Genomic DNA, 60,948 nt, shown 5'->3' on the forward strand with positions numbered 1-60,948 from the left:
AAAAACCTTTTACAAGACAGCTGATATCTCTCAGATGCTTGTCTGTACAGCTGATGGTGATCTCTGTCCTCCTGTTGAGGAACCAGTTGCCACTGCTGATCCCAAAGCAAGCAAGAAAAAGGATAAGGACAAAGAGAAAAAGTTTATATGGAACCATGGAATTACTCTGCCTCTAAAAAACGTCAGAAAGAGAAGGTTCCGTAAGACAGCAAAGAAGAAATATATTGAGTCTCCAGATGTGGAAAAAGAAGTAAAGCGGTTGCTGAGCACAGATGCTGAAGCTGTCAGTACCCGTTGGGAAATAATTGCTGAAGATGAAACAAAAGAAGCAGAAAGTCAAGGCCTTGATCTCTCTTCCCCAGGAATGTCTGGCCACAGGCAGGGCCGTGACTCATTAGAACATGATGAGCTTCGGGAGATATTCGATGATCTCAGCAGCAGCAGTGAAGATGAAGATGAGACACAGCATCAAGATGAAGAAGATATAAACATCATTGACACTGAGGAAGATCTGGAAAGGCAGCTACAGCACAAGCTAACTGAGTCAGATGAACACCACCAAGAAAACGAGGGAACTAATCAGCTGGTTATGGGAATTCAGAAACAGATTGATAACATGAAAGGCAAGCTCCAAGAGACCCAGGACAGGGCAAAGCGACAGGAGGATCTCATCATGAAAGTGGAAAACCTGGCTCTCAAGAACAGATTTCAGGCTGTGCTGGATGAACTGAAACAAAAGGAAGACCGAGAAAAGGAGCAGCTCAGCTCTTTGCAAGAAGAGCTAGAATCACTCCTAGAGAAGTGAGGAGAGTTTTGATACTTAATTTCATTCCTGACAGTGGTCAGCCTTGAAAGAAAAACTTTGTTTTCATCACCTGGACTAGATAGTAAAACTTTGCAGTAGTTCCCAGTTTCCTCCACTGCCTTCTATTGGATTTGTTTTATAATTGTGAATTTCTATCTCATTTGTTTTTTGGAACCACTTTGGTGGGTGTTTGTCCTGTAGTAAGTAGGAATGTATAGACAGATAAATGTAGGGAAGTTGTAGGATTAGTGGAGTGAACAGTTCAGTTTGGTAATTAATCACAGCTTCACTGCAGGACTTTGCTGCTGTTTCTCCGTTTACCAGAAGCTGCCATTGCTACTCTGTGATGCCATCTGAGATAAATTAGTAGATTCTAGTTTGGTGGCAGTGAAGTTTGTTTACATACGTTTTCCCATGCTGTAGCTATTTTCCCAGTTATTCAAAGCAGTTTTCCACATTTTGCATTGCAAATCGTTTCATAAAGTTGTTTTAACAATAAATAAAAGCAAGTAATTTTCACCTTATGATGTGTCTTGCTCTTTTAGGGGTACTGGGTATCAGATCCTCTTCTGAAGTGGTTTCTTTATGGGGTATAATGACTGACCAATTGGATTCTGTTTTGTAGGAAAAGAAGCAGCTATGTTAGAATTTAAGAAAAAGAGGAACAGCAGAGGCAAAGAAGTGGGGAAATGTCATCTTTGCATTATGTTTCCAATCCACCTGCTCCATTTGGAGGTCAGGAGATACAGAACGTTCCTAAACTATCCTAAATTCTTTTTTTTCAGCCTGATCTCACCACATTCTCTCACTATTTTTAATCCTGAGCTTATTTACATTTTTGTCAAGGAGTTTAATTACTACTCTTTCTCTATAATAGTCTATTGGGATAAATACTATCATGCATCTATCATACCAAAGTATAAGTTACCTGTTGCTCATGTCCTCCCTAGGCTGTAAATTCACTGAGATTAGGTACTTTGCCTTGTTAGTCACTGTAAACTTACTAAAGAAGAGAAAAGAGATTAAAATCACAAGGTCAGGAGATGTGGTGCCTGGGTTTGTATCCTAGTTCAGTGACCTAGTTGAGATTGATCTTGGGCAAGTAAATTAATCTGTTGGTTTCAGTTTCCTCATCTCTAAAATGGAGGTGATAATATTACCTACCTCAGGACCCTTGAGTTGTTGGCTATTGAGTTGATACATATAAGGACTTAGAACAATTCCTAGAATAAAAGCAAACTATTATTGCCTATTTACTAGGGTCTGAACATACAGGGATTAAAAATTTGAATTAAAGACTGATTGAAATGGTAGAAAAGTGTATAAAGAAACAGCTGCTTTAAATGGGGTTGACTGATTTCAAATTAAAGAATCATTCTAAAAGTTTATAAATTACAGCAGAAACAAAGTTTGCTTCAAATACATCTGCAGCATAAGCAAACTGAGTTTACTACTGTAGCTTTTTTATTTGATTCATTTACAGCTTAGTTTTGCACAGATATTAAAATCTCCATAATGAAGAGTAATTATCTGTTATGTAAACTTCAAAAGAGAAAAACTTAAGAAGATTGGGATCTATTTCCCTTCATGTAAATCCAGAGTTACCAAAAAAGACTCACTTTTCTCACAGCTCCCTTGCCTGATGAGTGTGATATATAGTTGGGCTACGGTTTTCAATATTTCTGAGTTCATGAATGGAAGTTGAATTTTTAAAATTAGTGTTTTAAAATATAAGAGGGCTTCCCTGGTGGCGCGGTGGTTGACAGTCCACCTGCCGATGCAGGGGACGCGGGTTCGTGCCCCAGTCTGGGAGGATCCCACATGCCACGGAGCGGCTGGGCCCGTGAGCCATGGCCGCTGAGCCTGCGCGTCCGGAGCCTGTGCTCCGCAATGGGAGAGGCCACAACAGTGAGAGGCCCGCGTACCGCAAAAAAAAAAAAAATTATAAGAAAAATCTCACTGAAAATTTTAAGCAATGCAGAAATTTTACAAATTCTTAATTTTATTCACTCCCCTATTGCCGGTCACTTAGGTTGTTCCATTTTAAATTTGCTATTACACAGAATGCTGCAATAAGCATGTCAGTGTGGTCTCTGTTTTGCATTATTTCTATAGATGAGGTAAATGGGATCTTTATGTTCACATCTAAATGTCATAAAGCCTGACATTTTGAATTTGTAGATCAAATGTTTGAGACAAAAAATTTGGACAAATTGTGACCAATCATGTCTCTGAAGGACTGTCTTGAACCTCTGCTTAAACTTTTATTACCTGGTAAGAATTGTGTGAAAACACAGACTAGGAAGACTGCTCACCACACAGCAGGTATATTGGCCTTCTTTCTGTATTTCAAATGCCCAGCTCTTTCACACTACAGAGCTTTACTTATATTACACTTACATTTCCCTTTTCCTGGAACAGTCTCCAGATATTCTCATGGCTAGCTTTTTGTTACTCAGCCCTCAGCTCAAACCTTACTTTCTCTGGTAATCCTATCTGGCTACTCAATCTGATTGCTAGGGAACATGTGATGTGGGTGTGCATCTTGCTAAGGGTGGTGGTCTTCACTGAAAATTTGGAAGTTCCTTTGCCATTATTTTCCATGTATGCGTGGGAGTACATGTGCTCCAAGTCCAGCTGTTTAAATATATTTCATGGAACTTGAGATCTGTGTATTATTGCACAACTATGTCTGATAATTCAATGAAATTGCAGAGCATTTCCCTATTAATGCCCTCATGATCCCTGGCGCTGATTACTAACTTGGTTTCTCCAAAACATATACATATATGAATTTAATGCAAAAGCAGTTGATGATTTATTGTAGTATCCTGCATCTCTTGTGTTTGTAAAAACTCGGTATGTGCTTTTAAAAAATAAACAATGAACCATAGGTAATTAATTGACAGTTTTAAAAAACCAAAACATTTAAAAAAAACCCTCAAATGTGAGGGACTTCCCTGGTGGTGCAGTGGTTAATGCACTTGCCAATGCAGGGGACACAGGTTTGAGCCCTGGTCCGGGAAGATCCCACATGCTGTGGAGCAACTAAGCCCATGTGCCACAACTACTGAGCCTGTTCTTTAGAGCCCGTGAGCCACAACTACTGAGCCTGCGTGCCACAACTACTGAAGCCCTGCATCTAGAGCCCATGCTCTGCAACAACAGAAGCCAGCACAATGAGAAGCCCGTGCACTGCAACGAAGAGTAGCCCCCGCTTGCCGCAACTAGAGAAAGCCCGAGCGCAGCAACAAAGACCCCATGCAGCCAAAAATAAATATGTAAATAAAATTTATTTTGAAAAAACATCAAATGTGATATGAAATTTTAAAAATTTAAATTAAAAAAATTTTTTTTTCTGGTTTAAAATGGCACATTGTTCTCATGAATCTTCTCTGTCAAATAGCCTGCTAATATAACATAGTAACCCCCAAGGACAAGGAAAATAGGAGATGAGACAACAGTGGATGAGAGATGTCAGTGTTTTCAGAAGGCCAAAGCAGATGAAGAAACGATAAATTAATTCAGAGATCACAGAAAGTTACATGCTAAATGTCTGCAAGGAGGTATACCAAGGAGAAACAAACACACTTGATATAGACACTGCGGCTCAGTTTTTGCAGGCAGTTTCCAAGGAAGAGGGAAGGTGTGAGGCTAGAAACAGGATTCGTTAATGTCTGTGTTCAGGGACTTCCCTGGCAGTCCGGTGGTTAGGACTCTGGGCTTCCACTGCAGGGGGCACAGATTCCACCCCTGGTCTGGGAACTAAGATCCTGCATGCCATGTGGCACAGACAAAAAAAAAATAAGATAAAATCTGTGCTCAGAGCTGTTGGATGTCCAGGAGCCCTATCTCACTCAAGCCAGATGACTTTTCCTTACCCATCCCACAGACAGAAAGTTTATTTTCTGGGTAAATTGAACCAAAGAAGGCACAGATGGAGGCTGGGGGTCCATAGCATTGAACAAGGGAATTGTGTGAAAGTCTGTTTTCTGACTGCAGGATGTCAACCCTCTTCCCCCACTTGGTGTCGTTAAATCAGTACCTAAGGTAAACACCACCCGCAGCCCCCCTCCCCCGCAAACACACAGACACACACACAGTCAAGACTGGAAGATTATTCTCTGAAGAAACCATATGGTACCAGAGAAAGGAAATCCAGATACATTTGGGCACTCTCCAAAGAAAAGACCAAGTCACTGTTTACTACAATGAAGTCTACCTGTTGACAAACAGTATCCATGCACAATCTGCTTTCACTTTTAAATATTAACTGATATCCAAAGAATCAGACAAGGAAAGCTTTCTAAATGAAAGAATCATTTTAGCATACTTTCTGCCCCCTCCACCGTTTTGTTTTTACCCCCAAAGTAAAATACCGCCTAGGGCTTAAAATGTAAACTTTAAGAGAATTCGTTCCAACGCTGGGATTATAAACATATGGGAGGATAAGTGTGTCCTGACAGCGGTACCCTCACTGATGCCCCAAACTGCATCTTGCCTACTAGGCCTGTAGTCAGTTATATCCAGAACTTCTGCTGCATAAAGCTGCATGGCTCCTCAGCAAGAACCCCGAGGCTTAGCACGCACAGAGCGCTGGAACCACACAGGTCTTTTACATCAAGTTTTTTAGCTGTATATAAATGTTTTCCAATGCGATTGTACAAGGCCTTGACTTACCTCTAGAAATAACGAGGGCCCTGCGTCCCACCAGCTCGCAGGGCTTCAGGCCAGGATCCTCGGCGATGTTACCACGAAATAGGGGATGTGCCCGCCTCAGGCCTCCCCCGGCGAGCAAAGAGCTACACCTGGAGAGGCGCGGCGGCCGGCACCTTTGTGGAGCCGCCATTCTTCTCCGGACACGATTAAGGGTTTTCTGATCCGAAGGAGCCACCGATTGTCAGGTAAACCCCCCAAAGTGTTTGTTCGTTTTCCCTATTTTAAACCTTGGTCTCTGTAGATTGACCCTTTGACCCTTTGACCCCAGGGGCGATCAAGCACCTCCCATTTTGTTTTGCCGGGAGGTGGGGGTCTCTGGCCGAACAGGAAGGCAAGTCTTCCTCCGCCGCAGCAGCGCCTAGAGTTTCTGGCCGTAATCGCAGGAATTTATCGGACAGCTTTCTACTGCTGTACTGAGATTCATTAGAAGTGTTTCTCTAGTCTGCCCCGGGGCCCGCGGGCGCTGGGACTGCCGGGCGGCGCGGATCGAGCGGGCGGGCGGCTGGCGGGTTTAGGGCCCAGACGCGGCGGCCGCAGGGCGCCAGGAGAGGCGCGCGCGGGCCCGCGGGCCGGGGGTTATTTCAGTGCGTGGGGAGGGCGGCCCGCGGCCTAGTCTGGCGTTAAGCGGCTTCTCCCGCTCCGGAGAGAGCGCCAAGAGCAGGCGGCTGGACACGGGACGCCCTCCTAAGCTCCAGAGAGTTCCCTTCCTCGGAGACCTGCAGAAGAGTGGGCGAACATGAAATCCAATCCTGCCATCCAAGCCGCCATCGACCTCACCGCGGGGGCCCTTGGGGGCACAGCATGCGTCCTGACCGGGCAGCCCTTCGACACAATGAAAGTGAAGATGCAGACGTTCCCTGGCCTGTACAAGGGCCTCGCCAACTGTGACCTGAAGACGTACTCCCAGGTGGGCTTGCGGGGCTTCTGCAAAGGGACCGGCCCCGCGCTGATGGCCTACGTCGCCGAGAACTCAGTCCTCTTCATGTGCTACGGCTTCTGCCAACAGTTCGTGAGGAAAGTGGTTGGATTGGACAAGCAGGCGAAGCTGAATGATCTGCAGACTGCGGCCGCTGGTTCCGTCGCCTCTGCGTTTGCCGCGCTGGCCCTGTGCCCCACTGAGCTCGTGAAGTGCCGGCTGCAGACCATGCACGAACTGGAGATGTCAGGGAGGATAGCAAAAAGCCATAATACAGTTTGGTCCATCGTGAAGAGTATCCTTAGAAAGGATGGCCCCTTGGGCTTCTACCACGGACTCACGAGCACTCTATTTCAAGTAGTACCAGGCTATTTCTTCTTCTTCGGTGGCTATGAACTGAGCCGATCGTTTTTTGCCTCGGATGGATCAAAAGATGAACTAGGCCCTGTCCCCTTGATGTTAAGCGGTGGCGTTTCTGGAATTTGCCTTTGGCTTGTCATATACCCAGTGGATTGTATCAAATCCAGAATTCAGGTTCTTTCCATGTCTGGAAAACAGGCAGGATTTATCAGAACTCTTTTAAGTGTTGTGAAAAACGAAGGAGTAGCGGCTTTATATTCTGGTCTGCAAGCTACTTTGATTCGAGCGTTCCCTGCCAATGCAGCACTCTTTTTGACTTATGAATACAGTAGGAAGATGATGATGAGCCAGTTTGAAGCATGCTGAAGTGTCTTGGTGAATCTGGATCCAAGTACACGCCTTTGAGGACTATAATTTAACTCAGAGTTTCATGGAGCACTGGACCAGTGTGGTATTATTTTTGACTTCATGGGAACTTTGCTTTTGTCTTCCCTGCTTATATGCTAAATCTTAAGCTTTATGGAAGAACCTCTATTTTACATCATATAATTTCTGCCCATACTTGTACTGAAATGGAAAAGTTGCTGCTCTTGTGTTTGGTGAGATAATACAGGGCGAGTGGGTGACCGTATATGTACCTAATCTGAAAAGCTAAATATAGTTGTATCAGCGGGCTTTTGCATAAATCTACCCATGTACATGCAGTTTGTTTGCTTATATGTTGTGAGTGAAACACAGTTTGGTTTCCATGTTTAACCTCATGTCACCAGAAAAACAGAGTTAAACATGTTTCAAGATGGTTATAAATGATTACTTAACCCACTCAAGATGTAGGGTCTCTTTAAAAGTCTGCTTAACATGTGCACTATATTAGCCAATTAAAGTTTTTTAAAAGTTTTTGGTGCTTGAAAACGAAAATATCCATCTACATTTTTTTCATCTACAATGATTTATTTTATTTTTTATTGAGGTAATCTTGATTTATGGCATTATATTTCTATGTCTGTATACCCTACAATGTGCTCACCACCAAAAATTTATTTTTCATCTATCACCATACAGTTGATCCCCTTTATCCACTTTGTCTCCCTCCTTTACCTACCCCGTCTGATAACCACTACTCTGTTCTCTGTAATGACATGTTTTATTTGGTTTTGGTTTGTTCATTTATTAGGGGTTTTGTTTGTTTATTATAGTTCTTCATATTCCAGATATGAGTGAAATCCTATAGTATTTATCTTTCTCTGTCTGACTTATTTCACTTAGCATAATACCCTCAAGGTCCCTCCATGTTGTCGCAAATGGCAAGATTTCATATTTTTTCTCATCTAGATTTTTAAAAAATATTTATTTATTTATTTGGCTGCAGCGGGTCTTAGTTGCGGCATGCAGGATCTTTAGTTGCAGCATGCAGAATCTTTTTTTAGTCGTGGCATGCGGGATCTAGTTCCCTGACCAGGGATCCAACCTGGGCTCCCTGCACTGGGAGCGTGGAGCCTTAGTCACTGGACCACCAGGGTGGTCTCTCTCATCTAGATTTTTAAGAGGAGAATATACCTGCATACTGATGTGTCTTCCATAGTCTCGAGTTAAAGTTTCAGAGTAGGCATCCTGGATTTTCCCAAGATGTTCTACTCTTAAAATAGCGCTATTCATCTTCAAAGTGGGATCATATTCCACACTCTTAGTTAGGTGTGGCCTAGAGCATTAGGCCTCTGGGAAGTAGCCTGGCCTTTGTACCAAATTTCCTTCCTCTCCTCTCCCAAAGAGCTTCCCCTCTGCTCTACTTTACACTGAGGAAGGGGTGAGGGATGGGGCTGTGCTTCTGTGCTTGGATGAAGACCCATGTAGTTGACAACAGTTCTTAGCTTCCAGTCTCAGGGTCCTGGCCTGGGTAGGATTCCAGGATGTACTATTGGCCCATTTAGGGGTTGTTGATCCCCTTTGGATCGTTCACTGTCCTCTCTGCCTCCACCAGTCAGAAACCCTTCCAGGGAACAGAGCGTGCCAAAGCCATGAGAACTTTTTGTTCCCTGATGGTGATCAGGTGACGTTATCAGTGGATGAAGTCCTCTCCTCTCAAACAGAACTAGACAGAACTTAGTGCTTTCAGTCCACAGTGATTAATGTTAGGGCTGACCCATCCTGAAGTTTACCTGAGGGCTGATAACTCCTTGTCATTTTTTTACAGTGTTGGAAACTTGTAAATTTTGTACTGGCCATCTGTGAGTTTTATTGATGACTGTATATATGATGTGACTTTACAAAGCAATGAAACATAAGAAAAGCAACTTTATTAAACTATACCATATGTATGTATATAGGCACTGACAAAAACCAAAAACAAAAAAACAGTTCATCTGATCCCTACACACTTGTGCATCTGTTCTTTGGCCCTATAATGTAAGAGGGTCATTCTTACTAAAGTAAGCCTCATCATTCCATGATGATCCAAGACCAGCAGAGTCTCTCTCAATAAGTGTTCTTAAGCAGCCTGAAAAGCTGAAAACAGGCAGGCTCCCAGTGTTAATGATCGTCCATAGCATGTGTGTCAATCACTGCTGGCGGGATGTACACCTGGTATGGAGTCACCAGTTTCCTTCAGCTTTTTTCTATATGTAAAGCCTCTGAGGTAAGTCTAGCCATATTGCCAGAGGCAAGAGGGTCAGGGTGATGGATGTTGACAAATGGGGGTTGGGGCAGACATTTGGGGAGGGGATGCTCAGTGTCACCCCTGGTGTGCTCCAGAGCGACGGCTGGTCTTCCATTTGCTTTTTCTTTAAAAGAAAACCATTTTTTCTACTTTACTTCTAAGTTATTTATACATTTAAGTTATATATTACGTACGTAAGTGGTCAATAGCGACTTAGTGGGGCTTCATTCAAGCAGGTCTGGATTAAAGCAGAAAAGAGAACAAGAATGGCTTCTGCAGGAAGTGAACGTTTCAAAGTCTGAAGGCCCCCCGCTCAGTACCCATGAGCTCGTCTCAATTAGCCCTATAGTCAACGGACCTTTTCACATGTTGTCCATTAAAGGTTTACCTAAATATCTTCTATAGGAATCATTTGAGGCAAGCAAGAGTGGGCGTAAGGAATTGAAACCTAAGTCAGAAGATTGTTTTCCACTCTTTGTGCTTAATTCATGGCTCAATATTTAGATACAATTTGTACCACTTCAGATCTGTACTCAGATAAAAATATAGTAACTTGAAATATTGTGTTTAAAGAAATTTGAGTGGTCTATCATTAAATTATTTACCTAAATAAAAATATTTATTGAATTCACACCATTTACAGTATACTATATTGAGCTCTGGGTATTCAGATATTAATGGTCTGGTTCCTGTTCTCAGGGATCTGATGGTCTAGATGTTTGTTTTCAGTCAGAAGGGCAATATTCTAGAATACAATTTAGATCAAAAAAATAGAATCCAAATTATGTGTGTATATATGTGTGTGTGTATGTAAAATCAGTGATGTGTATGTGTAAAATCTTTTCCTTAACTGTGTTTTTGTTTTTATATTGTGGTTTCTTTGTAGTCTTTAAATTACTTTCATGGTATTTCTTTCTTTTTTCTTCCCCAGCTTTATTGAGGTATAATTGACAAATAATATTGTGCATGTTTAAGGTGTACAATGTTATGATTTTATATACGTGTTTATTATGAAATGATTATTACAATAAGGTTAGTTAATGTCCATCACCTCACAGGTTACTATTTATTTATTTATTTAATTTGAGGTGAGATGGTATTTATTTCTAAAATTTAAGTTGGTCAAATCCATATATTTGATGCCTAGCCTTCTTTTATTTTTATTTATTTATTTATTTATTTTTCAGTGGTACGCGGGCCTGTCACCATTTTGGCATCTCCCACTGCGGAGCACATGCTCCGGATGCTCAGGCTCAGCGGCCATGGCTCATGGGACCAGCTTCTCCGCGGCATGTGGGATCTTCCCAAACCGGGGCACGAACCCGCGTTCCCTGCATTGGCAGGCGGAGTCTCAACCACTGCGCCAGCAGGGAAGCCCCTAGCCTTATTTTAAACTTTACTTCCACATAGTATAATTTATCCCTCAACTTTTTAAAAATTATTTTTTATTGAACTATAGTTAATTTACAATATTGTGTTAGTTTACAGTGTACAGCAAAGTGATTCAGTTATACATAAGTGTGTGTGTGTGTGTGTGTGTGTGTGTGTGTATGTATATATGTATATATACTTTTTCAGGTTCTTTTCCATTATAGGTAATTACAAGATATTGAGTATAGTTACCTGTGCTAAACAGTAGGTCCTTGTTGTTTACCAATTTTATATATAGTAGTGTGTATATGTTAATCCCAAACTCTTAAGTTATCCCTCCCTCCCCCATTCCCCTTTGGTAGCCATAAGTCTTTGACTCTATTTCTGTTTTGTAAATAAGTTCATTTGTATCATCTTTTTACATTCCACAAATAAGTGATATCATATATTTGTCTTTTTCTGTCTGACTTACTTCACTTAATATGATAAACTCTAAGTCCATCCATGTTGCTGCAAAAGGCATTATTTCATTCTTTTTTATGGCTACATAATATTCCTGTGTGTGTGTGTGTGTGTGTGTGTGTGTGTGTGTGTGTATACTACATCTTCTTATCCATTCATCTGTTGATGGACATTTAGGTTGCTTCCATGTCTTGGCTATTATAAATAGTGCTACTATGAACTTGCATGTATCTTTTAAAATTAGAGTTTTCACCACTATCCCTCAATTTTTGTTTTTTTGGTTTTTTTTTTTTTGGCCATGGTGCAAAACTTGCAGGATCTTAGTTCCCGACCAGAGAGTGAACCCAGGTCATGGCAGTGAAAGCACCAAGTCCTAACCACTGGACTGCCAGGGAACTCCCTGGTATCCCTCAACTTTGAAAAATCTTATTATACCCTTTGGTCTACTGTCAGGGCCAGATGGTATGCATCTTGCAATGCTATAGTGATACTGTAGCTAGAAATTCATTCTCTGTTTCAGCTTTCATGGGATACCAATACCAAGCTACAGCAGTAAAGTATATGTAATATCTCAGAAGGACAATATCTGGCAGTGGAGTATCAAACCTGATCATTTTCTTGAATTAAACAAGAAAATGTCCCCAAGTTGTTGAACTTGGAAGAAAAGTAGGTTCTTTTCTTCTGGCCCATATCTCTAAGAAGGGGTGATAATTATTATCAGGAAGTTGTTGTGTGCATAAAACAGTCACAGGAGATTTTTTGCTCAAGCCATAAAGTACCCTCTGTTTGGAGCCTGCGTTTCCAACGTAAGCACCCTTTGAGCTTTGAAGTTCCTGTTTTCAAAGTCTATGACTTTCTGGTCTCTCTGATCTCTCCAAATTCACGTGGAATGGCCCAGGAATCTCTGAGAGCCTTTTTAGAAAGTAAATTATTTCAGTGTTGGAACTATCATCTAAGTCTGTGGTCCACCCTTTGAGCTCCATGGTCCACCATGTTTTCAGCGCCCTCCTAATGCCAGCACTTTTAAATACAGGCTCCTTGTGAATGGTGTAAATGATGTTTAAAAGGAGGACTAGGATCTTCCTGTGTCCCTATCTCTTCAAGGTTGGTGGAGTATCATCTGTTCTGATGCTCTGTTCATTGCCACAGATATAATGGCTTTTTCAAAACCACTTCAGAAAATTTGGTATTACTGGCTTTAGTCTGCACCTTGAGACAAAAAATTTCACAGGTGGGTAAGTAGTTTTGTAGAAGATTGATGTCTGTTAACAATTCTACACATTCTGTGGGGGGAAAAATTGTACTCAGAAAGAGTATTATTTCTGTTACAGGGAAGCCAGATAATTGTCTGTATAGTGAGAATTTCTACTCCAGCCTAAAGTAGTTTCATTGGGTCCTCCTCAATAACCAGCAGACTTTAATCGGGGCATCCTTCCACTTAATTTCTTTGCTCATTGATTTACAAATGGTTCTTTTGTCCATTCGGAGCAAAGACTCCTTTCTGCCTTTAGATGAATGGCAGAACCTTCAACCCGTGCTCTGAGTTCCCGATCTAGGTTGTTGGAGGTTTTGTCTACAAAAAGCCTTCTCTGTCTCCTTAGCACCAGACGTGGGAATCTACTTGGACTCAGGTGCCCACTTGGTCATGAAGAGGCCGTGCAGCAGGGTAAGTGTTCGGTTCTGAGTCCGGAGGCTGCCGCGGCGCCATTACTGTCTTTTGTAATGCATTAAGGATTTTAGCACACACTGCTTTTTATTTTTAATTCTCTGCTTCTATTTTTATGCTTGCCTCTCCACTTCTCTTTGCCATCTGGAGTCAAAGCTGAACCACGTCGATAAGAGCTTTGCACTATATCCAAGGGTTTTTCCTCCAGGTTGATTCTGGTCTGTTACTCCGAAGAACTAGGCAGAAAGTCTCCTGGGTTTCAGGACTTTCACTCCTTGAGAGAAGGTCTAAAGGCTTGGTTGAGCTTAAACATTTTTGGCAAGAATACTTCATTGGTGATTCTGTGTGTTTTATATTCTCTCACGTGCTGTTTTGTTTTATTTTTATACTGTTGGACCTCAAGTTCACAGAATTGGATTATGATAAACTGTCATCATTAGTCCATACCTGACCTGCATTGTGTATTTACTTACCTATCCAATATCATTTAGCTGTATATCTATATATGTAGTTATCTATCGAAATAGTAATAAGAATTTGTGAACACAGTACCTCCCCACAAATGCCAGGACCTTGGTAGTAATATACATCTAATCGTACAAGTGGTTCCTCCTACCAGTCCCTGGCCCCCAGCAAATGAAGGTAATTATCATCCTTGACTTCTATGTGCATCATTCTTTGCTCCTTTGTATTTTTTTTTTTTGTATTATATGTTACTCCTACATATATATTTTTCTACTTGTTTTAAATTTTATAGTAAGGGTAAAATACTGTATGTTATACTTTGGTACTTTTTTTCTCTAATATTTATTTTTAAAATCCAATAATCTTGTGTTCCTGTAATTCATTTATTTAGACTACTGTAAAACATTCCATTTTGTGAGTATGCCGTAGCTTATTCATTCAGTTGATAGGCATATGGATAGTTTCCTGATTTTTGCTCCTGTTGCCCACTGTCAATATAAACATTCTTATATATACCTCCTGATGCAAATGTGCAAGAATTTCTTTTGGGTATATAACTAGGAATAGAAATTCTGGAACTCATAAGTATTTATCTAGGAGTAATCGTTATATTTAATAGTTAATATTCAACTATTTTGCAAAGTAGTTGTACTGATTTTTACACGCACTTGCAATATATAGGCCAGAATCTCCTGTATCCACATGCTTTCCAACACTTGGCATTGTCAGGCTTTTAAATTTTTGTGAAACAAAGAAATCTACCTTATCTTGGTTTTGATCTATAGTTTTCTAATTACTGCAAAAGAACATCTCTTTGTGCATCTATTGGTTATATGTTTCTTCTGTGAAATGTTTGTTCATGTCTTTTACCATTTTTCTATTGTTATTTTTATTTATATTGGTTTGTAGGAGTTCTTTATATATCCTTGATATTAATTCTTTGTCAGAGTGTATATGTGAGTATCCTCTCCTGGTTTGTACCTTTTCCCATCTTTAAGATGTCTATTGATGAATGAAGTGTCTTGATTTTATTACAAATGTATTAATCTTTTATTCTATGGTCAGTGTCTTTTTTTTTTTTGTAAGATGTTGGGGGTAGAAGTTTATTAATTAATTAATTTATTTTTGCTGTGTTGGGTCTTCGTTTCTGTGCGAGGGCTTTCTCTAGTTGTGGCAAGCGGGGGCCACTCTTCATCGAGGTGCACGGGCCTCTCACTATCGCGGCCTCTCTTGTTGTGGAGCACAGGCTCCAGACGCGCAGGCTCAGTAGTTGTGGCTCACGGGCCTAGTTGCTCTGCGGCATGTGGGATCCTCCCAGACCAGGGCTCAAACCCGTGTCCCCTGCATTAGCAGACAGATTCTCAACCGCTGCGCCACCAGGGAAGCCCTGGTCAGTGTCTTTTTTAAGAAATTATTTCTACCCCAAGGTCTAAAATCCATTTACCTGTATTTTCCACTAAGAGCTTGAACGTTGTTTTGGGTTTTGTTTTTGTTTTTGACATTTGAGTCTTAGAACCATTTGAAGTTGATTTTTAAATTAAGACCCAATTTAATCCTTTTCTGTATGGATTACCATTTTTAATTGAACATTTCATCTTTTCGCCTTGATCTGTGTTATGGACTGAATGTTTGTGCCCTACCCCCTACCCTAGTTCATATATTGAAGCCCTAGTCCCCACTGTGATGGTGTTAGGAGGAGGGGCCTTTGGGCACTAATTAGGTTTAGATAAAGTCATGAGGGTGGAGCCCATGATGGGATTAGTGTCTTTATAAGAAGAGGAAGAAATATCAGAAATATCAGAGCTTCTTTCCACCATGTATACATACATGGTGTATGTATACATACATGGTGTATGTATACGTACATGGTGTATGTATACATACATGGTGTATGTATACGTACATGGTGTATGTATACGTACATGGTGAGGAGGCTGCAGCCTACAAGCCAGGAAGAAGGCCATCATTAAGAAACCAACTGCTACATAGAGAATGGATTTGAGGACACGGGGAGGGGGAAGGATAAGCTGGGATGAAGTGAGAGAGTGGGATAGCCATATATACACTACCAAATGTAAAATAGATAGCTAGTGGGAAGCAGCCACATAGCACCGGGAGATCAGCTCGGTGCTTTGTGTCCACCTAGAGGGGTGAGATAAGGAGGGTGGGAGGGAGGGAGACGCAAGAGGGAAGAGATATGGGGATATATGTATATGTATAGCTGATTCACTTTGTTATAAAGCAGAAACTAACACACCATTGTAAAGCAATTATACTCCAATAAAGATGTTAAAAAAAAACCAAACAGAAACCAACTGCTGGCACCTTGGTCTTTGACTTCCTAGCCTCCAGGACTATGCGAAATAAATATCTGTTGTTTAAGCCACCAGTCTATGGTATTTTGTTAGAGGAGCCTGAGCAGACTAAGACATTCTGAATTGCCATCTCTGTAATGTTCAAACATTCCATATATACATAAGTCTCTTTTTGAGCTCCGTAATCTATTACATTTGCCAAATTTTCTGCCTGTGCACCAATAGCAGACTATCTTGATTAGTATAGCTTTATAACAAGTCAATAATAAATAAGGCAAATTTTTAATCCTACTTTTTTTCTTAAGAAGTTTCCTAGCTCTTATTTTATTCTTTCATATGAATTTTAAAGTAATGTTGTAATGTTTAAAGTAATGTTGTCCTGGGGGAGAAGAGAATTGATAACCTTAAAACATTGAATCTTCCGATTCAGGAACATCATATATATATTTCTCCATTTATATAAGTCATCTTAGTGTCTCTTCACAAAGGCATATGGTTTCTCCATAGAGGCCTTATACTTTATTAGTTAGACTTATTCCTAGCTACTTGATTTTTTTTATCATTATAAATTCTATCTTTATTTAAAATGTCAATTTCTGTTTACTGGTTTATAAAATAAATTGATTTTATATTGATTTTTCAAATTTGGCAACTTTACTAAACTCATTAATTATAATATTTTATCTGTAGGTACGTTTGGATTTTCTTTGTACTCCTTAATATCATCTACAAATAATAACAACTTTGCTTTTTACTCTGCAATCTACATAACTTGTATTTCTTTGCCTTATCATGCTGGCCAAAAGTTCCAGTACGATATCAAATAAATGTAATAGTGGGCATTTGTGTCTTGTTTCTGATCTCAGAGGAAAGCTTTTAACATTTCACAATTAATGTGTTTTGCTGTACATGTTTTCATATCATTTAAAGATTAAGGAAGTTTTATTTCTAATTTAAGGAGTTTTCCCCCCCATTATAAACAGAATTTTATCCAATCCTTTTTCTGTGTCTCTAAAAATTATTGTATGATTTTTTCTCTTTTACTTTATGTCAGTGAGTGATATTGGCTTTTAATTTTCCTTTCTTGATATCAGGGTTATGCAAAATATTTTAAGGGCGTGTTCTCCCTTTTTTTCTATTCTATGGTAGTGTTTGTATAAGATTGGAATTATATCTTCCTTGAATTTTTGGTACTACTCACAGCGCCTTTCTTTCTTCCTTTGTTTTTTAAAGGTTTTTCTAATTAACTTGAAAAGTAGTTTAAGTGGGTAAGCAGCAGGGTACCTTGTATAATGCTAGACAGTTGCAGTATGGGAAGAAATGGACCAGGCCCCTGAGATGAAATTGGGGTGGTCCTCCACATCTGGGGAGTGGGGACAGCAGCTCTCAGTGGAACCCAGGCAGCGCTAGTTGTGACCCGACTGTGCGTTTGGTTTCAACCGGCGTCATCCGCGAGTCCTGCACTGGGATACTTTACACTAGTGAGAATGTTAACCAGCCATATTGGCTCAATAAATAGCTTCAGTAAGGAGTGAATGTCCTTCTAGAAATCAGTGCCTATTTTTCCTGGAAACTCCATTTTAAATAGTCCGGTTCCATCTGAAGTCAAGCTGTTGTCATTGCTGTCATTCCATGATGTTTTCTCCCGTGACATCTGCAGCTCAGATGAACCACTGTTTTGATTTAGAGATACTTACGTCCTTTGTGTTAAAGTTATTTTGAAGGAGTTGACTTGCTGGATGGCTCTATTCTTTTTCCTCCAGGAAGAAGGGGAGAAATGTACTTGGAAGCAATGTATGTTTATATCAATTTGCAAATTCCTGTACATAGAGATATATTTTTTAAGTGTGAATGTAACAACATACTGTGAATTCCATCTTGGTTACAAATGAGACTCCTTTAGTCAGTTACCCAAATAAAATCGGTTCTTAAAAAAAAACAAAAAGAAAAAAACCTTATGGTTTAGTGGCTCCGATGATACCAAGCCCACGTTAAGCAGCTCTTATGACATGATGATCATTTGATGTCCCATAGTCAGCCACTCAGTCTCTACTAGGGCTCAGGAGCCTGACAGCGTCTACTTACAAGGACACAGAAATTATCTGCTATAGAAGGCATGGATCTGCACTACAAGATTTGCACTATAATCATCCTAGTATTGCTTGCTGGAAACTCCACACAGCATCCTTAGCCACTACTGGCATTTTTAGCAACATCAGATTGACTAGATCACATCAGACTGGCTAGTATTATAGTTTCAACCTGCCACGTATCTTTTTCTTACTCCAGGCCCTGCTCAAACCTGGCAGCATTTTGAGTTCCAAATATGGTATATGCTGCCTCTAAAATCCAGAGAGGTCCCCAAAGACAGTGCCTCTCTTTTAGTGGTAAGAGATGCAAGAGATAACTTGTATTTTACCTTGGGGGTGGATTTCCTGGCATGCCCCAGACCCCTAGAATCATCACTGATGGGGCAGGCCCCTGAATCTTCATGGGGCTAATCTTTTACTCTTTGACATGCATGTGTCCTGCTAGGCCATCTAGGGTCCTTTTCAGTTACTGCTCATTAGGCCCAATTAGCATGATGTCATCAATATGGTAATCTAACATTATGTTCAGTAGAATGTTCAATGTTGAGGTCTTTGTGGCGTATGTTACAAAAGTAAGGGAAAGAGTTAACATAGCTCTGGGGCAAGACAGTGAATATATTTTGCTGCCCTGTTATGAGAAGATGAACTGCTTTTGATTTTATTCACTGGTGGAGTTTAAGATGAACGCATTCACCAGAAAAATAGCCACCTACCAAGTGCTAAAGGTTATACTAATCTACTCCAGTAAAGATAACCACTGGTATGGCAGCTGTAATTGGAGCTGCCAGTTGATTAAGCAAATTGCAGTCCATTGTCATCACTATGATCCATCCAGTTTTTGCAGGGGGTGAACAGGTGAATTAAATGAGGATATGAGGAGACTATCTCCTCTGCATACTTTAACTTTTAGAATGTAGTGCTAATCTCTGAAATTAGGATGCAGTGTTACTTATTTACTATCTTGGCTAGGGAGAGGGAAATTTCAGGTTTTCCACTATAATGTTTCTTACCCTACCAGTCAGGGAACAAATGAAAGGGTTTGACATTGAAAGTTTCTAAGACCATCCCCAGGTTTGGTGATTTGCTAGAAAGACGCATGAGACTCAGCATATAGTCAGACTCATGACTGTGAGTATGTAAAATGATACAGTAAAAGGATACAAAGAAAAATCAGCAAAGGGAAAAGGTGCATTGGACAAAATCTGGAGGAAAGTAGATAGAAATTTCTAAGAGTCCTCTTCCCTTGGATTCACACAGAATGTGCTTCATTCTTCTAGCCTCAGATTGAAACAACATGTATGAAGTGTTGTCTACCAGCGAAGCTTACCTGAAATCCAGGGGTTTTATTGGGTGCTGGACACATGGGCATTCCCTGCCTAGCATAAACTACATTGTTTGTGTATACAGTTTAGGCACAGTAAATGACCTTTATCAGTTATGAAATGTTGCGGACAGTCTCCAAATCCAAGTCCCAGATGCCAACAAAGGGCCAACTTTGCAAGCAGGCCTTTCTAAGGACAGGAGTCTCAGGCCTGCTATGGTAACTCTTTCCTGCACAGCCCATCCCCTTGGCCCTTGGCCAAGGTGTCTTTACAACAAGATTATCATCAGTAGGACCCCATGTAGCAGGGTGAGACCAACATACAATATTGGCCTCAGTTATGCCCTCCATGGGTCCTAGATTTGGCCAGTTAAACAAATCCCACTAACCGTAAAGGCCTACTTTAGAAAGCCAGGTATCTTCCTGCTTAAGTTTTTGTTGTAACCTTTTCACCTGACCCAAGGCATCAAGTCAGGCACAGCACAACTCTGGCTAGGAAGTTGAAGCTGACACAAATGCCTTGTAGGGCTGAGGCAGTGTCATGATAGCAGGGTACACATGGAAGAAATACAGTCCCAGAGGTCACATGTAGTACCTCTAGAAACAGAGAGTTTACATTGTTAGGCCACACCAAGCAGGACATACATTAGTTAGGCAGTACTGGTTAACAGAGACTTCAAGATGGCCTCTAACCATGGGGCCTCCTACTCCAGGATTCTCAGTTCAGTCCAAATAACTCAGTTCAGTTTTTGGTTTCAAAGGGGCTTCCCGAGGCAGTCGGTTCCAAACAGTTTTGCTTGTGCATGACATCACTTTATCCACCTCTCAGGTGTGGACAGCATCTGGAAGTGTTCTGCATGGAAAGTGCAAGAGCTGGAGCCATTCTCTGCTGCCTCATAGTCAGCACTGTCAGGTGTGATTGTGGGCTCAGCAGTCCATTTGAATCCAGAATGCTCATAGCAGCTTGGAAAAGCAGCATGGGGAGTTTTCCTTCAAGAAGAGAGGGAAGCTTCCAGGAAGAGTTCTGAAAAACAAACATCGTTAATGTCCTCCCCACTCTCTGTGCCTCCCCAGGCTGTTTTCTTCATTGTTAAAAAATCAATGTGTTCCATTCAGCAATTATAACTTTGTATTTTTTTAGTCATCCTCTACTCTTACCCAGATCTTTTGTCTGAAAGGGTCGTATGCAAGAGAAAAGCATTTTCACAGAAACAATTTTTTATATAATTTTTACCATAAAGTCATATCATGTTAAGGAATTTATCATAATGATATGCTGAATTTTCAAAGGTTTTCAAAATGGATTTACACAGATCAATCTCTTTCTGGGGATAGTTGCATTTAACTGTCAAATTGCCTTAATAAGATGTGTGTACTAGGTAAAAGGTGAGGGAAATAGTCACACTATCAGTTCATTGATGCAAATTGCAACCAATCTAGAAATCTGAACACAAGTCAATAGCAGTGGAACATACCCCATTGGGGGTCCAGAGCCTGATTTGTCAGGAATGGGTGGAGGGGGTCGTAGTTGCTGTGATGTGCCTTCCGCCAGCTTGCAGCTTTCCACAGTACTCACAAGTTAGAAATGCAACCAGTCTCTGTATATCTCTACCAGAAATATAGAGCCAGGGCTTCCCTGGTGGCGCAGTGGTTGAGAGTCCGCCTGCCGATGCAGGGGACACAGGTTCGTGCCCCGATCTGGGAAGATCCCACATGCCGCAGAGCGGCTGGGCCCATGAGCCTGCGCGTCCGGAGCCTGTGCTCCGCAGCGGGAGAGGCCCGCGTACTGCAAAAAAAAAAAAAAAGGAAAGAAAAATATAGAGCCAGTCAGCACCTCAATTACATATGGCCCCATCAGAAAATAAGCCTTTCTTGTGGGCATCTGTAAGTGGTCCAGATGGTCCAGCCAGCATCCATGTTTTCTCTGTTTAGGGCCCCACAAGGGGGTTTCCTAAATCTGAAACAGGCACAGCATCTGTGTTCCCTTTATTGAGCCTGTGGCTGCTTTCAGTTTAGCACAGCTCATGCTATAACTGAAATGGTGCTTAGAAGACAGTATCAGATTTTCCCTTAGAGTCAGATCTAGGCGATTAGGATCTGTGAGTTCAGAATGCCAAGAAAGCCAGTGGTAAGGGACAGTGGAAATGCTCCCCAAATCCAAGTTCCCAGATAACAGCCAAGGGCCAACCTTGCAAGCAGGGCCTTGTAAGGGTAGAGTATTAAGCCTGCTACATTAATTCTTTTCTGCACAGGCTTCTTCCAGCTGATGAGTATATCTATCCCAATTATACACTGAGGGACCTAGGAAATAATCACATGGTAGGTCTGTGGATGCTTTGGACCCACTTTGAGATGGATTTGGGCCTAAATTCCATTCATCTCTTCATCTCTATAAGCCTGTATTATAACTGAAGGACCATTATGGTGTTTTAGGTCACCTCTTATCAGAGTCTGCTCAGGAACTATATTTCACCTTCCTTGAGAAGTCTGGATAATCCACTTTCCCAAGTGCAGTTACCCAGGCAAACAGCTGCAGATCTCTTTAGGAAAGGATAGAAGGAACACTTAGAGTCTTTAGCTGCAGTGGCATTGCCCTTCCTTAAACAGGGTCATCTTCCCCTTCTAACAGGCTCTGGTATGTGATCTGACACATCTAAAAACAGGGTGAGGGACTGCAATTGTCCATTGCAGTAGCTGTATACCAGCTCTCAAATATCTTTATTAAACAAGTCAAGCAACATTTTATTTGGCTGTCTATCTTTCTCACTCCCAGGAACACCATGGTTTATTAGGCATAGCCACAATCCCTATGTGTAAAAACACCTTGGTTGCCATGATGGTCTCGCTGCTGCTGCAGTAGTTAAATCTACTTTGCCACTAATTATGTGAAGCCATTTGGTCTCTGTTATTCTGAAATCTCATTATCCTCATTCGTGCCAGAGAGCTCAGTTCCTTGCCAGCATCAATACCACAAACCCTGGTCTATAGGGGATAGCTACCCACTGAGCTTTACAAAAATGTCAGTATTTTCCTCACTAGATGCCTCACTTCTGGGCCATCTTAGGGAACATAATTGTTGGGTTCTCAGGGGTTATACAGTAAACCCATTCTAACATTCCCACCTCTCCGAGCCTTCTGATATTCTCCTCCATACTAGGTCCAAGGATAGTTCATATCTCTACTACATTTATTAGCCATTAATTGTGTCTAATCTTCAAAAAGCCTTTGACCTTTCTGGCCAAAGTATTAGGATCTGGTCCAGGTATCCTTGCCAGAAGCTTAAATCCCAAGTCATGGGCAAGTTCTCCATGTTATTTAATTCTACCAAATCTAGGCTTATATTCTGTACCCTGGTCCAATACCCTCAAAATCCACTCTCACATTTTCCCTGTATCCTGCTGGTATGTATTGGTCAGGCTTTGCAACTCTTTCTGTGAAAGTTATCTCCCCCAGAATGGAGAGTATACTTTTCCATAGGTTATAGCCTAAAAGGATTGCGGATTAGAGGGACAGATGTGAAGAAGAACAAGTGTCACTTTGTAAAGCACCTGCCTCATAAGTTTGTTGTATGATTTCCAGGAAAGGGGATACTGCTTTCCTCTGGCAAGTAGTAAAAGTCTGCTTATGTTGGCCTGGAGGAGTCAGAGTGTCAAGGGCTTTAAGATTTTCATGTTCATTTACCAGCAAATACTGGTATAGTTGGGGAAAGGGCTATTTATATCTTATGGATAGAACTATGCCTGGCACATAGTAAGCATTATGTAATGTTTTTAAAGTAAAAAGCCACATAATTGACCTTCTTTTCAATTTCAGTATTAATATTCACAACGGCAATGTTGAACATTTAGTGAGCATTCATATGAGGCACATATATCTACATACTCTGTACTCCATTCTGGAGAGTTCCATAAACATATCTCTCACCCAGTGTGATATTGTGATTTATAATAGGAAATATATATTTGATCTTTGTCCTCGGTTTCTGATACGGCTCTTAAAACCCTTGGAATTTTCTAAGTGAAGTGAAGAGAGCAATAAAGGTGTCTCTTGTAATGTTATGTTAATGAGGTGACTTTTGGACCAGCACCTAAGGATGGGATGCTGGTTGCCAGGAGAACCAAACATGTAATTAGAGGGTTAGAACTTTCAGTCCTTCCCCTGACATCTGGGGAGGAGAGAGGGACTGGAGATTAAGTTTAATCACCAATGACCCATGATTTAATCAACCATGCCTATGTAATGAAGCCTCCAGAAAAACCCAAAAGGACAGGGTTCAGAGAGCTTCTCAGTTGGTGAACACATGGATATTTGGGGAGAGTGGCACATTAGGAGGGCATGGGAGCTCTGTGCCCCTTTCCCCATACCCTGCACTACGCATCTCTTCCATCTGGCTGTTCCTGAGTTATACCCTTTTATAATAAACTGGTAATTTAGTAAGTAAAATGTTTCTCTGAGTTCTGCGCCTCTCTAGCAAATTAATCAAACCCAAGCTTTGTGGGAACCTCTGATTTACAGTCAGTCAGAAGTACAGGTAGCAACCTGGGCTTGCCACTGGTGTTTGGAGTCTGAGAAGGGGATCTTGGGACCCTCCAACCTGTAGCCAGTTGGTCAGAAGCACAGGTAACATCCTGGGCTCGCAATTGGCATCTGCAGTTGGGGTTGCGGGGGGAGTCTTGTGGGACTGAGTTCTCAACTTGTGGAATCCGATGCCATCTCAGGGGAGAACTGAGTTGAATTGTAGAATACCCAGCTGGTGTCAGAGCACTGCTTGTTGGAGGTGTGGAAGAAAACCCCCTTTCCTCACATTGAAATTGGGTGCTCAGAACACAAAAGAGTTGGCGTCAGTGATGTGGGATTTGCTAGATTAGCCCTGGCTCACGGAAACATATAGTTTGGGAAGAGAAAGGATGAAAGGGCACGGGATGAAGAACCTCTGATTCCTGGGCCACATGGTCACCCATGGTATGGAGCAGCAGCTTGCTGTAGTCAGTTACTAAACGTAAAAGTTACCAGTGGAATCCAAATCCTGGGGAATGGAATCACTGGGTGTATAAGGAAGTGCAAAATAATAAGAAGAATGCTAAACATACAATCCCTTGGTTATTGTTATCTGTAATAGCTAAACTAAAAGTAAAAGAGAATGCTGGGTTAGACCTTGATGCTGGTCCAAACTCAGATTTCAGTGAGTCTGAGCTTGGGCCACTAGCCTCAAAGCTGCCCCCATGGTAAAAAAAATGTGCAGGGACAACAGAAAGCCCTCTAAGATCTCTGGTCACAAAGAAGGTAATCAACATGGGGTGGGTGGGAGGGGGAGAGGACAAAACCAAGAAACTCCTAAACCCAGGGGTTATAGTGTGAAGGAATTGTTTCATTTTGTAGATCAGTATCATCAGCTTCCTGAAGAACCTTTACTGAAATGAATCATAACTAATGTGAGGGCTGTGTCTTTGGTTTTGAGTGCTGCAGAGTGGAAGAGCATGTTTGGGTTGATACAGGGCCCACAGCTCACTATGGAAAAATCACAGACGACTATATGTGATTCAGATACACAAGAGATTATTCCTGAGGGAACAGCCAGCCTGATGGACTAGATAAAAGCCACTGCAAGGTCTGTTTACCCTGCAGTGTTTGTCTTCCCCTATGAATGCCAAGTGGAAAACTTCAGATGAAATAGCTGATACGCTTCATATGCAAACCCTGTGGTACTGGCTTTATGATGAGTAGGATATTCACCCGCTGAATATACCTGTTACCAATGTCACGGTAAATTCTGAGGTTAAAGGGGCCCTTTCACATGGGCATCCCATATAATCCTATTGTTGCCAAATCAAAAAAGCGTTCAGGGCTTCCCTGGTGGTGCAGTGGTTAACAATCTGCCTGCTAATGCAGGGAACATGGGTTAGAGCCCTGGTCTGGGAGGATCCCACATGCCGCGGAGCAACTAAGCCTGTGCACCACAACTACTGAGCCTGGGCTCTAGAGCCCATGAGCCACAACTACTGAAGCCCACACGCCTAGAGCCCGTGCTCCGCAACAAAAGAAGCCACCGCAATGAGAAGCCCGTGCACCCCAACGAAGAGTAGCCCCGACACGCCACAACTAGAGTCCATGCGCAGCAACAAAGACCCAACGCAGCCAAAAGTAAATTAAAAATAAAAAAGGTTCAGGAAACATGAAATTTGCTCTCTTAGCTTCCCCTCACTGGGTCTTACAGATGTTAATAAAAACATTAAGTTAATTAACTAGAGAATGGGGAGAGGCCAAGGGGGCAGTCACAGGACTCTTCCCAAGGAGGTAGAAATTTTTAAACGGTTATTAAGTAATAAGATGAGGGACTTCCCTGGTGATCCACTGGTTAAGAGCACGTGCTCTGAATGCAGGGTGCCCGGGTTCGATCTCTAGTCAGGGAACTAGATCCCGTATGCCACAACGAAGATCCCACCTGCTGCAACTAAGACCTGGTGCGGCTAAATAAATAAATAAATTATAAATAGGTAAATAAATAAATATTTTTTAAAAAGCAATAACATGAATGAAGTGAATATCGATAGGAGCAAAACAAAGAGAAAACAGAAAGGGGAGTCACAGGACTCATTCCAGAAGAGTAGAAATCCTTAGATGGTTATTAAAACAATGGAGTGAATAAAATGGACATTGATTGGGTTAAAACAAAGTTTTAATACAGCACTACCTAAGGTTGGGTGGGCCAAAGGAACCCGCCCCCCCCTTTGATCTCTCAACATTGAAGGACGCCAAACAGGTCCACTCTATTTACCCCTGTTTGGAGAAATTTTAAAAGTCAGAAGGCAGACATTACAAAGAGAAACCTGACTGGAAATTGCATGGGAGAGCGGGCAGGCAGATTTATAAGGTAAAGATTGAAAAAAGGGCCAAGGTCACTTGGCTCAACCCCTCACTGGGTAGCCAAAGACTTTTGCACTTGAGTGGGTAAAATGGTCAGGGGCTGGAGAAGAGAAGTTTCCAGGACTCAACTGTGGTACCAAAGCCCACTGGTGAAACCCAATTAGATTAAGATTAGATTAGATTAAGATTACCTAAAAAAGGTAATGGTTGGTAGGATTATGAAAGTTAGAATTATGTAAACAAGTGTGGGGCTTCCTTGGTGGCGCAGTGGTTAAGAATCAGCCTGCCAATGCAGGGGACACGGGTTCAAGCCCTGGTCAGGGAAGATCCCACATGCCGCGGAGCCACGAATCCCGTGCACCGCAACTACTGAGCCTGCACTCTGGAGTCCACGATCCACAAGTACTTAAGCCTGTGAGCCCAGAGCCTGGGCTCCTCAACGAGAAGCCACCGCAATGAGAAACCCGTGCACCGCAACGAAGAGTAGCCACCGCTCGCCACAACTAGAGAAAGCCCACGTGCAGCAATGAAGGCCCAATGCAGCCAAAAATAAAATAAATAAATTAAAAAAAAGAAGTGTGTCAACTTTTCCTGAATGTTTTATGGGAATGCATATTATGAAGGGTGAGGGAACACTTTGCCTACCTAGTATTGTAAAATCAAAACCTGTGGATGCTATACACTACCGAATGTAAAATAGTTGTCTGGTGGGAAGCAGCAGCATAGCACAGGGAGATCGGCTTGGTGCTTTGCAATGACCTAGAGGGGTGGGATAGGGAGGATGGGAGGGAGGCTCAAGAGGGAGGGGATATGGGGACATGTGTATGCATATGACTGATTCACTTTGCTGTGCAACAGAAACTAACACGGTATTGTGAAGCAATTATACTCCAATAAAGTTCTATCAAAAAAAAAAACCTGTGGATGAAGTCCTAATAGAGGCTACAGTTAGGAACATATGAGTTGTTAGACTTACAGTAAAAGTTTGTAGGAGAATCGGTATGTTTGAACTTACTAGAGAATGGACTTGAGGCTATGGGGAGGGGGAAGGGTAAGCTGTGACAAAGTGAGAGAGCGGCGTGGACATATATACACTACCAAATGTAAAACATATAGCTAGTGGGAAGCAGCCGCATAGCACAGGGAGATCAGCTCGGTGCTTTGTGACCAACTAGAGGGGTGGGATAGGGAGGGTGGGAGGGAGGGAGACACAAGAGGGAAGAGATATGGGAATATATGTATATGTATAACTGATTCACTTTGTTATAAAGCAGAAACTAACACACCATTGTAAAGCAATTATACTCCAATAAAGATGTTAAAAAAAAAAAAAACAAGAACAGGCTTTATGTGAAGTGCTTGTGTCTTTTTTACCAGATTGTATTTGGGAGATGGACACTGAATCTGACTGCGGAACATTTCCCCTACCTAGTATTGTCAAACAGGAGGTATGTAAATCCACCTTTCAAGCAATATTAAATGGGAACCAGTAAGATTGCCTGAGCCATACAGTGTAGAATGGAAGCTGGAGTGCTGGTGGGGACAAATTCTCTGTGCAATAGCCCTATGTGGGACATATACTAGGGCTTATGGCTAGAGCCTGTGAGTGCTTCCCAGAGATGACTACTGGGACTTTGGACAAGAGGATTTCCACTTGAGGGGTGTTTACTCCCTTGGAGTAAAAAAAGACACAAGCACTTCCCATAAAGCCCCATAAAGAGCCCTTGCCTGGCTGACAGAGCTGCTTGGTTTGTAGATTCCAAGGTGAATGGACAACATCCTGTTTGGAAGGCCATCACTCTGATGGAAGGAGGTAAAAACAAATCAGCTTGGTGGGCTGAATTGCATGCTGTTTACTCACCAGTGATGGAAGGATTGAACAGTGGAAAAAAGCCACTATGTATGGCTTTTTACTGACTCATGCACAGTGGCCAAAATGATTGGAATCGACAAGAAGATACACCTGTGTGTTTGCTTGACGTGGCCAACTGGGTCCATGAGTTTGAGGGTTTGCAGCAATGCAGAGATGGGCTGAACCTAAACATATTTCTCTTGTACCCTCTGAGGCATAAAATGCCAGTAAGAACTGTTTTATCTGCCAACAAAATACACCGAGACTGCAGATAGCTGTGTGACCAACTTCCTGGCAGGAAAGCCCTTGAACACAGCTGGCTGTTACTGGTAGCCCTATGGGGCTACAAATGGGTCATGATAGGAGTAGACAATGATTCTGGTCTGGACTTCGCTTACCTGGTGGTAAATGCAAATGCTCAGAATATTGTGAGAGAATTGGAAGAGAAGATATTGCACCAATTTGTATAGCGGACTATCATTTCTTCAGACCAATGACCTCACTTTACAGCCCATAATGTCCAACAATGGGCAGAGAGATATCCTCCTCAGAGTAATATTCTGATAGAGAATTGGAACAGGCAATTAAAAAACTGATTGTCGGGCTTCCCTGGTGGCGCAGTGGTTGAGAGTCCGCCTGCCGATGCAGGACACACGGGTTCGTGCCCCGGACCGGGAAGATCCCACATGCCGCGGAGCGGCGGTGCCCGTGAGCCATGGCCCCTGGGCCTGCGCGTCCGGAGCCTGTGCTCTGCAACGGGAGAGGCCACAGCGGTGAGAAGCCCGCGTACCGCAAAACAAAACAAAACAAAACACTGATTGTTTAAAAGAGGGGGAGATAAAAGCACGAAGGGCTGGTTTACACACATTCATGAGAATGTGCTCACACCCAACATGAGCAGGGCTAAAGGAGTGTCCTCACTGAATAGATTTCTCTTGTTTTCCTGGTGGATCTGGGGCAGAAGGGTTGGGGAAGGTGCTGGTGTACTTTCTTCTTCATATAACCTCATCTTTTTTTTTTTTCTCCTACTTGTTGCGTTGGTCATAGGACCAGGGCTGCAATTACAAGGACAGGAAACATGAATGGATTCCTAAGCAAGGAACTATAACTATGTTTTTCACCTTATGTCAGAATTCCCAAGGGCCTAATGGGGCAGGATGTACCTTCACACCATCTGGCAAAATTGGGATTAACAGTGAATGCCACTATATTGCCTGGTGGTAAAGATAGCCCACTAGTTCTGCAACTATGTACCTTACTCTATGGGAACAGAGTGGACAGAGGAAGAAGCACTTGCTAGAGTAGTACTGCGGTCTGCAATCTACACCAGCATAGTGGCTGAACCTAATGTCCCTTCCAAAGGTAGAAAAGTTTGGGATAAAATGGAAAGAAGAAAAAATAGTAGCTGTTGGTAAAGGAATGATAAATGGGTTATGTAATGAGGGAAATTCAATATTACATTAACACCTCGGAAGAGGCTCAGAGCAAGAGATGATACCCAGACTTTCTTGTTACCAACCCTCTAATCTTATTCCCTTTTATCCCATGGCATATAGGCCAAACCATTAGCCACCACTCATGAATAAATGCTGTTATGGACTGAATTGTGTCCTTGCTGAAAAAGATATATCGGCATCCTAAACCCCAGTACCTCAGAATGTAACTTCATTTGGAGATAGGGTCTTAACTGAGGTAATCAAGTTAAAACAAGGTCATTAGGATGGGTCTTAATCCAGGATGGTTGATGTCCTTATAAAAAGGGGAAATTTAAACAAAGAGACAAACACATAAAGAGCGAAGTCCATGTGAAGAGAAGAAAATAGGGAGAAGATGGCATCCACATCCAAGGAAACAGAAATGGAGCAGATTCTCCCTCTCAGCCTTCACAAAGAACCCACCCTACTAACACCTTGATTTCAGACCTCTAAGCCTCAAAAACTGTGAGACAATGAATTTCTATTATTTAAGCCACCCAGTTTGTGGTACTCTGTTATGGCAGCCCTAGAAAACTAATACAAATGCAAATACATACCTCGGGCCATCTTTCTTTCCAAGAAAAGTGAACAGTCAGATGTACCACTCAAGGTTCTTTCCTATCAAGGGGAGAGGGGCAAGATAGATGAAGGGGATTAAATAGTACAAACTACTAAATATAAGATAAATAAGATACAAAGATATAATGTACAGTAGAGGGAATTTAGCCAACACTTTATAATAACTTTATATGGAGTATAATCTGTAAAAATATTGAATCACTATGTTGTACTTCTGAAAGTAAAATGATATTGTAAGTTAACTATACTTCAATTAAAAAACAAAAATCAAACACATAAAGGTCTTTCCTAGCATGAAGAGTTCCTTTCTCTTCTGCCTTTCCGAGCCAGTTCTGTGGGACGTAATACATTACTAGTCTCCTTATGGTTTGTGTCAGATTTCTGTGAGGAAATATTTTAATATTAGGCTCAAATTTTCCCTCTTTAGTGATCTGATCACAGGGAATGAGCTGATCATTCCCTTCTCTACTATCTATTCTAGGTTTCTTTTCACCTTCACTAGCATGTCTGCTGGTTTTGGTGGCTTATCTGGTGGTATAATACAGACGTTCATCCCCAATAGATATGAGCCCTTGTCATCAAGCCCTTTCAATATGGGATTGTTGCATATATCCAATTACCAATAAGGCCATAGATGTAGGTTGAAAGAGAGGTGGTAATGCAGGAGCAGTAGGTGTATTGCCAGTATAAACCGTCCACTTCTTAAACATATTTATGCTCTTCAGACCTGCTCACCTATGATCTTGTATTACTACTTCCACTTGAAGATGGAGTGCTGCTACACATGCTACAATTTTATGGTTTGATGAATCGGGTAAATTATAGACACCTCAGATCACATGTTCACTTTATGTCCCACAGTCAGGGGTTCAGTCTCTACCGTGGTCCAATAGCAAGCCAGGAGCTGTGTTACTGAGTTGGGATCTCTAAGAAGCAGACTCTGAGATTGAGTTAAAGTAGGGTATTTGCTAGCGAGTTCTTTGAGATTAACATCCATGGGGTAGAGGTGACAGAGGCAGGATTCAGCAAAGAGAGAAGTGGGGAACTCTGAAGCTAAAATGTCCCTTTAGAGTTGTGCTGAGCTAGCTGAAATGGCTAGGTCTTTATATTTCCACATTGATCAGTCATTGGATGTGGGCTGCCCTGAAAAGGGTGTGACAGCTGAAGGGTGCCTACTGCTAACACTCCTGGCATTCCCAGAATCAAGACTTCCATGGAAAGGGAATTTCAGTGGTGCATGTCCATGTCCTTATAGTCCACCTTCTGTGCCTCTCAGATCCTTTTCTTCACACATATTCGTGGAGCAGCTCCTTCATCGTTCTGCTGGTCTTCTCTTCCTGGGGGAAACTTAGAAGAGAAAGTTTAATGGGATGACCTATAGTCTCTACCACTGAAACTGGTTTCAGGGTTAGAACTGATAATCATTGTCTCCCTTCTCTACTATCCATTCTAGGTTTCTTTTCACCTTCACTAGCATGTCTGCTGGTCTTGGTGGTTTATTTGGTGGTATAATCCAGACATTGATCCCCAAGAGATATGAGTCCTTGTCATCAAGCCCTTTCAATATAGGATTGTTGCATATATCCAATTACCAAAATAACTGGGCTAGTGTGTACTAGGAGGCACTCAAGTGGGTCAACTATGTGCCAAACATATTTTTCCTTGAACCCTGTGTGTCATAGCAGCCCTACTTCCTCCTGATGATCAGGGTCAGTTTCCCCTGTCAAGTCGGTGGCTCCTCTCTTGTCTGCTGGACCCTGGTCATATGGAACCGAAAGGATTGAGGATATAGCTTTAGCTTATAGTATAGCGGGAATCATGCTATATCCCCTGGTGGAAATGTTTCCCTTTAAGGACAAGGACTTCTAACTCTGCAGAGCCCAGAGTTTCAGAAAAGGGAAACACAAATTCCCCAAGCAGGTCATTGAGAGCAATGTTAACTGAAGCCATTCCTGCCATATAAAGTAAAGGGCTTACTGTTTGTCTCTATTGCTGGCATATTGGAAATTTGGATGTGGAAGCACCTAAATGAACCTTGGTAAGTGAGGTACTTGAATAGCTTTTATCTTTGCCACTGTGGCCTCTTTGTTCATCTGCTCATCATGCCAGCAGTGGCCTGGCTGAGGAAAGAGTCTGTCTGATGTCAAAAGGATCAATAATTTTGTCTATTCCAATGTTTAGTGACTCTTTCTTGGTGGAATGCCCTCTGGTGGCCATTAACTTATTAACATATACTTATCACATATACTTATCACATTAACTTATTAACATATACTTATCACATAAAGGTCTTCACACTTTGTGTTTACTCCCTTATATTCATCATGCTTCTAACCCATTACTCCTTGTACCCAATCTTCCAACTTTCCAGGATCCCAAGATTTTATTCTCTAACACCTTTATTCAATGGGAAAAAACCCAAGCTCTTTGTAAGAATAGTTGTATACATGTCTGGATCAGCAGAATATAGAATAATTTTGTGACCTCTTGCTATTTCCAGAAAGCAAGGACGCTTTCAAAATCATAGGTTGGGTCAAAAGTCCACAGGAGCCAGTTTGGTGAGTCTCCTGCTGGCTAAGTTGTGACAAGTTACTTGCAAAAATGGACCAAAAATGTATACTTGATTAAAACAAGTTAAGTCCATAGATGCCATGAATATGTAATGATACTAAAAAGAAAAAAAACTTGATTATTTTCTCTTTATCTAGTTTATTTATTGATCCTTTTGCCAATACTTCACTGTCTCGATTATTGCAACTATACAAGGTGTCTTGATATATATATATATATTTGCTTGTCACTTGCCAATTTCCACAAAACAGCCTACTTGGATTTCCATTTCTCTATAGATCATTTTGGTAATTGTGAACATCTTAAAAGTTTTGAGTCTTCAATCCATGAACATGGTATGTTTCTCCATTTATTTAAATCTTCTCAATTTCTGTTTGCAATGTTTTATAATTTTCAGTGTGGAAGTCTTGCACATCTTTAGTTAAATCTATTCTTAATGTATCTTTTTGATGCTATTGTAAATGGTAGCATTAAACTTTTATTTTCCATTTGTTACTTGCGATTATATAGAAACAATTTATTTTTATATATTAGTCTTATATTCTGCAACCTTGCTAAATCTACTCATTAGTCATAGTGGTTTTCTTGTAGGTTCTTTAGGATTTTCAACATATACAATTAGGTCATCTGTAAATAAAGACAAATATTTTAAATATCTGTGCCTTTTATTTATTTTCCTGGCTTTTTACATTGACTAGATCTTCCATTATAATGTTGAACAGAAGGAGTGAGAACTTTCTGGCTTTGTCTCTAATATCATGGGGAAGCATTCAATATTTTACCAGTAAGTATGATGTTAGCTTTATGATTTTAGTAGTTTTTTTTAAAACCACAATGAGGATGTTCCCATCCTCTAGTGTGTTGAAAGTTTTCACAAAATGCATTTTGAATTTTTCAAAGACTTTCTATGCATTTTTTGAGATGATCATATATATGTTCTTTATTTTGTTAATATGGTGAATTACATCGATAGTTTTAATTTAACAATACTATGTTTATCATTTAGGAATTTCATTCCGTTTTGACTAACAAAAAATTCCCACAAATCAGCAAGGGGCTTATTTCTCTCCTGGGAGAGTCTAGAAATAGGCAACACAAGGATAGTATAGCCATTCAACAATTGCAATAGGGGAGTAAACTTACTCATTTGTTTGTTTTCTTTTGCTGCAACATTTTATGACTCAGGAAAAACAGAGTCACTGGAAGTATTAGGAGAACTATGTGCTCACTATAGAAATTAGACCTTTCACAAATGTGGAGAAGAGGTAATCAGAGGATTGGAGAAAGTCTTTAAACACAATATTCTGTAACAGTGGTATGAATGGACAGTTTTGAGTTTGCAAGGAAATTCAAACAGCTGTGCACATCTATCCACCAAAGTAGGACCATGAAGGGTGAGCTCATGGAGATGTTTGTGGAAACTGCTACCTCTGAGGCGACTGAAGTGCTTGTGATTGGCTCAGGGTTGATGTTATTCTTCAAAGACAGTAGTCAGGTAGATAAGCTTGAAGTCTGGAACTTCTGAACAGTTCAGGATCTGTCTGTCAATCTGCTACTTCCACATCATTTTGAGATTAATGGCTTCTTCATTTTTGCATTTCAAATCTCCTGTACGTTCCTCTTTTGTCTAATTCTAACCATATAGCAAGAGGATTCTAGAAAATGTAATTCTAAGCCTCATATAACATAATCCAGCACAACCATCATTACCCCTAGCTTTCACCCTCATGGTTCCAAGTTCTCTCTTTTCAACTTGAATTGTTGTGTCCAACTTAAAGGAGGAGAAAAGTACAAAAGGTTAAATTACTGAGTCTGATGAAACCATATTTTTTTGATAATTTTGAACATTTTTAATTTATATCAACTACTTATTAACCAAAACAATTGTTATATACTACACTAGCCACAAAAATGTTGAAGATACATCTCTCAACAGTTAAGGTCAATAACCTGAAAATTTCTAAGTTTTCATAGTAAGGAAGAAGGGTAGAATAACTACCAGGTAGGCAAATCCCAGGGTCTGGCACAGTAGGCCAGAAAGAAAATCCCAACAAGTACCAAAATCAATATCACGAGGACCACATGCATTGCATATAGTGGAAATCAATTAGAAACATAACAAAGCTAATTTCAAATACACTTACTTGCATATTAAAAAATACACTTTACTTCAGTCTGAGATTTCACAATGGAAATGAGACAATATACATAGGTGAACCACAATGAAAATAATACATATTGAAAGTTGTGTGAAATAGCTGAAGGAGTACTGGGAGCAAGTTATTACCATAGAGGTTTATATTAGAAAATGAAAACTATAAATTATGAGCTAGGGGATCACTTCAAAGATGAGAGAGACACTAATAAAGCAATTCCGTATTTATAACATTTAAAACATTTCTCCTCTGGTATTGCTTTCCTTATGCATAACAAAGAAGAGATGCACCTGAAGGTTCTCCTACATTGATTGTATTCATTGGGTTTCTCTCCAATGTGAGTTTTCATATGTTTTTGCAGTATTAGGGAAAACTAAAGGATTTTCCACATTCTTCAAATTCCTATCTCCCAGTATGAGTTCTCACTTGCTGACTAAAGAATGAGAAAGACCTGAAGGTTTTCCCACATTCTTTACATTTATATGGTCTCTCTTCAGTGTGTGTCCTCATATATGCCCTAAAGTGTTAGGAATTATACTTTCCCACACTTATTACACTTATATGATTTCTCTCTAATGTGAATTTTCACATGGCTTTGAAAGAAATAGATACAAGTTAAGATTGTCCTACACTTCAAATACCAATAGGATTTCTTTTCAGTGTGAGTTCTTACAAGTTTCCTAAGTGATGAGGAACAGCCAAAGGCATTCCTGCATTTCATATATTCACAGTGTTTCTCTCCAATTTGTGTTATCACATGTACAGTAAAATGTGAAGAAAGAAGGATTTGTCACATTGTTTACAATTATAGGGCCTCTCTCCAATATTTGTACTCATGTGGTTAGTAAAAGAGGAAGGGAACTGTGCATTCCTTACATGTGTAGAGCTCATATCTGGTGTTTTCTCATTTTTAGAGTAATCTTTGAAGAATAAGTGAGGGTTTTCTCACATTCCTTATATTCATAATGCTTCTCTCCAATTCGAGTTCTTACAGGTACTTTAAGGGATGTAGAAGAAATAAAAACTTTCTCACATTCTTTTACATTCATTGGGTATATTTTCAATATGAGTTCTCACATTTGCAACTAAAGGATGAGGGACAATTGAAGATTTTCCACATTTTTTACCTTCATAGAATTTGCTCCAATGAGAGTTTTCACATTTTCTTAGAGATGAAAGAAATGGAACGCCTTTTCACATTATATAAATATAAAGCCCAACTCTACTGTGAGTTCTTACATGTATAGCAATGCATGAAGAATGAACAGAAGTGTTCCTACATTTTATATATTCATAGTATTCTTCTCCAGTGTGAATTTCACATGAGTCCTAAGATACAAAGAACAGCTGAAGAGCTCTCTACATTTATTACATTGTTAGGGTTGTGTCCAGTGTGTCTTAACAAGTGAATGATTAATGAAGGCTGTCACATAGCTAGTGAATTCACAGGATTTCTCTTCAGTATGAGTTCTCTTGTGCACATTTAAGTTTGGAAACAGGCTGAAGGCTTTTCCATATTGATTACTCTCATTATAGTTCTCTCCAGTATGAAATACCTTCCACATAGTAGATTTTAAGGTCTTTCTAAAATATTTTCCAATTCGATTTTATTCACAGAGATTCTCCACCATAAGAATTCTTAAATATCTCTCCTGTGTCTGAAACTGATCTGTGCCATGGCAAAAAGGATGATAATTACGTAATAGGAAGCTTTTCACATTGTAGATGAAGTACTATAATACTAAGTTAAGGTAGACCATGATAAGTAAAGGCTGTATATTCTTATTCTTAGAGGAAACACCCCCCAAAATGTTACAGGTAAAAAGTCAATTTAGGACATAAAATGGAATACCAAAAAATACAGAATTAAGCCAAAAGAAAACAGAAAACAAAAAACAAAGGAGTGAAAACAGAGAGTGTGAATTAAAAAATTCAATAGCCACAATTATATAAATAAATATATTAAATATAAATAGAATGCACTCTCCCATTAAAGGCAGAAATGATAATACTGGAGATAAAAAAGCAAGATCCAACTCTATGTAGTTTACCAACGATGAACTTAAAATATAAAGACAGGATGAAAGCAAAAGGATGAAAATAGATATATTATACAAACCCCAAGCATAAGAAATATGGATGACTCTAGTAATATCGGATTTAAAGTATTACTAGAAACTAAAAGGGATGTTTCATAGTGCTTAATGTCAATTCAACAAGAAGATAAAATAATCCTACTGATGTGCACACCTAACAACAGAGCTTCACAATACATGAGGTTTAAAAAAATGCTAGAACTGAAAGAAGAAACAGACAAATACACAGTTATAGTTGAAGAATTAATATTTTTCTCTCAGTAATTGATAGAACATGTAGGAAAATGTGGTAAGGATAAAGAATATTTAAACAACATTATCAAAGCAGTTTGGCTTAATTGATATTTACAGAACACTACACACAACTATAGAATATGCATTTCTTTCAAGTACACATGCAAAACTTATCAAGATAACCCATATGTTAGATAACAACAACAAAACAGCAAAACTCAATAAATTTCAAAGGATTGAAATTGTACAGAGTAAGTTCTCAGATCAAAACAGAATTATTTTGGATATCAAAAATAATATCCCTGGATATTTGGAAATTAAGCAATACTTCTAGTTAAGCAATAGATCAAAGAAGAAATCAACAGGGAAACTGTAGATAAATTCAAACTTAATGGTAATAAAATAACAATGTATCAAAATTCATGAAATGCAGCTTAATTAATGCATAGAAAGAAATTTATAACTTTAAATTACATATTTATATATTTTAATCTGTATTAGAAAAGAGTCAACAATCTAAGCTTTCAGAGAAACTAGAAAAAGAATAGAAAACTAAACCCAAAGTAGGTATAAGAAAAGAAATTAAAACGTATGAGTGGAAATCAATGAACCAGAAAACAGAAAGTAATAGGAAAATAACAAAGACAAGGTTGGTTTAAAAAAAGAAAGATTAATAAAACGGATATACTCACTGCAATACTGATAAAGGCAAAAGGAGAGAAAACATGTTTACCAATAACTAGAAGGAAAGAGGGGTACCACTACAGATCCTAACTATATTGAAAAGATAATAAAGGAATATTATCAATAACCTCATGCCAGTGTATTAACATCTTGGGTAAAGTGGACAAATTGTTTAAAAAACACAAGTTACCAACTGACACAAGAGGAAATAGAAAATTGGAATTGCAGCATATCTAATTAAGAAGTTCAATTTGCAGTTCAAATTTTCCCCACAAAGAGAACGGTAGCCACATATGGCTTCTGGTAAATTCTATCAAATACATAAAGAAGAAATAATAAATATCTTACACAACCTCTTTCATAAAAAAGAGGTGGAATAAACAATCGTCAACTCATTTTATGAGACCAGTATAATCCTGAAACTAAACCTGACAAGGGGATAACATGAAAAAATATAGAGAGACAAATATCCCTCATGAACGTAGATGCAAAAACTCTCAACAATGAAGTGGCAAATGTTATCCCCCAATAGATAACATTTTTCACACTGCTGCATGTCACCTGGAAGAAAAACATATAAACAGTTTGCCTGATGAATCACAGCCATACAGGTACTCTTCTGTTCCCAGTCTGTAGGACTCCAGTTTGTCAGATCTCCTTGGATCTTTGTATTCTTCTACTGTTGCTGCTGCTAGCTCATATTCAGAATGGAGATGGACTTGATTCAGATCTCACCACTCAGATTTCAGCTGTGACTACCAAAACTACTGCTATGATGGCCATTTGAACTGGCAAGATGGAAACTACTAAAAGGACCAGGACTAGGGTAAGGCAAGCGTCTCAGAAGCAAAATTAATGGGTCACCCAAAAACTTAGTAGTAAAGATAGATACTACTTAATGCAATATTCTAAAGAGTCAAACTTAATGAAATAATTCATGATGAACAAAATATTAGTATTTTAAATAAAGACAGGATCCAACCCTACACTTGCACAACTTGGCCTCACCCTAATTCTAGCCCTGACACATCCTGACATCAACTTTATTGTTTCCTGAGCCCACTGGGGAAAAAAGGACCAAGTCTGGTCTACACTTCCCTCCCCTGGGATGCTCCTTCAAGACCAAGAGGGCTACTACATTTCTAGATCCAATAATGCTGGCATTGTTAAATTTACAAAGAGAAACATCCTTCAGTTTTCAAATATAATCTATTTTAGGATATGTTAGTAATGGCAGTTTTATTTTTTAATTTTTTAAATCACATTTCCTTTTTCCATGCAAATTTTTATTTTTTAAAATTTTATTATTTTATTACTTTTTATTTTTTTGGCTGCGCTGGGTCTTCGTTGCTATGCGCGGGCTTTCTATAGCTGTGGTGAGTGGGGGCTACTCTTGGTTGCAGTGTGTGGGCTTCTGATCACGGTGGCTTCTCTCTTGTGGAGCATGGTCTCCAGGCATGCAGGCTTCAGTAGTTGCAGCATACGGGCCCTAGAGCACAAGCTCAGTAGTTGCGGCACGCGAGCCCTGGAGCGCAGGCTCAGTAGTTGTGGCACATGGGCTTAGTTGCTCTGTGGCATGTGGGATCTTCCCAGACGAGGGATTGAACCTGTGTCCCCTGCATTGGCAGGCGGATTCTTAACCACTGCGCCACCAGGGAAGTCCCGGTAATGGCAATTTTATGACATACATTTATGCACTAAAGGGAAAAATATCTTTACAGTGTGGAAAAGCTATGGAAAAGCAGTTACTCTGGTATATATCTCTGCATATATACCAGAGATGCACCTAATCTGCTAAAGCTACTCCTCTAGACACACACATACACACACACTTAAATGTACACATATACAAACATACACAAATACACAAACACTCTGAAGCTAAGGAGTTCTAAAACTTCTTGAGGCAATTCCATCATGTATCATGATAGATTTTTATTGATTTTTCATGATTATGCTGATAAACTGGAAGGAATGTTCTTTTCAAGGTATTCCAGATCAGTCCAAGAAAGACATAAGTAGGAAGCCTTTGGAGATGCCTTTAAATTCTACACTTTATCAATATTTGTAAAGTAAGACAGGAAAGGAGTAATGGCTCCTGACACACTGAGGCCTCAAAACACATATCTCTGTGTACTGAAAATGTTGTTAGGAATTTCTGATCCTTCCATCAGGCATATTCTACCAAAACATGTAGACTGCTGATCTGCTTATGAAGGTTTTCAGGACTCAGATTTAGTCAATTTATTTTACTAAGTAAAATTTTTGGCTGTGCCACTTCCCTGCCAGAGAGGGAAATAAGTGTTCTAAACTTCCAGTCGTCTTGTAAGGACACCACTGATGCAGGTTAATAGTATAGCTGGCATTTATCAGGTCACTTTCTCATTCTGTTTTCCAAAACTCAACTTTTTGGGTTGCTACCAACTAGGAAGATTCCTTTGAAAATTCAATTATCTGTGTATGTTTATATTAGTCAAATTGAGAAATGACTGAATAAAGATATAAAGTCAGTCAGAGTACTGTCCCTTGATAACACCTAAGGGAAGGTAAAACTATTTTTCTGACAAGCATCTCAGACATCTTAAACAGACAACATAGGACCTAGTCAGACAACTGTGTGAATCAACCTTACTCACGAGGAGGAGAGATGTGTCAGCTTGGAATGCATTTGTCTGTAATCAACAGAAAACCTGACTACAGTTGTTTAATCACATAGGGGTTTATTTATAAAGTGCAACATAAAGCCTGGGAGAAGGTAGCATAGAGGTGTTGCAGCAGCTTGACAATGCTGTAAGAAATTCAGGGGCTTTCCATCTTATCATACTTAGTATATAACCTTTGTTCTATGGTATTCATCTCATGGTTGCAAGTTGGCTGCTTCAACTCAAGGCTTACTCATCAGTACCCATGCCAGTTAAGAAAAAGGAAAATGGGCAAAGTCCTAAGGAACATGCCACCTCAGATTAGCCCTTTCAAAAGTATTTCCCTTAAGCCCAATTCCCAATTATACTTTTACATCAGTAGCAATAACAGAGTTATATGACACTCCTACCTGCAAGAGATTATGGGAATATGAATACTTTGGCCTAGATTAGGGGAAGGAAAAGAAAAATGGGCTTGGAAATGGCTTTGTTGGTAGCCATTTGTATTCATGTCCTATAGCTGCTCTAACAAATTACCATAAACTTAGTGGCTTAACAACACAAAATTATCTTACCGTTCTGGAGGTCAGAAGTTAAACCGGGCTAAAGTTAAGGTAGAACTATATTCCTTTCTGGAGGCTTTAAGGGAGAATACATTTTCTTGCCTTTTCTAGCTTCTAGAGGCTGTCTGCATTCCCTCATTTGTGGCTCCCATCTATCTTCAAACTCAGTAATGGCTGGTTCAGTCTTTTTCACAGAACATCACTCTGATACTGACTTTTCTGTTTCTCACTTCCACTTCTTATTAAAGGCTCTTGTGACTACACTGGACCCATCTGGATAATCTAGGGTAATCTCTTTATAAGGTTAGCTGATTATCAACCTTAATTCCATCTGCAACTTTAATTCCCCTTTGCCACATAACATAAGATATTCACAGGTTCCAGAGATTAGGACATAGATACTTTGTGGGGCCATTATTCTCCCTACCACAGTCCACCCTCTGGTCCCCAAAGATTCACATCCATCCCACATAAAAAAATATATTTAAGGTCCTCAAAGATCACATCTCATTATAGTATCATCTCAATGTGTATGCCTAGTACAAATAGTGTACACCTGTGACATCCTTGGCTTTCTCTCCAGAACACACTTTCCTAATTTTAGCATCTTTTACAATCTGAATAGGCTGAGAATTTCTCAAATCATATTCTGGTTCCTTTTTTTTTGTGTGTGTGTGTGGTACGCGGGCCTCTCACTGTTGTGGCCTCTCCCTGCGGAGCACAGGCTCCGGACGCACAGGCTCAGCGGCCATGGCTCACGGGCCCAGCCACTCCACGGCATGTGGGATCTTCCAGGACCGGGGCACGAACCCGTGTCCCCTACATCGGCAGGTGGACTCTCAACCACTGCACCACCAGGGAAGCCCTATTCTGGTTCCTTCTTGCCTAACAGTCCTTCCCTCAATCTATTTCATTCTTCTCACATTTTACTATAAGCAGCAAGAAGAAACCACGCTGCACTTTCAACCCATGCCTCCTCAGCCCAAACCTCCTCAGCTAAATATCCAAGTTCATCGCTTACAAGTCCTTTTCCTCCCACATTTCCACCGCAGGACACAATTCAGCTAAGTTTTCAGCCACTATGTAGCAAGGATCCTATTTCCTCCAGTTTCCAATAACATTTTCCTCGTTTCTTTCTGAGCCCTGATCAGCAGTGATTTTAAACTTTAAAAAATTGTTTATTTATTTGTTTTTGGCTGTGTTGGGTCTTTGTTGCTGTGCCGGGGCTTTCTCTAGTTACGGCGAGCAGAGACTACTCTTCGTTGTGGTGCACAGAGTGCATGGGCTTCTCGCTGCAGTGGCTTCTCTTGTTGCAGAGCATGGGCTCTAGGCGCGCAGGCTTCAGTAGTTGTGGCTCGCGGGCTCTAGAGCGCAGGCTCAGTAGTTGTGGCACACGGGCTTAGTTGCTCTGCAGCATGTAGGATCTTTCTGGACCAGGGCTCAAACCCCTGTCCCCTGCATTGGCAGGCGGAGTCTTAACCACTGTGCCACCAGGGAACACCCATATTACTACCATATTACTACCAAGTAACATCCATATTACTACCAAGTCTCCTAAGGTTTTGATTTAGGTAATCTATAAGGCAATATATGTTTTCTCCACTATACTCCTTACTTCCCTCTGAGTCTTTGCTAGCAGAGTTATTAACATCTGTATTTAAACTAACAGTCTGTCCAAAGCAATCTAGGCTTTTTCCATCATGCGCTTCAAAATTCTTCCAGCCTATGCCTGCCGCTCAATTCCAAAGCAATTTCCATATTTTTAGTTATTTGTTACAGCAGCACTCCACTTCCAGGTACCAAAATCTGTATCAGTCAGGGTTCAACCAGAGAAACAGAACCAGCAGGAGATATATATTAAGAGTTTATTGCAAGGAAGTGACTTACTTGGTTGGGTGAGCTGGCTAGGCAAGTCCAAAATCTGTAGAGCAGGCAATTAGAAAGAGCAGGCTGGAAGTCTGGGGCATGAGAAGCTGCTGCCCACAGTCAGAATTTCTTCATCTCAGGGAAGACTCAGCTCTGCTCTAAGGCCTTTCAACTGACTGAATCAGGCCCATCCAGATCATCTAGATATTCTCCCTATTTTAAGACTAACTGACTAGCAACCTTAATTCCTCTGAACCTTAATTTCCTTCTGCAATACAACACAGAATATTCACAGGTTCCAGGGATTAGGATGTGGATATCTTTAGGGGGCCATTACTCTGCCAACCACACCATTCTATAGTATCCACTTATGAGGCTCCTGGAGATAGAGGAGTCCTGACAACAGAGCTGATTATTTCTTCAAATCATTCAACTCCCTCACCAACATATCCTTTACTAAGTTTTCTTTGCTTAAGTAATATTAGTTCTACAATGCATTTTCTTTCAAATTCCCTATTAACCAGAACAATGTCGTCATCCAAAGGCAAGCAGATATTGGAATGCTGTGTCATCAAAAGCTCCTCTAGGCAGAATTTGGAGCTCACTTGAGAATTAGTCTCCAACAGCAAGGGACAATTGCAGGCAATGCATTACTTGGTCATGTCTAAAGAACTCCTTAAACATAGTCAACCTGGTATCAGTAAACTCTTTAACAGGATCACAACTTCAGTTAGATATAAGGAAGAACTTACAAATATTTTCAACATTAATTTAGATGAGAAAGAATAGACGATAAATATATACGTGCATGAGATAACATATGCAATATTTCAGAGTGAAAGTCTAATGATTACAAGTGTGATTTTCTAAATAAATAGCATGAAATTATACATGTTGCTGCCTATTGGTAAAACAAAAATCCAAACAAAGCTTGGAAGAAATTGGACATAAGTAAATATAAATTGATTCCACTCCAAACAGAAGAAGGGTTATAGACAAGTCTAACTGTGTAAATAATAAAAACTTTAAAAACTTCCAGTAATTAAAAAATGAAGTATGATAAAAAGGGATCAGACATTTTTATGTAGTGTCATATAGTGAGAAATGTACTTTTAAACTTAGAATTACTTTTATTCTGAGGCTTTCATATTATCATTTAGAAATAAGTACTAAAAGTTTAATCAGAAATATGAAATTTCCTGATATAAAATTTTTACTAACAATAATTGTAAAAATAATTATAGGACAAACAGACCAACAAAACAATGAGTAGTATTAGAAAAACTAGAAAAGAAGAAAAACAAGAAGCATTAAAGATTACTACTAGGTCAAAAAAGGGAAAGGTGTAGGAGACAAAACTAATGTTCGCAGTGGGGAAGTTTCAGATACTTAACTATTCTGGAAGGTTGAACTTCTTTCTGACTTCCTCCCAAGATCCGATTCTAGAATATTGGGGAAGACAGGCTTCAAGAACTTGAACTCATTACTCCCAGAACCTCCCGTCAGACACACCTCGTACTGGTAGCTATGGGACAGGGTCCCCGTGCCGCTGACGTCCACCAGGTGGCCCGGAAAGGGGCCCTCGGGCACGGAGCAGCGACCCACCGAGGCCGCCCCGCTCCTCCTGCACAGCCGCACCGCGACGAACACCAGCACCGAGAAGAGGAAGAGCGACGACACTGATGCCAAGGCGACCACCAGGTAGACGGTGAGCGGGGCGGCCGGGGCCGCGTCCGCCGCTTCCGCTTCCGGGACCGGCAGGTAGGGCTGCGAGAAGCCGTCCACCAGCAGCAGGTGCAGCGTGACGCTTGCTGACAGCGGCGGCTCGCCGTTGTCCTTGACCAGCACCACCAGCCTGTGCTTGGCCGCGTCGCGCTCGCTCAGCAGCCGGACCGTGCGCACCTCGCCGTTGTGCGCCCACACGCCGAAGAGCCCGGGCTCCGTGGCCTTGAGCAGCTGGTACGACAGCCAGGCGTTCTGGCCCGAGTCGCCGTCCACCGCCACCACCTTGGTCACCAGGTAGCCCGCCTCGGCCGCCCTGGGCACCAGCTCGGTGCAGGGCGCCGAGGCGTTCTGCAGCGGGTACAGCACGAAGGGCGCGTTGTCGTTGTCGTCCGCCACGAGCACGCGCACCAGCGCCTGGCTGCTGAGCGGGGGCGAGCCGCGGTCGGCGGCGCCCACGCGGAACTCGAACGCTCTTAGGGCCTCGTAGTCCAGGGACCTCAGGGCGAACAGGTGGCCGTTGTCCGGGTTGATGGACACCAGGGAGGCCAGGGGCACGTGCGGGTCGAGGGGCGGCAGCAGCGAGTAGGTGACCTGGGCGTTGGCGCCCGCGTCTCTGTCTGTGGCGCGGACGCTGCCGATGTGCAGGGCGGGGTTGTTGTTCTCGCGGACGGACAGGGTGTAGGAGGTCTGGGTGAAGGCGGGGGCGTTGTCGTTGACGTCGGCCACCAGCACGGTTATGTTGTGCTGGGTTTCCAGTCTCGGTGTCCCCATATCTGTGACGGTGATGGTGATATTATATTGGGCTTTACTCTCTCTGTCCAGCGCCCCATTTGTTACTAGGGTGTAGAAATTCTCCGCAGATGGTTTCAGGAGGAAGGGGAGATCATCCTGGATGGAGCAAGTCACCCTTCCGTTGTCCCCTGAGTCTCGGTCTCGAATCCTAAACAGGGCCACTTCTGTCTCGGGGGAATTTTCAGGAATGGGGCTGGTAAGTGATGAAATAGTTAGTTCTGGGGAGTTATCGTTAACATCCATCACCTCAATGGAGACAGAGCATTTTCCAGAAAGCCCCCCACCATCAGACGCATCTATATACAGCTCATATGAGGATATTGTCTCAAAATCTAGTTTTTTAATTAGTCGAACTTCTCCTGAAATGCTGCTTAGCTCAAAAGTTGTGCTTATCTCTTGAGAACTATAAAAAAGGGAATATGATATCTCTCCGTTTGTTCCAGTGTCCAAATCCCTAGCTGAGACCGTGACAACTAGGGTGCCTACAGGGCTGTTCTCTGGGACCTGCACCTGGTAGTGCGTCTGTGCAAACTCAGGGGCGTTGTCATTAACGTCCAAGACCGAGATTCGGACTTGGGTGGTGCCAGACCTGGGCGGAGAGCCGCCATCCAGCGCTGTGAGGGTTAATCTGAGCTCGGCCTGCTCTTCTCGATCCAGCTCTTTGTCCAGCACCAGCTCTGGGTATTTCCTGCCGTCCCCCCAGTTTCGGGTGGAAACATGGAAGTAAGAGTTGTGACTGATATTGTAGTTTTGGATGTTGTTGTTGCCCACGTCCAAATCCTGGGCTGTTTTCAGAGGAAACACGGTCCCAGGAGGGCTAGTCTCTAGGATTTTCAGCGTCATTTCTCTTTCAGGAAACTCAGGAGAATGATCGTTTATGTCTCTCACCAGTAGCTCAGCTCGAAATACTCCCAGTGGTTTTTTCAGTAACACTTGGAAATGCATTACACATGGATCTGTGGGGCCGCACATCTCCTCCCGGTCCAGTTTCTCACTTAATATCAACTCCCCAGTCTGTAGATCAAGCTGCAACCAGGGTTCGTTGTCCTCGGAGACCACCCGGGCTTCTCGCGCAGCTAGCTCCCCCACTCCCAGCCCCAGGTCCTTAGCAAGATTGGCCACAAAGGAGCCGCTCTCAGTTTCCTCCATCACGAAATAGCGACGGGATTCCCAGCCTGCCAGAGCCACTCCCAGCAAGAGAAAGAGAATCAGGACTTGCCTTTGTTTAGGAAAGCGCTCCCCTCCGGCCTCCATCTTTACTCCCACAAACGCCTTTCCAGGAACAGGGGCCAGCTCTATCTTAGGTAGAAATGGGACTGAGACAGTGGTGGATCTCCCAGTGGGTAACCTGTCCAGAAATGTCGGCGAGCAGCATTCCCGGGAGTTTTTGGTGCTGAGCTTTGCTTACAGGTTTTTCTCTTCCGCTGGAGATCTGAGGTAGAATTCGTCGCATTTCCTGGTCTTTTTTTTTTTTTTTTTTTTTTGACGTCTTAGCCTGCAGCGCCATCATGCGTTGTCTTCGAAAAGAATTGCTGCAATTTAATTCTCTCTGTATATAATAATCTAGATGGCTATTGGGAGTTTGGAAATGGTTTGGGGGAGATGATGTAATCAGAAAACCATGCAATTATAACTATTCATTCCTTCATTCAAAGGAGTGTGACTGATATCTATGTACTAGGCTCTGAAATACATCAGTAAGCAATCCAGACATTGTCCCTATCTTCTAGAACCTGTCGTCTGGGTGGGGTATTCTGAGGAGAACTGAGAAGTGAAAGAAGACTGAAAAGTGATCAGTCATCTTGTAAAAATAACAGTACATACCTATGTGATTTCTTAAAGTTCTCCAGCAAAAAGTTTGAATTCCTCTAGATTTCCTTTCAAATTCTAGGCACCCTATATGCCAGAATTGTGGTTTCCATTGGTTGAATCACATCAAGGAAAAAGCTATTAGTTCATTCCAATTTATAATACCCTTTCTACATAAGGTCAGAGATTTTATGATTTTATGAAACTTTCAAACTGTGGAAAAATGCATATGAAGGCACTTCCCATATCTCCTCCTGCTTTTTCTCCCTAGCATTGGTCACCATCTTATACAGCATATATGTACACATTTAATTGTTTCTTTTCTGTGTCACCCTTGAGTTTAAGAACTTTGTTTTGTTCACTTCTACATCCATCAACATCTACAATAGTTCCTGGCACCTAGTAGATACTCAACAAATATTTGTTAAATAGATCAATGAATAAATTAATTTTACAATTCTGATAGATGGATTCTCCTCCTAATGTAGAAGCACCCTGTTTTGCTAACATCCTAGTTCATTGTATGAGCTAAATAAACAAGACAGCATGTTCTCAAGTGACTTTTTTTCTATGCTCCTTTGAATAGTAATTTGAAATAATTCAAAATGATCTAAAATGTTTTTTCACTGTATGACAAAATACCGTGGTTCCCCTAAGCAAAGGAATATATTATAAAAAAGAAAGAACATAATAACAAGGCTATAATGAGCCTACAAATAAGGCATACATCTCTTAGAACACATTTTACATTATCAGTGTTATTTTGCAGTAAAGCTGTTACGACACTAATGATATTCAAAAACTTGTAGAATTTTCTAAGAATTTCTAATTTCTATTAAACACTCCAAAGACTGTACAGTTTGGATATATCCATCAATTATTCTCAAAATTGTATATTCTAACAAACGCTTGTTCTTGTCCCTTACAGACTACTAATATTCCACAACCTTTTGATCCTAAATATTACATTAATATGAAAACCACAATTTTAACATCTCAAATTAATAGTAAGGTCCTATCCATGCAAGCATATCTAAAAGTGCTTTTGATAAGAGAACAAATCCACTTAGCTATCTTATTTAGAGGGAAATTTATTTTAAAATTTCATATTTCCAAAAGCTCAAGAGAGAAAGCACATTTGGGAGCGATTGGAAAATCCACAGTGAGGCATCTCCTTCCTTTTTGTCTCTAAGTAGATTGGCTTTCTGTGCTTCTTTCATGTATTTAGCCAACATGGTATCACTTTCTTGTTAAGTTTCTAACAGAGATACTATAACCAGTTTCTAAAGTCATTTTTTAAAGCATAGATAATGAGATTGGGTCAGCTTGGATCAGTAATGTCTACCACCTTGTCTTGTTGTTTGAAATCACAGAGGGAGATGGGTCATATAAAATAAACATGGCTGCAACAGTACATTTTTACTGAAGAGAGAAGTTTCCAGAAAAAGATGGGGTGGGCTAGACAGACACCACAAAAGGAATCTATTATTTAAATATCCTAAAATAACCTAATAATCTTTCAATACTGCTCATATATTATATACTGCATGTTGATAAAAAAAGAGAAAACACCGTTAACTATAGGATAAATTGTAGTCTTTTCCATTTAATAGTACTGTGAAACAAAAACATGCCATTTTTCAGATATTTCTACATTTAAAAGTTTAAGACAAGGAGGCATCAGATTAAACAGAAGATTTACTAATAATTCATTATATTTGTATCATGCTCATCTCCTAAGTAACCACAACATCAAAAATTTAGAAAAAATTTCTGGACAACAATCAGAGAATGGGTTTGGGGTCATCTTCAAATCAATAGTGCTTGATGATGAAAAGTTGAAAAACTAACAAATATTCATGACTTTTCAGTAATGAAGTAAAATTGAAAGTTCTTTGTCTCAATCAAAATAGAAATAATAGTAAGTATGAGTATATTCTCAAATAAAATTTCTAATCTCCTTAACTAGCAAAATGAAATCAGAAAAAAAAATCAAGAAATTCTATACGGCCAAAAAGCTGATGGAAACAGTATATTTAGAGAAAACTAACTTTCATCCCGAATGCTCTGAAAAACCAAAAAATTCCTAATTGAATCCAAAACCATTTATAAAGTTTGAGTTTTCCTCTACATCATTTACAGACTCCTGATGATTGGAGGCAACAGACTTCAGAAACTTGAACTCGCTGGTCCCAGAGCCCCGCTTCAGACACACCTCGTACTGGTAGCTCCGGGACAAGGTCCCCGTGCCGCTGACGTCCACCAGGTGGCCCGGAAAGTGGCCCTCGGGCACCGAGCAGCGACCCACCGAGGCCGCCCCGCTCCTCCTGCACAGCCGCACTGCGATGAACACCAGCACCGAGAAGAGGAAGAGCGACGACACCGACACCAAGGCCACCACCAGGTAGACGGTGAGCGGGGCGGCCGGGGCCGCGTCCGCCGCTTCCGCTTCCGGGACCGGCAGGTAGGGCTGCGAGAAGCCGTCCACCAGCAGCACGTGCAGCGTGACGCTGGCCGAGAGCGGCGGCTCGCCGTTGTCCTTGACCAGCACCACCAGCCTGTGCTTGGCCGCGTCGCGCTCGCTCAGCAGCCGGACCGTGCGCACCTCGCCGTTGTGCGCCCACACTCCGAAGAGCCCGGGCTCCGTGGCCTTGAGCAGCTGGTACGACAGCCAGGCGTTCTGGCCCGAGTCGCCGTCCACCGCCACCACCTTGGTCACCAGGTAGCCCGCCTCGGCCGCCTTGGGCACCAGCTCGGTGCAGGGCGCCGAGGCGTTCTGCAGCGGGTACAGCACGAAGGGCGCGTTGTCGTTGTCGTCCGCCACGAGCACGCGCACCAGCGCCTGGCTGCTGAGCGCGGGCGAGCCGTGGTCGGCGGCGCCCACGCGGAACTCGAACGCTCTTAGGGCCTCGTAGTCCAGGGACCTCAGGGCGAACAGGTGGCCGTTGTCCGGGTTGATGGACACCAGGGAGGCCAGGGGCACGTGCGGGTCGAGGGGCGGCAGCAGCGAGTAGGTGACCTGGGCGTTGGCGCCCGCGTCTCTGTCTGTGGCGCGGACGGTGCCGATGTGCAGGGCGGGGCTGTTGTTCTCGCGGACGGACAGGGTGTAGGAGGTCTGGGTGAAGGCGGGGGCGTTGTCGTTGACGTCGGCCACCAGCACGGTTATGTTGTGCTCGGTTTTCAGCCTGGGGGTTCCCATATCTGTGACGGTGATGGTGATGTTGTACTGGGCTCTGCTCTCTCTGTCCAGAGGGCTCTCTGTTACCAGGGTGTAGAAATTTTTGAAGGTAGGCTTCAAGAGAAAGGGGAGATTGTCCTGAATTGAGCAAACCATCCTCCCGTTGTCCCCAGAGTCTTGGTCTCGTAGGCTAAAGACAGCGACTACCATTTCAGGTGACGAATTTTCCGGTATGGGGCTGGTAAGAGATGTGATGACTATTTCTGGTGGGTTGTCATTCACATCTACAACACTAACTAAAATTGCCGATTTTCCTGAAAGGCTCCCACCGTCAATGGCCTGAATATTTATTGTATAAGACTTAATTAACTCGAAATCCAGAAGTGCTTTTAAACGGACTTCGCCAGAAATGGGATGGATTTCAAATGTTTTCCGTATGTCTCTGGAGACGTGGGAAAATGAATAAGATAGTTCTCCATTTATTCCTGCATCTAAATCTGTAGCAGACACCTTGACGACCAAGGAGTCCAGAGGGCTGTTTTCTGGTACCAAAACCTCATAGACGGACGTCTCAAACTCTGGGGCATTGTCATTGATATCTGAGACCAACACACACACCAGTGCAGTTGCAGACCTGGGCGGAGACCCACCATCCAGGGCTGTTAGTGTTAATCTAAGTTCAGGCTCCTTTTCTCGATCCAGAGGTTGGTCCAGCAACAGCTCTGCGTATTTTCTACCCTCCTCACTGTCTTGCAGTTTAAGGTGGAAATGAGGATTGGGGCTTAGTGTGTAGGTTTGAACAGCATTCTTTCCTACATCCAAGTCCTGAGCGCTATCCATTTGGAATGAGGTTCCTGGAGTAGTACTTTCTGAGATTTTCAGAAGTATATGTTTGTCTAGAAACGTGGGAGTGTGATCATTTATGTCTTTGACCCTAAGCTCAGCTCGAAAAAATTGCAAAGGATTTTCAACTAATATCTGGAAATTTAATATGCATGGCTCGGTGAGATCGCAAAGCGCCTCCCGGTCCAGTTTCTCATTTAAGATCAAGTTGCCAGTCTGCCGATCCAACTGCAAGTATGGTTTATAGTCATCAAAGATGACTCTGGCCCCCCGCGCAGCCAGGTCTTCCACGCCCAAACCTATGTCTTTCACCACGTTGCCTATAAAAGAGCCGATCTCCATTTCCTCTGCCACAGAATAGCGCCAGGTCTCTGAATACACCAAAGACCCTCCCAGGAAAACAAAGAAAAGCAGCGCTTGCCTTATCTGCTGAGGGCTTCCTTCTCCCGGCTCCATGGCTCCCTGGCTCCCTAGCCAAACGTCTTTCCGCGGAAATATTTCAATTCAGTCTCAAACTGCTCCTCTCAGCTATTAGCCTGGACCATTGAGAATCTATAGACTTGCAATTCGGTGGCGAGGGCGTTGTTGGCTCCCTAGCTTTCTCTTGAAAGCCTCTTTTTATCACCACTGCTTCTCTGGAGCTCTCAGTTCCAGTGGTTCACAGTAACCAGAGCATCTGATAGTACAAAAATTTCCCCATCTTATCCTGCAGCGCCACCACGCGACTCTGAGGAGTCTCAGGTTTTAAACAAAGCCAAATAAGTTTGAGACAAAATATTAATTTATCTTGCGTGTTTGTTGATGACTCTGAATTATACTTTCTCCTATATTCCTATTTTCTTTTCTCAGTTTTGTTCTTGTGATGCTGTTACTATTCAGTCTTTAACACAATAAACCACAATCTCTAGAGCTGTGGTGGCTATAAAAAGCATAATTAAGATATAGTCCCAACCTCAAATAAGTTATGCTATCTCTGTGAAGACAACACAACTAAACAACCTAAACAACTAAAAATAGTTAAGATGACTTTTTAATGTAATTGACTTAGTGAGCAAGAGGTTCCCAGGAAAATTGGAAACGGGAACCAAAGATTTTAGTCTTCTTTAGATATCAGCAAATGTGCTTTGAAAAGACAATAAAGATAATGTCATGTATTTAAAACTGAACTGGTATGTACAAATAATTGTTTTGGGGAGGCTGTACATTTCAGGCTGAGTAAATGGTACTGTTTATTTAGGGATACTCCATAAGTGTAGTCAAAAGTAAGTGCTCAACAATAGTGAATAATGTAAGACATATCCAGTTTCTGTTAACATTTTTAAAAAGTTGAACAAACTAGAACCCAGTTTAGTTGTGGAACTGAATTCTGTTTTGTAGACCCAGGACTTCCAGAGACATAATTCTAAATATATTATCATCCATTCATTAATTTTTTCAGCAAATATTTATTGAGCATACACTTTGTGTTAGGGATAGAGTGGTAAACAGACAAACATAGTTTCTGTCCTGAAAGATGGAGGCAGAAAAGTGGTCACACATTTAAAATAGAGCATAATGAATGCCATGATAGCAAAAGTTCATGCTAATATAAGAGCATAGATGAGGGTCATCTAACCAGAATTTGAAGTAGAGGAAAGACTTTTCCAGAAAAAGTTTATTCTAATTTGATACATGAAAAACGAGTTTGAGTAATCCAAACAAAAATTGGATGTGGGGTAAAATTTCCAGCAAACTAAAAACATGATTGTGCAAATCCAAAAATGAAAGAAGTATTTTGGAAGAACTGAACTAGGATCAGTATGGCTGAGCCATAGAGTAAGAGGAGAGAAATGGTGAGAGTTGAGATTGGAAAGATCAGCAAGTATTTTGTAAGCCATGCCAAATCATTAGGAATCTACATCAATAGAAATGCAAGATTATTAAAGTGTTTTAAATAGAAAAGTGACATGACCGTGTTCTTATTTTTCAAGAAGATCATCCTGTTTCAGAGTTGAAGATAAATCACAGAGGAGTTAAGACTAGAGGCAAGGGATGGATTAGAAGTTGTTCCATTAATACAGGTAAGAGATAATATTGCTGTCACCTAGAAATGCAGTTATAGAGTTGTATTAGAATGATAAAGATAAAATATACAGGATATGGTGATTAGACACAGAGTAGAATAAGAAGGAGTAAAAGTCAATGTACTTTTTTTCAGGCTTAGGGAACTGGGAGAGTGTTAGTGCTATTAACTGATAGAGTAAACACAGGAAGAGGAGAAAAGAGGAACATGTTTAGAGCTGGAGAAGACATTTAGTTTTGAGGAATAGAAAGTTTTAATTTACTGCTTTTTTTTTTTTTTTTTTTTTTTTTGCGGTATGCGGGCCTCTCACTGTTGTGGCCTCTCCCGTTGTGGAGCACAGGCTCCGGACGCGCAGGCTCAGCGGCCATGGCTCACAGGCCCAGCCACTCCGCGGCACGTGGGATCTTCCTGGACCAGGGCACAAACCCGTGTCCCCTGCATCGGCAGGCGGACTCTCAACCACTGCGCCACCAGGGAAGCCCGAAAGTTTTAATTTAAAACACGTTGAGTTTGAGGTGTCCATAGAGTATCCATATAAATTGTTACATAAATGATCTTACATTATATAAATTAAGTTGAGGAAAGAGGTTTGGGCTGCAGAGACAAATGTGGGATTTATTGGTATGAGTGGTGATTGAAGCCCTTTGAGAAAGAATGTAAGTTGTAGATTAAGAGAAGTACGTTTGAATTTGTGATTTCAGAAGTGCAGCTCTAAAAGACTACCATTTTCAGAAATTGGCCATGGTCATATAGATCTACTAGATTAGGGTAGAATTAGATATCACCAGGGATGAAGAAGGCTAGAAACAGAGTAGGTCAAACTCCTGGACTCAGAACTGTGGCAAGGGAGGGACAGAGTAAAACTGTAAAGTTATATTTGAAAAATAGCTTTATACCACTTCTTTCCCATGATCTTGATTAATTTAAAACCAACTGACATCCAGTTGATTTGATTCTCTCATTTGATGACTCATATGCAGAGACTATTTAGGCAGGAAGGTTTACTGATTTCTTTCAGCACTTGGAAGGTATCTTTCTTTTAGTTTCCATTAATACTGTTGAGAAATTGTCAACATGGAACATAGCTTTCAGTCTGTCATGTGTTTAAAGATAAAATGTCTTTTTCCTATGACTTTTCTTTAAAAAGAAAAGTCTTTTGAAATTTGTCTTGTCTTTCTGAAATTTCACAATGATGTTTCCAGGTATGGTTATCTTTCATTTATCCTGTTAGGTTTATTTGGGTGTATTGAATCTGTGCATTAAGGTTTTCATCAATTCTGGACAATTCCCAGCCATTATTCTTTCTCATCTCTCCTGAAATTCTGGTTAAATATATGTTAAACTTTTTTACTCTGTTCTGCATTTCTAACCACCTCCTCCATATTTTCCACCTTATTAACACTCTGAGCTATATGTGGGGTAAGTTATAGTCTGACCTATCTTTCACTCCACAAATTCTTTATTTCACTGCATCTAGTTTTCTATTAAATCTTTTATTCAGTTTAAAATTTTGATTATCATATTTTTCAGTTCTAGGAGCTCTATTTGGTTCTTTCTTAATCTTTCACATTTTATTGTTTCTTGTTCCCTGTACATTTTCAGGTGTAACTTTTATTTCAGTGAAAGTTGTTAGCTTCTTGTAGACTGTTTCTGATAATCAAAATATTTGAAGTGTTTGCAAGTTTATGTGTGTTTGCAAGTGTTTTATGTTTTCTGCTGGCCCTCACTCATGGTGTCATGTTTCCTTGTGCGTGCAGTTATCTTTATATTCAAGTTAAGAACATAAAAATTATTTATATGAATAGTTCTAGGATTAAGATGAATAAACCTTCTTTCGTAGAAGGTCTGCATTTGGTTCTATGAGGATCTGGGAGCACTATTTGTCAATGACCACCTTAAATCAAGTTCAACGCTAAAACTCAAGTTCAAGGCTGAAATTGCATACAAGGGCTCATCCATTTCCAGTTTAATACTGCCATAAAGGTGTCATTCTTAGGATTCCATATTTATTAAAGTGAGGTTCTTCTATCAGCTTCTCAGTTTGTCAGGCTTTGATTTCCTCCCCCGTATACACCATCAAAATAGAGGTTCACATATCCCAGAATTCCAATTGTTCCCAAGGAAAAAAGTGGACTTGGGGCTGATTTTCTCTCTCTGAGTTACCTTTAAACATTAACTGTGACCTGACAATATATTAGTGTTTTATTAGCTATTTTTTTTCAGTGGAAGTGTTGGTGTACATAATGTATACCACCCTTATTAAAAAGGTAAATTCTCAAGGATATTGTTATGTCTTAAAATGACAAGCAAATTTTTAGCTTTCATGGAGTATGGGAAATTGATCTTATTGAGAGGATAGAGAAATAATGTGTTTTTTTTAAACCAACTTCATCTGATCAATACTAAATCAACTCTATAATGCTGCAATCAATTTAAACAATGTCTTATCATTGACATTGGTATAGCTCACACTTCTGTCTGCACTCCTATGTAGAAACACGCATCTTCTTTCCTACATTTGTTCCTTCTTCTCTTCTTCCAATGTTTATATATTTGTATATTTCTATAAGTTTAAGATATTATGTATTATATGGATATATATGGTACGTACAATAAATCTCAGGCTCTTTCTTCCTTTTGAAACATTTGGAATTTATTCATGTGGTTGTACACCTAGTTCACTCCTTTTGAGTGCAGTGGCATAATAATCCTTCACAAACATGTTCCACATTTTATTTATCAATTGCTTTACTGATGGATATGTAGATAGACTCCTATTCTTTGCTTTCCCAAGATGAACGTTAGCATGCACTTCATTTTGTAAAGCTGTGTAAGAATTTTCTGGCTTATATGCCCCAAAGTAGAATTGCTGGATCATAAAGTATGTACATACTAAATTTCATTAAATACTATTGAAACTCCTTCAAAAGGGGGTGTATATGCAATTTCCTATGGTTCCACTTGATGGAAATTTGTCATCTTTACTAATGCTGTGGGTATAAACTGCTATTTTATCATGTGTATCAGCAACTAATGAGGTTGAGTATCACTTCACGTTCTTCTCAGACTTTCTGTTTTCCCCTCTTTTGAATTTCCTTTCCCTTTTGTCCTTTTAAAAATATTTTGTTGGCTCTCCCGACTTTCTGACTTTTGCTATCTGTAAAACTTATCTGAATTATCTAAATATTAATCCTTCTCAGTGAAAATGCTGCAAGTAGCTTCTCCCTGTCTGTCATCTGCTAGCTTGTCTGGGCTATCCTCTAGTTTTGAGGTAGTAATATTTGTCAATTTTTATCCTTATTGTTTGTACTTTTAAAACCTTGTTTAAGAAATTGAAATCAATAATAAGGTCATAAAGATATTTTTACTTGGACTTGTTACATTTTTTCCAGTTAAATATTTCAAATTCACCTCTTAGATCCACATGAAGTTTATTTTTATATCACATGAGATAAGGATTTTGTTTCTTTATATAGTGAGCCAGTTTTCCCAATAACATTGCTAAGTAATCAGTCTCTTCCCCCCCACCCCAGGTGATTTTGACACCTCTTCAATCATCACCAAATTTTCTTATATAAAATATCTGACCTTGAATTCCATTCTATCTGGTAGTGTACAAGTCTGTTTCTGTATCATTCAAATAGGATATTTTGTTATCTACTCTTACTCTTATGCATAAGAAGCATAAGCTTTGCTTCTTATGACTCTGAGAGATAAAGAGGGCCCAAACATTCTTTTTCAGGATTGTACTGCTTAAATATCTATTTAATAAAATTCTCACAACTAGTAAATATCTGTTGCAACACAAAATAAGACCAGTAAAAACTGCATGAAGCAAAGAAAAAAATTCCTAAGAAAACTGGAATTTATTTTACCCATTTCACAATGTCAAACAAAATTGCATTTTACTACATCATCTAGTCTATAATATTTAATTTTATGAGAGAAATCACAGAAATGTATATGCACAGTAGCTCTATATCCACACTACATTCTAGTTACCAAAGTGTCCACTGAACTGTACACTTATAGATTGGAGACATTATAATTTGGAACACCATGAGACATCTATAAACCATTAATATAGACCCATTCCTTCTTTGTGAACATCTGAGAGAGGCCACAAAGTATTAAGGATGTTTTTATATATACTTTTAAAAATCAATAGAAAAGTGAACCTAATTTATTTCTCTACCAGTTTGAATTTTCATTTTAATTTCTTAAGAAGTTTTTATCTGTACTCTTCTGGTGGAGGAGTATTTACTCAAGATGATACCATGAACATATGAGTTACATAATGAACAATATAAAATAATACAAATTTAAACCAGCAAATGTGGTATATTGAAAGAAAACAAAATAGCAACGTAAAATCCCGGAACATTATAAGACTCCTCCCCCCAAACAGCATCAACGACAACAGTAAAAAAAAAAGGAAAATTACTTAAGAAATCAATAATTTTCAGTGTGGTCACTTTTATCTTGTCATAAAGTGAATTCTTGAAAAACACTATATAACAAAAAACAAACAAATAAGATACCCTACTACTGAATACTGGAGAGGTGGCACTTTTACCCTTTGTGATGAAAATTTTCAAAGGGAATAGTGCAGTAAAATCCAATATACTTTCCACCCAGCTTCAACAGCACTTTTAATTTTTGCTGTATCTATGCTTTGATGAAATGTCTAGAAGTAAATTACATACATTGTGGCATTTGCTCTTAATACTTGAGTTTGCACCTCCAAATAATAACATCGTCTTGCATAACAATGCCATTATCAGAACAAAAAATTAGCAATAACTCCATTACTATGACATTTTGACCAAATGTATGAAAAAGCAGAACACAGATTATTCTTCCATGTCATTATAGCCACAAATAAAGATTTTTAAAGCAACTGTGAGGAGAACATGAGAAATGATAATGCATGCAACTACCGTCCAAGGTAAAATCTATTACAGATTGGCAAAATGGATCCACAGTTTGCCAAGAATGACAAAAGATTAGAAGTTTAAAGTAAATTATTTTATTGAATGTTGAATCCAAAGCTATTCCTAAAGTTCTCATTTTCCCCTATATGCCTACCGGTGTCTTGGACTGGAAGATTAGGGATAATCGGCTTCAGAAATTTAAACTCATTCGTCCCAGTACCTCCCATGAGACACACCTCGTACTGGTAGCTCTGGGACAGGGTCCCCGTGCCGCTGACGTCCACCAGGTGGCCCGGAAAGGGGCCCTCGGGCACCGAGCAGCGACCCACCGAGGCCACCCCGCCCCTCCTGCACAGCCGCACCGCGACGAACACCAGCACCGAGAAGAGGAAGAGCGACGACACCGACGCCAAGGCCACCACCAGGTAGACGGTGAGCGGGGCGGCCGGGGCCGCGTCCGCCGCTTCCGCCTCCGGGGCCGGCAGGTAGGGCTGCGAGAAGCCGTCCACCAGCAGCAGGTGCAGCGTGACGCTGGCCGAGAGCGGCGGCTCGCCGTTGTCCTTGACCAGCACCACCAGCCTGTGCTTGGCCGCGTCGCGCTCGCTCAGCAGCCGGGCCGTGCGCACCTCGCCGTTGTGCACCCACACGCCGAAGAGCCCGGGCTCCGTGGCCTTGAGCAGCTGGTACGACAGCCAGGCGTTCTGGCCCGAGTCGCCGTCCACCGCCACCACCTTGGTCACCAGGTAGCCCGCCTCGGCCGCCCTGGGCACCAGCTCGGTGCAGGGCGCCGAGGCGTTCTGCAGCGGGTACAGCACGAAGGGCGCGTTGTCGTTGTCGTCCTCCACGAGCACGCGCACCAGCGCCTGGCTGCTGAGCGCGGGCGAGCCGCGGTCGGCGGCGCCCACGCGGAACTCGAACGCCCGCAGGGCCTCGTAGTCCAGGGACCTCAGGGCGAACAGGTGGCCGTTGTCCGGGTTGATGGACACCAGGGAGGCCAGGGGCACGTGCGGGTCGAGGGGCGGCAGCAGCGAGTAGGTGACCTGGGCGTTGGCGCCCGCGTCTCTGTCTGTGGCGCGGACGGTGCCGATGTGCAGGGCGGGGCTGTTGTTCTCGCGGACGGTCAGGGTGTAGGAGGTCTGGGTGAAGGCGGGGGCGTTGTCGTTGACGTCGGCCACCAGCACGGTTATGTTGTGCTCGGTTTTCAGCCTGGGGGTTCCCATGTCAGTGACGGTGATGGTGATGTTGTACTCGGCTCTTTCCTCTCTGTCCAGTGCTTTTTCTGCAACTAGAGTGAAAAAGTTCTTGAAGGTTCGTTTCAGAAAAAATGGGAGGTCATCTTGAATAGAGCAAACGACCCCCCCATTTTCCCCAGCGTCTTGGTCTCGGACACTAAAAAGAGCCACAAGGGTCTCTGAGGCGTTCTCTGGAATTATCTTTGTAATTGATGACATGGTCACTTCTGGTGGATTGTCATTTATATCTATTACTTTAACCAGAAGAGTGCATTCTTCCGAAAGACCCCCACCATCTGTTGCCTGAATATTTATAATGTATGACTGTGTTACTTCAAAATCCAAGTGTGATCGCAAATGAACTTCCCCAGATAGTGGATTGATTTCAAATGTTTTACGAATATCTTCTGATGCATGAAAAAATGTGTAAGATATTTTCCCATAGTTTCCTGCATCCAAATCCTTAGCAGAGATGGTGATAATCCAAGAGCCAACAGGTGTGTCCTCCAGGACCTGCACCTCGTAGAGCTTCTGAGGAAACTCTGGGGCATTGTCATTGATGTCCAAGACCTTGATGAGGACCAAAGTTGTCCCAGACCTGGGCGGGGATCCACCATCCAGTGCTATGAGTGTTAATGTGAGCTCAGGCTCCTCCTCATGGTCCAACGCTCTGTGCAGGACTAGTTCAGTCTTTCAGGACTAGTTCAGGACTAGTTATATCTTTCCATCATCACTGTCTTGAATTTTAATGTAGAAGTGAGAATTCGGGCTAACTGTGTAGTTTTGGAGACTGTTGCTTCCTACATCCAAATCTTGGGCACTCTCCATTAGGAATGTGGTTCCAATAGTGGTACTCTCTGATATTTTAATAACTATTTCCTTGTCAAGAAATGTAGGCGAGTGATCATTTATATCTTTGATATGCAGCTCAGCCCGAAAAAACTGTAAAGGGTTTTCCAGTACCATCTGAAAATGCAGCACACAGGGCTCCGTGGAGTCACACAGCTCTTCCCGGTCCAGTTTCTCATTTACGAGCAAATCCCCGGTCAGCAAATCGAGGTGCAAATGCTTTTCATTATCATCACACACTACCCGCGCCTCCCGCGAAGAGAGCTCCTCAACCCCAAGCCCCAGATCCCTTGCCAGATTGGCCACAAGAGAGCCAATTTCTGTTTCCTCTGCCACAGAATAGCGCACAGACTCAGGACCTGCCTGAGACAATCCCAGTAAAACAAAGATAATCAGAACTTGCCTTTTCCGCAGAACGAGTGCCCCTCTGATCTCCATGGTTTCTTCAAGAAACCTCTTTTGTGGAAAAATTTAAGTTCAGCTCTAATTTTGCAAGCTGAGGCTCTGATTCTTTTTTTAGTTGGAAACTTCTAGAGAGTATATAAACCTCCAGCAGGTCTGTAGGTGAAGCTCCTTAATATCTCTCTTTTCAGTGGGTTGGATGTTCTCTGTTCCCGTGAATAATGGAGCCCACAGTGTTGTAGAAGCACTCTTTTCATCTTATCCTGCAGCGCCACCATGTGTCTCTATGAATTTTTTCAGTAGAATTTTTTTTTCTCTTTGAACAAGTAATTCATAAATTCATCTGGAGTATTTTAAAGTAAATCCCAGACATCACATATTTTTACCTCTAAATACT

At 41.2% G+C, this 60,948-nt stretch overlaps 5 protein-coding genes across 5 annotated transcripts in view; 2 read left to right on the top strand and 3 right to left on the bottom strand.

Moving 5' to 3' along the window:
- LOC307051404 (transcription initiation factor TFIID subunit 7-like) overlaps nucleotides 1-1,329 on the top strand; it is a gene marked incomplete at its 5' end in the record, with an annotated part of 1,574 nt that extends 245 nt beyond the window's left edge. The window contains one exon of the mRNA XM_079701722.1: nucleotides 1-1,329. This exon is cut by the window's left edge and continues 245 nt beyond it. Within this exon, the coding sequence (XP_079557848.1) occupies nucleotides 1-805 (805 nt within the window). The 3' untranslated portion in view covers nucleotides 806-1,329.
- A 4,931-nt stretch (nucleotides 1,330-6,260) lies between these two features.
- Nucleotides 6,261-7,166, top strand: LOC307051414 (mitochondrial ornithine transporter 2-like; the record flags this gene model as incomplete). The annotated part of the gene is made up of 1 exon (XM_079701732.1): nucleotides 6,261-7,166. One exon carries the CDS (start codon nucleotides 6,261-6,263, stop codon nucleotides 7,164-7,166), a length of 906 nt encoding a protein of 301 aa, XP_079557858.1.
- A 36,948-nt stretch (nucleotides 7,167-44,114) lies between these two features.
- LOC307051383 (protocadherin beta-15-like) lies at nucleotides 44,115-46,752 on the bottom strand (the record flags this gene model as incomplete). Its single annotated transcript, XM_079701698.1, has 1 exon — nucleotides 44,115-46,752. The coding sequence occupies exon 1, from the start codon at nucleotides 46,494-46,496 to the stop codon at nucleotides 44,115-44,117; it is 2,382 nt and encodes a 793-aa protein (XP_079557824.1). The 5' UTR covers nucleotides 46,497-46,752.
- Nucleotides 46,753-49,137: 2,385 nt separating this feature from the next.
- On the bottom strand, nucleotides 49,138-51,528 carry LOC307051397 (protocadherin beta-18-like; the record flags this gene model as incomplete). The annotated part of the gene is made up of 1 exon (XM_079701714.1): nucleotides 49,138-51,528. One exon carries the CDS (start codon nucleotides 51,526-51,528, stop codon nucleotides 49,138-49,140), a length of 2,391 nt encoding a protein of 796 aa, XP_079557840.1.
- Nucleotides 51,529-58,163: 6,635 nt separating this feature from the next.
- LOC307051392 (protocadherin beta-14-like) lies at nucleotides 58,164-60,587 on the bottom strand (the record flags this gene model as incomplete). The annotated part of the gene is given in 3 exon segments (XM_079701707.1): nucleotides 58,164-59,990; nucleotides 59,992-60,017; nucleotides 60,020-60,587. Coding segments are annotated over 3 exon segments (2,421 nt in total).
- Between the last annotated feature and the right edge of the window lie 361 nt (nucleotides 60,588-60,948).

Source organism: Hyperoodon ampullatus, assembly GCF_949752795.1.
Source record: "Hyperoodon ampullatus genome assembly, chromosome: 4".
Lineage (NCBI taxonomy): Eukaryota > Metazoa > Chordata > Mammalia > Artiodactyla > Ziphiidae > Hyperoodon > Hyperoodon ampullatus.